This window comes from Gymnoscopelus braueri (assembly GCF_963280865.1).
Source record: "Gymnoscopelus braueri genome assembly, chromosome: 13".
NCBI lineage: Eukaryota > Metazoa > Chordata > Actinopteri > Myctophiformes > Myctophidae > Gymnoscopelus > Gymnoscopelus braueri.
The window spans coordinates 19,130,169-19,202,257 of NC_137615.1; the positions used below are offsets into that span (position 1 = coordinate 19,130,169).

Consider the following 72,089-nt stretch of genomic DNA (forward strand, 5'->3'; position numbering starts at 1 on the left):
TAGTTTCTCCTTCTTGAATGCATCAGTGCTAAGGATGAGTTTGAGGGGCATTTCACTACCATTTGCATCCTGGGACGGCATAGTGATTGTGGGGGCCATTTCACTACCCTTTGCATCCTGGGACGGCATAGTGATTGTGGGGGCCATTCCTGTTGAATAATCCTTTGACACTTTTGACAGATCTGGAAATCACAAAGTATAGCATCAGTGGCTACTTGCGTAGTGTACAAAGATACAATGCTACCATAACACACTTAACTGAAAAGCATACATCTTTTCTTGGTAAAATGCAGTCAGGACCAGTGGTGGAAAAAGTACTCATATTTTTTACTTAAGCAAAAGTATCAATACTGTAATGTAGAAATACTCTGTTACAAGTAATTCCGGAATTAAAAATGTAGGCCCACTTTAGTAAAAGTAGAAAAGTATTGGTATCAAAATGTACTTAAAGTACAAAAAGTAGAAAATACTGGTTATGCAGAATGTCCCATTTCACAAGTTTTCAAATGAATAAAATGTATAAAAATCTTTTGAAAATAGCCGCTTTTTTCAAATGGCCGAAATGTATATAGGGCTGAAGTGGTTAATGTGTGTTTTGTAATAATAATCAAAATCTACAAAGTAACTAGTAACTAAAGGTTTCAAATAATTGTAGTGGAGTAAAAGTACAATAGTTGCCTCTGAGATGTAGTGGAGTAGAAGTAAAAGTATTGGAAATTGGAAATTCTCAAGTAAAGTATAATCAATCTTACGTATCAAGAAATCCATTGTAGAAGCTCAGTTGTTCTAACTTATAATTTTATATTGTATCAACTTTGAACCCTTACTTATGTAACTCAAACTTTTACATTTCTTTCTAGTTTGTTCAACTTTCAATTCTCAGTTTTCTTAACTCAACTCTAAGTTGCCCTCAATAATAATAATAATAATAATAATAATAATAATAATAATAAGGGTAATAATAATAATAATAATAATAATAATAAGCATAATAATAATAAGGGTAATGATGATAATACTACTACTATTATTACTACTAATAATAATAATGAGCATAATAATAATAATAATAATATCTCCTCAAGCATTGAACTGCAAAAGAACAATAAAAGCTCACCTATGGACCCTGGTAGACTGTCACCATCCTGTTTGTCACCATCCTGTTGAGCACAGAAATTATATTATTTAATTTCAACAACATTCAATACCATTATGAAGTGCAGTATGTATTCTACAGTATGAGATCTATTGGACAACATTAAGTTTGGCAAGAGGGAGGAGATAAGAGAAAAAACAGACAGATAGACAGACAGACAGACAGACAGACAGACAGACAGACAGACAGACACAGACAGACAGACAGACAGAAAAGGGTAACATCGTTGTTTTAAAGTAAGTGAATGAGTTTAGTATGCATCATGTATTCTTACCAGCATCATGTATTCAACGGCCATCACAATAGGCCTTAGAAGTGCAAAGTGGTGCATCACAGGTGCAAAGTGGTGCATCACAGTGGTGCAATCTGGGAACGACACAGACACAAAGTTGATTCAGCTGCTCAGACCCCCAAAAAAAGTGAAGCTTGAGTCGCCTGGTGGCCGACTCTGGAAGTGCAGCTTACCACAGCTGGGGCCGGATACATGAACGAGCGGAAATGGTTTTGACCAATAGGCTCGACTCGCGAGTTTGCGCACAGGGTTGGTCACAGAGGTGACACTACTGCGCATGGGAGACATAACTCTATGACGCATAAATGGGGAACATAGAACCCGGGGAACATAGGGATGACCCCGGGAAAAGGGAGTATGCGCTGGGCGAGCAACTCCATAGAAGTGAATGGGTAGGGATGTCCAGTTTTTCACAATACGGATTGCAAAAAAAAAACTAATCTGACCCTAGATCTGTACTTTGAAACCACAGATCTCATCTTTCCAGTTCCAGGCTTGTATTAGAGTGAGGTCCAGGAATGTGTGATGCATTTTTCTGTGATGTATCTTTCTTTCTTATTCCCCCCCCCCTCCTTTTACTGTGTTTTCTTTACAATAGGATAATTGTAACGCTTCAGTAAGATTATTTAACATTTCCTATCTGGCAACATTGAACACTATACAATGTTTGTTTGGTTTCCTGCTAATTCAATTCAATTAAATGCAATGCAATGTGATCGTGTCTACAATCCTTACCTGCTACAAGTCCTGATGAATCCTATGTCTTTGTCTGTGGAAATGTAAATGTAATTGCAATGGATTAAATTACATTTAAATGTAACTGTTGAATGTGTTGTAGTTGCAGTCAGTCCCACAGTGTCAGGCAGGCTTGATACTAAAATGGCAGAGACACATTGATAGAGAGATACTGTACAAACAAACTAATGAAGCTTCTCCCACTGTGTGTGTGTGTGTGTGTGTGTGTGTGTGTGTGTGTGTGTGTGTGTGTGTGTGTGTGTGTGTGTGTGTGTGTGTGTGTGTGTGTGTGTGTGTGTGTGTGTTCAGTATGCATTGTCATTGTGCTTGATAACAAGTCTCAACATGGCAGCAAAGCCAATCAAATCCAGTGATAGGATCCTTGGATGATGAGTTGTGTCATTGTCATTGTAAACTGATTGATGATTGGGTCATTAGGTGATGATGTCATTGTAACCTGATTGAATCATCAGATGTGTCTATGTGTGTCATTAGAATGCAGTACAGGCCGTATGTCAGTTACCCTCCATTAAACACACAGAGAAAATTAAAAAGTAAATCACTGTATTTTAAAGATGTCTGAAATGTTTAAACGTACCTGAAAATGTATTATCTGTTTTTCTAAGAGCTGGATAGACAAGAAGACTCATGTCACTGAACAAACACTTGATAGCAATGATCAGAATATAGTGCTTTAACCTTTTAACAAGAAATGTTTTGTTTTAACCACAACATACCACTTACCCTACATTTAAAGGGATAGTTCACCCAAAACAAATCTTTTGTTCTATGGATTAGTCACCCGGTGGAGACTTGAATTCATGGAATTATTTTAGTTTTTGTCTCATTCCTAAGCCAATAATTTGATGACCAGTGGACCGGTAGGCAGCGATTCCGGTAGGAGACACAAAGGAGTCAATGGGGGTGTGGTCTCCATGGGGTGACTAATCAATAGAAGAAAAGTCATTTTGGGGGTGAACTTTCCCTTTAAGTAAAAGTAGCAATACCACAATGTAGAATATATATATATATATATATATATAAACAATCACTTAAATGGCAAAAGGAAAATGCCAAGACAATTCTTCTTACTTACTTGACTTATCTTGAGTAGGATATCCAACAGCGGCTGGGTAGAAGAAACTAACAGCTTCTCAAAAGTAACTTTTGTAGTAATTATAACAGCTCACCCGTTCGGTCAAGTCCTCAAGCCTCAATGTCTGAACTGAGGTTCATGATCTGCTATTTATACTGTATGTATGTGCTGCTCTCTCTCTTTCTCTTTGATTCAATCATTTACAGTTCTCTGACAATCACATTGATCAAAGGCCAGTACTATACTTTTACTTCTACTCCACTACATCAGAGGAAAATATGGTACTTTTACTCCACTACAATTATTTGAAAACTTAAGTTAGTCTTACTTTATAACTTTATTATTACATTATAAAATATACATTAACAACCATATTTTATACCTAGGCTAATTCAAAATAGTCGATCTACAAGCTCACAATGTGTCACATCACCACACGTTTTCTCTCTCTCTCTCTCGTGGAACACAACCATAAAAAGAAAACTACGTCGGTGCAATTATAACAAAGAAATATAGCTGCAAGCAGCGATAAGCGGGGCCAGGGAATAGAGAGAGAGAGAGAGAGAGAGAGAGAGAGAGAGAGAGAGAGAGAGAGAGAGAGAGAGAGAGAAAGAGAGAGAGACTAATGAGGAGTGAGTGAGGGCAGGTGTGATTATGGATTGAGAGGGAATGACAGCAGGTGAGGTGGGTAGATCCAATCCATTGGAATAGGCCAGGTGGACTGTTGCTGTTGCTCACTTTCTAAAAGAACATAATTATGAGAAAGAGAGAGAGAGAGAGAGAGAGAGAGAGAGAGAGAGAGAGAGAGAGAGAGAGAGAGAGAGAGAGAGAGAGAGAGAGAGAGAGAGAGAGAGAGAGAGAGACGGAATAGATTGAAGAGAGAGAGAGAGACGGAATAGATTGAAGAGAGAGAGAGATGAACGGAATAGATTGAAGAGAAAGAGAGAGAGAGAGAAACGGAATAGATTGAAGAGAAAGAGAGAGAGAGAAACGGAATAGATTGAAGAGAAAGAGAGAGAGAGAGAGAAACGGAATAGATTGAAGAGAAAGAGAGAGAGAGAGAGAATCGGAATAGATTGAAGAGAGAGAGAGAGAGAGAGAGAGAAACGGAATAGATTGAAGAGAAAGAGAGAGAGAGAGAGAAAGTGAATAGATTGAAGAGAAAGAGAGAGAGAGACTTGGAAACGGAATAGATTGAAGAGAGAGAGAGACATGGAAACGGAATAGATTGAAGAGAGAGAGAGCGAGAGAGACATGGAAACGGAATAGATTGAAGAGAGAGAGAGACATGGAAACATAATAGACTGAAGAGAGAGAGAGATGGAAGCAGAACGGATTGAATGGACATCTCAACCTATTGCCATTACCAGGAATCGAACCCTCAACCTTCGGATTGACAGGCTGCAACACTACCTATAGTGCTATAGCTTTGTACAGATTGAGGTTGTCTGTTGAAGATAAAAGTGAACCAGTGAAAGCAGCCGACCTACAAGCTCAGAAACACGTTGCTATCTGAAAAGTTGTGAGATTGTAGATCGGAGAGAGACATGGAAACGGAATAGATTGAAGAGATAAGGATAATTCCTTTAACAGGTCCGTTCATGAAAGTCCTTGCGGTCTTGTTTCCAATGAGGGCCTGTGAGCAATTAGGGGTTAAGAGTCTTGCTCAGGGACAAATTTCATTTGCTGGCCTGGCCTGGAATCATACCTGAGGCAACTAGGGCCTCTGGCTCCCTAGGCTGGCTCACTAACCACTCAGCTATGGCCGCCCCTCAAGAGAGAGAGAGAGAGAGAGAGACATGGAAACGGAATAGATAGAAGAGGGAGACATGGAAACGGAATAGATTGAAGAGAGAGAGAGAGAGAGAGAGAGAGAGAGAGACATGGAAACATAATAGATTGAAGAGAGAGAGAGACATGGAAACATAATAGATTGAAGAGAGAGAGAGAGATGGAAGCAGAATGGATTGATTGGACATCTCAACCTATTGCCATTAACAGGAATCGAACTTTCAACCTTCGGATTGACAGGCTGCAACACTACCTATAGTGCTATAGCTTTGTCCAGGCTAAGGTTGTCTGTTGAAGATAAAAGTGAACCAGTGAAAGCAGCCGATCTACAAGCTCAGAAACACGTTGCTATCTGAAAAGTTTTGAGATTGCAGATCGGCTATTTTCAGAATGAAGTATGTCATACATTGCAAAAACATACCTTCTCAGATAAGCATTTCATGTTATCTTTATCAATTGCATGTGTATTCATTAATACAGTCTTGTTGTTTGCAATGCACTTTAAATGAAGTCTCCACCAAGTGAGGCTTGAACCGGCAACCTTGATGTTGTGAAACATTCACTTAAGCGGGAAGCCATTGGACCAACAGACCTGATCCAGTGAAAACGGAGGTCAAACAGATGATACCATTTCACGCAAATAACTGAAAAATCCTGGGTTTAAGTGTTTTTCAAACTGCTCAAAATTGCGGACAATCTAAGGGCGGAGAGAGAGACATGGAAAAGGAATAGATTAAAGAGAGAGAGACATGGAAACATAATAGATTGAAGAGAGAGAAAGATGGTAGCAGAATGGATTGATTGGACGTCTCAACCTATTGCCATTAACAGGAATCGATCCCTCAACCTTCGGATTGACAGGCTGCAACACTACCTATAGTGCTATAGCTTTGTCTAGGCTGAGGTTGTCTGTTGAAGATAAAATTGAACCAGTGAAAGCAGCCGATCTACAAGCTCAGAAACACGTTGCTATCTGAAAAGTTTTGAGATTGTAGATCGGCTATTTTCAGAATGAAGTATGTCATACATTGAAAAGACATACTCTCAAATAAGCATTTCAGGTTATCTTTAACAATTGCACTTGCATTAATTGACACAAGTAAGACGCGCGAACGCTGGAAGCGAACGCACATTGACTGAGGCTGCTATATTTCAACCACACTGTAGTAGTGCACTCTGCCGCACTCTGCCGGCTGTATACAGGCAGTGCAGCTGCTGGCATTTCAGCACAGAGTTTCGAGTCACATGGGGGTGCGAGCCAATGAGAGCGTGAACACACGCTGTATACAGGCAGTGCAGCTGCTGGCATTTCAGCACGGATTTTCGAGTCACATGGGGGCGCGAGCCAATGAGAGCGTGAACACACACGGAAAGACCATAAATAAGGGACAGACACACACACACACACACAACCCAAGCACGGTGATATAGTAAGCTCCACTTGGTCGGAGGCCTCCTTCCGCGTTCGCAACAATCATGTTGTGTGCAATGCAACTTAAATGAAGTCTGCATCAAGTGAGGCTTGAACTGGCAACCTTGACGTTTTAAGGCACACACTTAAGCGAGAAGCCATTGGAACAACAGACCTGACCTGGTGAATGAGAGAGAGAGAGAGAGAGAGAGAGAGAGAGAGAGAGAGAGAGAGAGAGAGAGAGAGAGAGAGAGAGAGAGAGAGAGAGAGAGAGAGAGAGAGAGAGAGAGAGAGAGAGAGAGAGAGAGAGAGAGAGAGAGAGAGAGAGAGAGAGAGAGAGAGAGACATAATAGATTCTTGGATGAACCTTGCGGAGTGGGATATTCAGAGAGAGTATCGATGCAAGCTAGAGGTTAGCCTACATGCATCTTAGTATTTAATGAGATATCCTTCTAGAGGGGGTTACGGCTGTCAAGTTTCAAATCATCCACATGAAGGTCTACTTTTCTTATTGTACATTGCAGAAAAGGGAACATTCTCATTATCCTCCATGGCTTTGCCTCATTAGGAGGGACACAGTCCTGTTTTTGGTACAGAAGAATTAGTGTCATGCATATATCACTATGGTAAATTGATTCATCAATGGTATGCATTCATTAAGAAGCATTTGGAAATAAGGTGTCGCTCTTACTTTTTAAGATGTGTCTTTCCTTTCATTTGGGGTATTCCTGAAAACCTTCATACAGTATGCAGAATATACAGACCCAGATTCCACGTCAGCCATTAGAATAGAAGCAAGGCAAAGCTCTGCTTATACCTTGCAGAACACTTGGAAATTGCAAGTGACATCAGAAAAGAAATTGCTACTCAAAAATAATGATTATGAGGATCAGGTAGAGCTTCCATTGTAAATGCAGAATGGGCAAAGAGTTCAGGTAATTTCCTACATCTAAGCCCTTGGCTAACAATATGTAAAAAGGACTACTAAATACTCTGCTTCCTGTCACCTTTTTTTCTTTTTTGTCATTGATTTATCATGATGAACAATATCTACAACTAGGAAGGTGCAAGGTATCCTTAATGATATAGCAATGTATGAAGTAAAATTTCTTCTGACAGCCATGAAAATGTAGCGTGTCAATTCATTTCTAGTTGTACATCGTCTCTACTGTCTTCCTCCATGAGCCTGTCGCTCTCTCTCTCTCTCATACATATTCATTGTCTACCTTTCTCCATCTTTCTGCCTGTCTGGGGCATGTGATGACAATGTTTTGGGACTGTGTGCAAGTATGAAAAGACACTGGGAAATGGGGTAATTGAGATATAATAAAGAACTGAGATTGCTTTATCGCGGTGCAACCAGTGACAGGCTATATGGAGACAAATCTTTGGACGTGAACATATCGAAAAGTAGGGTGGCATGTTGTCACCATTAGGACAAAAGGTTACAATGTTATGACAGTGACCAGAGTACAATAAGTAAGTGGTATAAGTAGTGAGAGCTTGAATCCCCTGTGCCCTGTGATTGGCTGAGATATGAGCGCTGGTTGGTTTTGTTTAACGTGATAACCTATTCCATCCATCACGGCTTGCCTACTCGGACAGTGAGCTCATCGACACACGAGGCCATCGGCTGCTTGTTGTGGGTACTTGCTCGCAGCGGCGTTTCTGGCCATCCCGGGACCCGAGGCGAGATCACCAACCGGTGCCATGGTCAGAATCATGTCAGTATCATAGTCAGAATCATGTCAGTATCATGATCAGAATCATGTCAGTACTACAGTATGTCAGTATCACAGTCAGTATCATGGTCAGTATCATAGTCAGAATCATTTCAGTATTATGGTCAGTATCATGATCAGAATCCAGTCAGTATTATGGTCAGTATGTCAGTATCATGTCATTATCATGATATTGACTTTTCTTTAAGTTAGAAAATATGAAACATTGCGGCTTTAGCATCCTACAGTAGCCTATATGACTGAGAAATCACATACAAAACTAAACAAAAACAAAAGCAGGTGGTGCCCTAATAGGCAACTGCCTATGCCTATAGAAATGCCCCTGCGAAGGAGAAAGAAGGTAAAGTCCGAGGACATCTGGTGGATAAGTGGAGAATAGAAGGTCTGAGGATTTGATGTGTCTGGAGAGGAGAGACAGACACAGGCTGTGACAGATTGATGACTGCAGTGAGCATTTGAATGTTCTTTAAAAAGCTTGAGGATTTCATTAAGCTGCCTTATGACTCTTTTTTTTCCGTGCACTGTCTGACATTGCCCATTAACAGTGGAGGTATAACTACTTCAGAGTCTCTCATAGTTCATGACATTTACAACAGACTGTTTGCTTCTTTGGTATTTACTTTGAAGGTTAGACTGGCCAGTGCAGGTGATTGGTTTAGTCTGTACAATGGAGACAGTACACAGTTTACTCCAATGTGTATCATAAAATAAGATGGTTTGCTGTTCCACTTGCTGAAGAATAAGCACCTTTATTTGCATCTCCAACACACTCACTCTCACACATTGATTCCCTTCCCCTATTTGCATGTACTAGGGCGTGACGTGACGTCGACACTGTAGAAAGACAAATACACAACGATAGCATGTGAATTCCTCAATTCTGATAGGATGTGCTTTGGAAGGTACCATTTTTAAAAAAGATAACACCACAAAAAAAACTGTTGTACCCATTGCCAGAGTACCCTTTTATACCCATATATGGAGATTTCTGTGTCTGTCTATCTGTGTCCATTTTATGCCCATCACCCGTGTAGGCTGGATTACAATTTTGACTGGGCCAGGTCGATGCGGTGCATGCACTCTCCCAGCCTTTACTAGCACCATAATACTGTGTTGATAATCTACATGGTGACAGCTAGTCGCAAGTCACGTCACCTCTGTAATATAATTCATGATTCCCAGGACCATTATCCATTCTCTTTTAGACTGCTTCAGGACATCTGACAGTAGCCTGCCTATGCCTCCTACAGACTACAGTACTTAACAAGTCGGTAGCTTTTGTAGCTTGGTAAAAGGTGCGAATGAGGCAGCCGATGTATCTATTGTTGTCGGATGAGCAGAATATTTTTTTCTCGCCTTCGTCTTTCAGCAGCTAGACTGGGCCAGAGCTCCATTGCCTGGCCGAGTGGCCCAACAGACGCTACGCTTCTGGTGCCCATGTATCGTGTTCCGTGTCGGGCATATCCAAATGAGTCTAGGCCAGTCTATGATGTCATATTATGTCACACTATGACGAACACTTTCAAGATTTTCAAGTGAGTCCTGAACCAGAAAAGGACGGGAGCCACTGGAGTATAATGCTCTTTCCATTCCATTTCTCCTCTATTTCTTTAGTATACAGCTACTGCCAGCCACACACCAATCAGAAATTCTTCAAATATAGAAATTTGCATTTTTTTCTGCCATATAATTCTGTTTAAATAAAAAATCTTACACTGTAGAATTCCCATAGACAGACTTATTTAGAACAGCAATTTTGCTGGATTTCATTGGGGAAATGAATGATTCGGCAACAATCCAAATGTACAGCCCAAGTTTCAGAGGCATGCTAAATTACGAATCAGAATCTCATTTCTCAAAAGCAATTAGTTCACCATCTCATTGCAAATTGCAACCTTTGAGCGCTAAATATTGCTGTGAAGCACATCAAATAGATGTGTGAACATTTCTACGCTCACAGTCACAGGTACGTTAACACAGGAATGGATCTGATTAGTGCTGGAGTGAGGCAAAAGTGCACAAGAAACTACAGTAGGAAGTTCTAGGAACACACAAAGTTATAAGTGCATGTGTTAAGACACACGCACACACGCAGAAATGACAGTATCGGCTCATCCAAAACTCTTATGCAAGAGAAACAGAAAGTTGAATTTCGGCATTAACAATGTATGTTTATATCCTCGCTTTCATAAATGAATGCCCTACTTTGTCATACTACTGTGTACACAAAAGTAGCAAAGCTTGTAGATCTGCTATTTTTGCTTTTCTTAAGTGAAATAAGTGTGCCTGTGGGTTTTATAAATATTGAACCAATGAATAGTATTAACAAGAGCTTGTGACTAAAAAATATCTACACTGAATCCATTGGAACACAGGCTCTTTTTTTTTACATTGTTGAAACTTAACAGTTTTGGACATATTAGATTTCCACCCGAGTGAAGATTATGGTCTAATACTGTAAATGAAAAATAAAAGCCAAACGCTGTGGAAAAGTTGAACTGATATGGCAAACACTCATCTGTTTGATCACATCTGTTTTTAGTTTATTATTACACCTGTTGTACTCATTAGAATGATTTCATGTTAGCTGTATGTATTCAGTAAACATATCACTTTTGGCTGTGAGCTTATGTAAACAATAAGGAGCTGAGCACAGTAGCCTACATTCTCATTTTCAAAGCAGACAACGTTTTTATTCACTTATTTGACATTGTACAGCCTCTTTACAGTATATGAAGACTATGGTCACTGGTTCTGATGAATATAATAAGCAATGTTTATTACAGATCTACTGATGTTTTGTGGTTGTTAATTACTGAGCGCTGGCTGCTCATGAACGCATATACTGTAGCATGATAATTTGCTATATGAAAACATTTCTGTGTATGTTTCTACCAAAGTGATTGATTTCTTTTGGTAGTAGCCTACTTTGTCTTTAGTGGAGTGACAAAAGCGGAAGGTGCACTCCTCGGAGCGCATATCTCTGCCAGGCCATGTGGCCTTCTCAGGGCTGTGTGAGTTGTGGGTTTTGAGTCATGACCCCCTCAGAAGTGAAAGTGCTTTTGGAGGTGCACCCTAGACAGGACCCAACAACAATGTTCAAATTTGGGTATATATAAGATATATGGTGTTTTCCGCACGCACACACACACACACACACACACACACACACACACACACACACACACACACACACACACACACACACACACACACACACACACACACACACACACACACACACACACACACACACACACACACACACACACACACACACACAGTCCCTGGCCTTTGGCCTGGCGGAGAAAACTAAGCATATGAGGATACATTGTGTGTCCGACTGATTGATTAGTTCAGAACAAGCTTCACTATTTATACACAACTCAATAACCTCACCCTGACAGTTCATCTTGTGACGGTAGCGTCACTTGAATTCAGACATTAATCGTGTCAGGCCATGAAAGAACCAGTGACTTTACCAAAGCAGCAATCGTGATATAGTATGCGACGTATTCAATCCCACCTGAAGTCATGCCCCACTGTCTCATAGAATTTGACATTGAAAGGCCTGTAAAAGTCTCGCAGCTGCTCAATGACCTCCTGGTCCATCTGCACGTGAGTCCTGCCCTTGGACTTGCCGAGGCAGCGTGGCTGACCACTGCTCTCTGGCTTCTTCAGGCAGGGGAAGCCTTTGGTTCTGTTGAAGTAGAAGTGCTTGTCCGTGATGATGCGCTTGATTCCCAAAAAGTCTTGCACGCGGGCCAGCTCCCCCGCCGGGTCTGTGATCAGCCGCTCTCCGCTCACAAAGTGCATCTGCGAGAGGCGGAAGTACTGAAGCCAGTTCTCCAAGTGCAGGATGTACATCCCGATCCGGATGGCGTTCCAGGAAGTGTCAACAAGGCCTGAACTCCTGTTCTTAAAGGCCAGTTCCTCAAATGCAGGGAGGTCGGGCTTCTTGGACCGAGTCTGTGTGTAGTCGGAGATGGCTCTAGTGACCGGGTTACGCACCACAACAATCAGCTTGGTCTCGTGGGACATGCTGGAGATGCGTCTAGGTGCCTCTCTGGTGACAAAGTAGCTTGGAGTCTTTTCTAAGGTGATTTGACTGTCTAGAGTCCGTGGCATTAGTCCCCTAGACAGAGAGAGAGAGAGAGAGACAGAGAGAGACAGAGAACGGAAAAACGATCAATCCAGGTACTATTTATAGCGATACTATGATGAAGACCTCAAGGAGAAGTTTAATCACTGACATGTAATAAATCACAATTACCTATATATTAGAGAGAGAGAGAGAGAGAGAGAGAGAGAGAGAGAGAGAGAGAGAGAGAGAGAGAGACATAATAGATTGAAGAAAGCAGAATGGATTGATTGGACATCTCAATCTATTGCCATTAACAGGAATCGAACCATCAACCTTTGAATTTACAGGCTGCAACACTACCTATAGTGCTATAGCTTTGTCCAGGCTGAGGTTGTCTGTTGAAGATAAAAGTGAACCAGTGAAAGCAGCCGATCTACAAGCTCAGAAACACGTTGCTATCTGAGAAGTTTTGAGATTGTAGATCGGCTATTTTCAGAATGAAGTATGTCATACATTGAAAAGACATACTCTCAAATAAGCATTTCAGGTTATCTTTAACAATTGCACTTGCATTAATTGACACAAGTAAGACGCGCGAACGCTGGAAGCGAACGCACATTGACTGAGGCTGCTATATTTCAACCACACTGTAGTAGTGCACTCTGCCGCACTCTGCCGGCTGTATACAGGCAGTGCAGCTGCTGGCATTTCAGCACGGATTTTCGAGTCACATGGGGGCGCGAGCCAATGAGAGCGTGAACACACACGGAAAGACCATAAATAAGGGACAGACACACAACCCAAGCACGGTGATATAGTAAGCTCCACTTGGTCGGAGGCCTCCTTCCGCGTTCGCAACAATCATGTTGTGTGCAATGCAACTTAAATGAAGTCTGCATCAAGTGAGGCTTGAACTGGCAACCTTGAGGTTTTAAGGCACACACTTAAGCGAGAAGCCATTGGAACAACAGACCTGACCTGGTGAATGAGAGAGAGAGAGAGAGAGAGAGAGAGAGAGAGAGAGAGAGAGAGAGAGAGAGAGAGAGAGAGAGAGAGAGAGAGAGAGAGAGAGAGAGAGAGAGAGAGAGAGAGAGAGAGACGGAATAGAGAGAGAGAGACACGGAAACATAATAGATTGAAGAGAGATGGAAGCAGAATGGATTGATTGGACATCTCAATCTATTGCCATTAACAGGAATCGAACCATCAACCTTCGAATTGACAGGCTGCAACACTACCTATAGTGCTATAGCTTTGTCCAGGCTGAGGTTGTCTGTTGAAGATAAAAGTGAACCAGTGAAAGCAGCCGATCTACAAGCTCAGAAAGAACGTTGCTATCTGAAAGGTTTTGAGATTGTAGATCGGCTATTTTCAGAATGAAGTATGTCATACATACTTCATACCCTCTCAAATAAGCATTTCAGGTTATCTTTATCAATTGCATATGTATTAATTGACACAATCATGTTGTGTGCAATGCAACTTTAATGAACTCCGCATCAAGTGAGGCTTGAACTGGCAACCTTCAGGTTGTGAGGCACACGTTTAAGGGAGAAGCCATTGGACCAACAGACAAGAACCTGTGAAAAAGGAGATCACACAGATGATACAGTTTCACGCAAATAGCTGAAAAATCCTGGGTTTAAGTGTTTTTCAAACTGCTCAAAATTGCGGACAATCTAAGGGCGGAGCTTACTGGTCAACGTGATACATGTGTTCCTCATGAGTCAAGGCACATGTGTAAGCAGGTTTAATGGCTGTCGGCCAAACGAGGCATGACTTTTGCCCGTTTAAAGTTTGCACTTTCAAAACATCGCTATAGCGCCCCCCTTTGACCAATTGGAGTAAGATTGGTTTCAGTAATATTTGGAATGACCCTCAACATTAACGCAAAGTTTCAAAGAAATGTGAGTCTGCATGTATGTGTTAGGGGTAGATGAATAATTGTCATAAAACTGCAATATTCATTGGCTCATTAAAGCTTCATTTTTTCACTTATGGAAAATCTTTTGCACAGGTTTGTCGGCATAGGTCCAAAGTTCATGTTCATTAGAAATATTGCGCGAATTAGAGACTATCTGTCGTTAGACGATGCAAAAACGCTGATCCACGCTTTTGTTTTCTCTCGGCTTGATTACTGCAACGCACTCTACTCTGGCCTGCCAAAGAAAACAACTGACAGATTACAACTTGTTCAAAATGCGGCAGCCAGAATTTTAACTAAAACTAGGATGAGAGAACATATCACTCCAGTTCTAGCTTCACTACACTGGCTCCCGGTTGTTTTTAGGATTGATTTTAAAATTATTTTAATAGTTTATAAAGCTCTAAATGGTCTGGCACCTTCCTACCTCTCTGACTGCCTAGAGAGATATGTTCCAAACCGGGCCCTCAGGTCTTCAAGTGCTGACCTGCTCGAGGTGCCTACAATGACATATAAAAAATACGGTGAAGCAGCATTCTGCTTTTACGGACCGACAGTGTGGAATAAACTCCCATTACACTTAACCCATTGATACCTGGAACGCTTCTGTGTCACTTTAGATGCCTTTGGCTATTCAAAAATAGCAGATATACAAGCTCATAGCGCGGCACCGAGTGCCGCGCTACGAGCTTGTAGATCTGCTATTTTTGAAAAAAAATCGTGAAAAAATATTTTTTATATTTTCTTCAAAAAACTGTTAGGATTTAGATTTTTTTAAAGAATCGCCTCAGGTCTTAATGGGTTAAGACAGGCAGCCTCTGTCGATAGCTTTAAAGCACAGCTCAAGACCTATTACTTCACTCTTGCTTTTAGCTGATTCTTTGGTTGATTTTTAATTCCTCACTGTATTGCCTATTTTAATGTTGTTTTATGCCTTTGCTTTTATTTTATTTTATTTTATTTTTGTTTGCTTTATTGTTAAATTGGTTCTAACTGTAATTGTATTCTTGCTCTGTAAAGCACTTTGAGCTGCATTTCATGTCATGAAAGGTGCTATACAAATAAAGTTTATTATTATTATTATGTGTAAAACGTTTCGTGCAGATTACTCATAAATCCCAGGAGGAGATAGGTTTTAACTGTTTTTCATATAATTCAAAATGGTGGGAGATCTAAAGGTCAGAGGTCAAAGGTCAGAGGGTGAAAGTTGTTCAGCATGAAGAGACGCATATGTGTATCCAAGTTTCATGGCTGTAGGTCAAACAGGGCATGAGTTGTACCTGTTCAAAGTTGGCATTTTGCTATAGCGCCACCTTTTGACGAAAGATTGTGAGAATTATTTCTTGATAGTTTTTCATGGCCATCTACCCTATGGCCGAGTTTCGTAAAAAGCGACAGCACGGTTCAGCCAGAACTGCGAAAAGTGGCAGAAACAGAATACAGGCAATATTAAAACAGGTCCAGAGCTGAGCTCTGGCCCCGTAATAAAGACGTGTGTAAACAGAGCCGTGTTACAATGCAACTTATAGAAAACTATCTTACAAAACCAGTCAAATTGTGCATTTTCTGTCAGAAAAAAGTTATACATCCAAGTAGGAAAAGTTAGCTTGGGAAAAACATTTGAAACAAATGGCATTAATATTTGTTTATGTAAGTTTTGCTTTCACTTCACTTTGAATAAAACCTTTGGGACAAATAGCAGAAAAGTTTTCATAATGTATATCAGTGGTTCTCAACCTGTGGGTCAGGACCACCCCCGGGGGGGTCCCCATATATCTTTTTGTGGGGGTCCCCCATATGACAGTGAAGTGGCAAATTAAGGACTTTTAAGATCCTTTTAATACCTCAAACAAAAAGAAAGAAAGAAAAGAAAAAGACCATTACTGCATCAAGAGTGATCAACAAACTATACTATAAAAACTGGTCAAACATATTGGCCACATTGTCAAATAGTGTAAGAAAGAGGGAACAACTGTGAAAATGGCTGATCTACAAGCTCACAACGCCTCGGGTTTATCTGTGGGACCAAGTCAAACTAAGTGTTTTTCAGTGTGAGTGTGTGTGTGTGGGGGGGGGGGTGCAGATATAAATTATAACATCATAAAACACACATTAACCACTTTAGCCCAACTTTATACCTCGGCTCTTTGAAAATAGCCGATCTACAAGCTCACAACGCGTCGCATCGCGACGTGTTGTGAGCTTGTAGATCTGCTATTGTTGGCTCAGCTGTTGGCCCAACTGCCCCGCTGATGGCCCGTTAATTAATGGCTGTAGAAAGGCTCTGTCTCTCCTCAGCTGTGGACAATGAGTCCCTGATTGGCCATCCACAGTCTACTCAACTACTAGGTGTGTCCACTCTCTGAAGGTGTTGCTCTCACAGGAATAGGCCTAATATGGACATGGCAATGCTAATAAATAATAAACCAAAAAAAAACACAAGGAATGGAATAGTCTAACCCCATCCCTCAAAAAATGCAGTTCGCTGGGCCCATTCAAAACAGCCCTAAAAACTCATCTTTCTGGAGGCCTAAAGAGGAGCTAGTACCAGTTTCCCTGTAGACAGACGACCCCCCCCCCCCTCCCCTTTTTCTGTACATATTTTTTTATTTTCTCATGCCTTTTTTGTACATAGTGGTATGTATTTTTTCCTCTGTATTCTTATGTTGATTTTTGAACTGTTTGGTTGCTACTATATATGTCTATGAAATTAATTCACAAAAGCATTATAAATGTAACTGTGTTGTTTTACATTCTTTTGCCTAATACAAATTTCAATCAATCAAAAAATAATGTCCCATTTCAGAAGTTCAAAATGTTTGGAAATATCGTTTGAAAATAGCAGATCTACCTGCTCACTATGCGTTGCAATGAGACACATTGTGAGCTTGTCAGCTGCTATTTTCAAATGGCCGATATATATAGGGCTGAAGTGGTTAGCGTATGTTTTGCAATAATAATCTACAAATAGTCTACAAAGTAACTAGTAACTAAAGTTTTCTTCTGAGATGTAGTGGAGGAGAAGTAAAATTACTGAAAACTGGAAATAAGTAAATAATACCTCAAAATTGTACTTAAGTACAGTACTTGAGTAAATGTACTTAGTTATTTTTACACCACTGGTATCTACTGTGTATATACTATATGATGTTATGGCAAAACGTACTTATAATCTTCAAATAAGATCACAAGAGTGAGAAAACAAGACATGATGAGAGCATTTCATTGAATAAGGATCCCTGAGAAACATCATCCTTCCAGCATGATGCAAGATGATGGAGTCTCACTAATATTTTGATACTAAAACACATAAATGTAATGAGTTAGAGCTGTGACATGACAACAATACCCTCTCTTTCATAGAGCACAACGTTCTGATTCACAGTCCTTTGACAATGCAGCCTGCCTGATCAAAGGCTTTTACCTTGATTACATCTGGCTGTTGGTCAAACTGAGAGAGACAGATAGCAGTATGCAGAAATAACAATGCCCTATGATTAACTGGAGTCATTTATTCATTATCTGATATTTATAAATGCTCTCAAACTATTCTGTGTCTGTGTGTGTGTGTGTGTGTGTGTGTGTGTGTGTGTGTGTGTGTGTGTGTGTGTGTGTGTGTGTATACATATATATATATATATATATATATATGTCACAGTACGATTGGAGAACCAGTACGATTGAAGACAGAGCGCTCGTTTTTAGGCACGGGGCTTCGGGGCGAGGCGGGGCTTTTCGAGACAGGGTTTATTAGCGAGGCTCGCGAGGAGGAGGAGAAGGAGGACGCGGCGCTGCGAGGCGGGGGTTTATTACGCGAGGCTCGCGAGGAGGAGGAGGAGGAGCCTCCTCCTCCTCCTCCTCCTCCTCGCGAGCCTCGCGTAATAAACCGTCCTCCTTCTCCTCCTCCGAGGAGGAGAAGGAGAACGCGGCGCCACGAGGCGGGGCTTTGATGCGACACCGACGCGGACCTGTCTTTTGTTGTTCCCCCCCACATAGCAACCAGGAAGCTACGCTAGGGGAACGCTGAACACGCGTTCACACGCACACGCTTGTCCATGACGGAGGCGCGCCGACTCAGCAGAGCTTGAGGCCGAGGAGGCGCGTGACCGGCCGATGCTCTGCTGAGTCGACACAGCGCCGTTCGAGTTGTAAACCGATAGGGACAGAATAGCAGGGGTGAAAGTGGGCCGGCACGGTCCGGAACGGCGTTCCGGTAAAAGATTAGGTGCCGGAACGCCGTTCCGTTAAGAAAAATTCGAAGGTAGTCGTGAAAATCCCATATTAACTCTTTGACTGCGGACGACGCGATAACGCGTCAAGTGCTACTTTGTCCAGTTGGCCGTCGACGCGCTCGACGCGCTGGACGCGCGTTCATTGTTTAATCTCTGATTGCGCTATGCTGCTTAATATTCAATGTTATTCTCGTTTTCCACTTACTTCACGGACATCTGCATCCGGTTTCATGGCCTGGATTCCGTTTCCGGTTTTTGATTTTTTTCCCCAGTCATTTTCGTCCAAAATAGGTAAATAAACGGGTTTTCACACGGTATAACGGACAAACGGACAGCTTCTCTTCTATAATCTATGGTCTGGGTGACGATCAGTCATCGCCGTCGTGCATCACAACGTAATTTTCGCTGATCAAAACAATCTGGGTGACGTCACATCCGTTTTCATGTTTTTCCTTGTCTAATCTATGAAGAAGGGTGAGAGAGACCCAACGACATGATCACGCTGTCATGTGCTGCTCTCTGGTGGCGGAATTGTGCTGGGTCTTTACATTATGTCCCCTTAAATTATTTTCATGAGAAAAATTCAAAATAAAAAAACACGAAAATTGCTGGCACTGGGGGAGTACTTTATGAAAATACTCTGGCAGTCAAAGAGTTAAATAACCTGCCACAGACCCATGGCCATGTTCAAGAAGAAAACATAATCTACTAACGTCAGATTAACATACACAATTATTACATTTTCTAATAAAGTGCTTTTGAATTGTTCCACTGTGTGTTTGTGTCAGCTTAATCCGTGCTATTTTAACACAGTGTTTATTTATTTTACGGAGCCGAGAGGAGAAGCGTCTCCTCTTCTCCCCAGCGAAACGAAACTGGGACTGGGATCAATTCACTTTGCAGCTTGGAGATTCGGTATAAAACGGATACGGAAACGGCCGTTGTCCGTGCCTATGTGTGTATGTGCAAATTACCGGATAAAGAAGGCGGGCTTTACGACGAATTAAATCCCACCAATGTTCAAAACATGTTTCTGGTTGGCTGACAGACTAGCATAGTTAGTTCTGATTGGTTCAACAGTATCAACACGTCTTTTCTGGAGAAAAAAAGAAAAGAAAAGAAACGCGAGGGGAAATAAACACTGTTTTGATGAAGAATGCAATTTTAAAAATAAATGAAGCACAATGCAACGAAAACTAACTGAGATGTTTAAGAGAAAAGAAGACAGAGTTGAAGAAGCTGACAATGTGGTTAAAAACAAAGTTTGTAGAACAACAACGCCCAGGTACAGTGGTGGGAAAAGTACTCAATTACTTAAGTAAAAGTATCAATACTGCAATGTATGTATGTAAAGCACTCTGTTAAAAGTTTGGAATTGAAAATTTACTTGAGTGAAAGTACAAAAGTATTGGTATCAAAATGTACTTAAAGTACCAAAAGTAAAACTACTAAAATGTTTGAAAATAGCAAATCTACAAGCTTGTGGAGCTTGTAGATCGGCTATTTTCAAATAGCCTAGGTATAAAATAGGGCTAAAGGGATTAATGTATGATTTATAATGTAATAATGTATATCTGCAAAGTAACTAAAGTTTTCAAATAATTGTAGTGGAGTAAAAGTACAATATTTGCCTCTGAGATGTAGTGGAGTAAAGTAAAAGTATAGACAATTGGAAATACTCCAGTAAAGTAAAAGTACCTAAACATTTTACTAAAGTACAGTACTTGAGTAAATGTAATTAGTTACTTTACACCACTGCCCAGGTATGAAGATCCAGAGCAGGTTGAGACACAGGGGGAGGAGGAGGAAGAGGAAGAGACCCTCCCAGAAGAAGTGACAGCAGGACCACCAGAAGCAAGCACAGGTGATGCTGCTAGCCCTGCTTACCCTTCTGTATGGAAACGTGAACAATATGAAGAGTTCAGGTCCAAAAATAAATGGCTGTACGCTCACAATGGAAAGCTAGGCTGTACCTCCTGCCATGATGTGAAGCATCTGGGTGTCCAAGCATCCCGTGGTGTCAATATTGCTGTTCAGTGGGCTGAGGGAAAAATAGGCCCAAATGGTAATTCAAGGGAATCCCAGCTTTCATCACTGCGCAAAAAAATGAAAGAACACAAGGACTCCACAGCACATAATGATGCAATCAAAATTCTTGAGACAGCAAAGAAAGACACACTTCTCAACATGAATGCCAGAAGTCAGCAGTCTGCATTTGAGTCTACTGCCAAGGTATTCAGGACAGCATATTATGTGGCCAAGAACAACAAGCCTTTCACAGACTTTGAAAGTCTGATAGACCTGCAGAAGGCTAACTCCTCTGATTTAGGGCGTGTTTTGCACAGCAAAACTGTCTGTGTTGATATAATTAATCATGTGTCATCACAAATGAAACAGGGACTTCTGAACAAGATAAAAGACACGAGGAGTAAGATCACAGTATTGGCTGATGAGTCAACCACTGTTGGGCACAAATCAACACTAATTGTGTTTCTGAAGGCTAGTGTTGATGGAGACACAGCGCCCATTGCCTTTCCACTGGACCTGGTTGAGCTGGATAGTCTGTGTGCTGCTCACATCAAGGAAAAGCTCATGGATTGTTTGTTGAAGAATGGCTTCACCATTGAGTTGCTGCAGGAAGTCTTCATTGGATTTTGCAGTGATGGGGCCAGTGTAATGCTGGGAGTGAAGTCAGGTGTTGGGAAGTTGCTCCAGGATGATTTCCCAGGCATTGTACTTTGGCACTGCCTTAATCACAGACTGGAGCTAGCTGTGGACCAGGCACTGGATGTGACAGGGGGAACCAAAGACTTCCAGTCCTTCCTTGACTGCCTGTATTCTTTATATAGCCAGTCACCAAAAAACACACGGGAGCTGAGTGAATGTGCTCACAGCCTACACATCACCCTGAGGAGGATTGGACGAGTGTTCAGTGTCCGCTGGGTAGCCTCTTCCTTCAGGGCCGTCTCTGCAGTTTGGGACTCTTTTCCAGCCTTGGCACAACACTTCAGTGAGGCATCAGAGGATGGTACAAGGGACGGCAGAGAGAGGGCCAAATTCAAAGGTCTTCTTTCTAAGTTGTGCTCCATCAACTTTGTGAAAAGCCTTGCAATAATGGTAGATGTTCTGACTGAACTCAAGAACTTGTCTGAAATTCTGCAGAATAGGAAGATCACTCTACCAAAGGCACATGACATCATGACAGCGTATGTCAAACGAATAGAAAGCCTCAATACGTACCCAGGACCACATGCAGTTGAGGCCAGCCAGGCAGAGGAAGCAATGGAGTTCAAGGGAGAGCAGTTAAGAGTTGGCAGGAGTCCTATCATTAAGTCTGCTCAGTTCATCCAAGCAGTGGCAGACAATATGAAAGAAAGACTGTTCACAACCACAGCAAACAGAGCACAGGCCAGTGTCGCAGCAAACCGAAAGGAGGCTTACAATAGCCTTATCAATCAAATGGCTGTTCTCAACCCTGACACATGGGACCACGAAAATCCTCGATTTGGAGAAGATGAGGTGAGGGCTTTGTGCCGTACCCTACATGTGAGTGAACATGAAGCCCACCTTGGGTTCACTGAGTACAAGGCAAGTGGAGGAAGAAGCATTCCCAACCAGATGAAGAAGTTGCTCATGGCAGTGGACACACTGGCCCTCATTTATCAACGCGGTGCAGCCCAAATAATGGGCGTAGAGCGAGATCACCGCACCTTTCGGCATTTATCAATATATCCTGACGTGGGCTTCATCCTACCGTACACTGAGATCTCACGTCTGGTCGAGACCAGTTGTTGACGTTGGCTGCGCCCGTTTATTCCATTCTAGACCTGCGGAGCAGCATTGTCTGACTGTCTGACAGGCATCTGGACACATAATCCACTCCTAAATGTATATCTACACACTAATAATTAATCCCTGTGAAAATATAACATTTTATAAAGTAATTTAAACAAACTGCTTTAACAGTCATTCAGTTGCATTGGCTATTTTAAAATAGCAGATCTGCAAGCTCAAAAACGGGTCGCATCGCGACGCGTTGTGAGCTTGTAGATCTGCTATTTTCAAAATATACGAGCGCTTTTGCGTCGGGACTCGGGAGTCCCGCGGTCGGGACTGCCGACGATCTTTTCATGGACAGTGAGGTGTACAAACTTACAGTAACTTGTCCTATGTTATGGAGTTATGTCATAGAGAGTTACGAAGTCTACAACCTGGCTGGGTTAAGGATATAAACCCGACGCTCCAATCTCTTATTAACGTGGCGGAATCACTGCCGCGGAATGACTGCCGCCCGTCCGAGTCTCACGGGGAATATCCTACATGACTGCTTGTGCACTGCTCGGTATGGGTTAAATAAATTAATATACAAACGTATTCCATTCATGGCGATGTGATTGGTATCATAATATGTCATTCATGTAGGCTACAAGCCTAAGTGACAAAGATTGTACCGCTACGGATTACATGAAAGACACAGTTGGGCGTGTGTGTGTGTGTGTGTGTGTGTGTGTGTGTGTGTGAGTGAGAGAGAGAGAGAGAGAGAGGTGAGGCGTGTGCGTGTGCGTGTGTGTGTGACTTGACAGGCAGCGAGGCGAGGCGATCGGGGGAAACTCTTTCTTATTGGCTTTTGATGTCTTTGGTCGTATTCTGATTCTTCTTCATGTCGTAAAATCGGGGCGTTTTGAGAATATTTAAGGGCGTGTTATTTAAATGACGCTCGTTTTCAGACGTGAGATTTATCAAAGCTCCGACCTGATGTACGCCAGGATTGGCTGTGTAGGATCCGTTGATAAATGTGACTTTGACGTTGGTGTACGCCGAATATATGGAAAAATATAAGCCGGTTTATACGCTGCGTTGATAAATGAGGGCCACTGTCTGCAAGCAATGCTGATTGTGAGCGGGGGTTCAGCTCAATGAACAATATCATAACTGACCATAGAAGCAAATTGTTAACAAAAAATGCAGCAAGCCTCCTCTTCATCAGCACTGTGGGACCACCATGCAAACAGTGGGATCCAATGCCTTATGTGAGGACTTGGCTGGGCCAAGGAAGAAGAGCAGCCCACTCAACGGGTTGCATGGCTCGCAGTGAATCAGAAGAGGATAACTACTTTAAGCCTCTGTGGGGAACGTTTTAAGTGTTCAGCTTCCATTCTCAACATCTTTTTGTTTCCAAAAACAGCACCAATGGGTAAACATATAAGCATGACAGTAAACTAAGTGTTCTCATTTTCTACACCACTTCTCTCTACCCCATACACAGAAAAAGCTGTTGAATTTGTGCTTATTTTTATTTTATTTTATTTGCTTTGATGGGGAAATGATCTTCAGAAGATTTTAATGTGCACATTGCAAGAAACATTTGGACTTATTTATGTTATCTACTTATTTCCTTTTAATTTAAAAAAGTCAATGTTTAAGTTATCTTCAGAAGATCTTCCATTTTAATGTGCATATTGCAAGAGACATTTGGACTTATTTTTGTTAATTTATGTTATTTTCTTATTTCCTTTTAATTTAAAAAAGTCAATGTTTAAGTTATCTTCAGAAGATCTTCCATTTTAATGTGCATATTGCAAGAGACATTTGGACTTCTTTTTGTTAATTTATGTTATTTACTTATTTCCTTTTAATTTAAAAAGGTCAATGTTTAAGTTATCTTCAGAAGATCTTCCATTTTAATGTGCATATTGCAAGAGACATTTGGACTTATTTTTGTTAATTTATGTTATTTACTTATTTCCTTTTAATTAAAAAAAGTCAATGTTTAAGTTATCTTCAGAAGATCTTCAATTTTAATGTGCACATTGCAAGAGACATTTTGCCTTATGTTCTTAATTTATGTTGGTTAATTGTATTTAATTTCTATTTAATTTAATTTAATTTCATAGTTTGATATTGAAGTTCTGTGTTAAGATTAACAATCTGTGGTACCATTTAATTTAATTGAGTTAACTGTGTTGAGTTAGAAGTAACTGTTGAGTTAGATTGATATTGAAGTTTTGTGTCAACATTAAGAGATTATTCTATGGTACTCTACACACACAATTTGGTTTAAATAAACTATTTTCTATGCATGATATCATGTGCTTGTCATTTACCATACCAGGCATTAAGAAATTGATCTTCAGGGATGCATGAATGAGGAAAAAAGCCTATGGTTATACCTATAACTTATAGGTATAACTGTGGCAAAATCTATGCATTTTACGAGTTTTGGGCCCCCCAAAACATTTGGAACCCTCCCAAAACACAGAAAGAACCCTCCCAAATCCGCCATATAACCACATTTTTTACATTAGTATAAACCCATTTTGTTTGAATATTTTATTAGGCAGAATTTTTTTTTTGTGATAATAAATTGGTAAAATCAGGCAAAAATATGAATTAAATAACATAACCCTAACCTAACTCCTAATCCTAACCCTAAAACCAAAATAAAGAAACCAAAAACTGGAGAAAAAAAACGAACCCAATCCGCCCAGAACCGCGGAAAAAACGGACCCAATCCGCCCAGAACCGCAAAAAAACGCACTCCCAGAAACGCACTCCCCCGGCCGCGCGGCCTCACAGTTCCGGCAAGAAAACTCAGCCACTTTCACCCCTGCAGAATAGTTCTTTTCATGGATCACTGTGTGTGTGTGTGTGTGTGTGTGTGTGTGTGTGTGTCAGGGAGAAAGTAAAACAAAAGCCAGAACACAATAAAAGTATCTTAACAGTCCTGCTTTCAATAAACCAAAAAAAGCATGAGCGCGTGCGCGTGTGTGTGCGCTTGTGTGTGTGTGTGTGTGTATGTGTGGTCGTGGCCATATATGTTTGTGCACAAGCCTGGCTTGTGGCTCCCTCTAGTGTTGCTTCTACAGAATTGCTGGGTGGGTGGTAAAAACGAGCGCGCTTTCTTCAATCGTCCTGGTTCTCCAATCATACTGTAACATATATATATATATATTGTAGCGGCCCGCTGCGGACTCTGTGTGTGTGTATGGCACTTTAAGGGTTGTCAGCCAATGATAGGGCCTTTCCGGGACTAGTACAGGAAGTGACGTGACCTTGTTGTTGTGTGTGTCTCTGCCTTGAGAATAACGTGTGGCTACGTGACCCTGGTTGTACTATGTGAGAGATTATAATAAAGAAAGAACATAACGGTGGATTACGTCTCAGCCTCCACTTCCTGGGATCGTTACACTGGTGTCAGAAGTAAACAAATAAATAAAAAGAGACTTTGTCGGTAAGGAGACGTTGTGTTTGTCGGGTGCTAGCTAGTTAGCTTCAGTCAGTGAGTTAGCTAGGCGAGCCGGTTAGCATGGATAGCTCCGTTGGGGTGAAGATAAAAGTGGAGCCACAGGACGTGGCTGCGTACGGGATACCGGGAGGGATGGACATGCCGCGGCTAGAGGAAGCCCCCCCAGCGTGGATGATTAACCATAACCACCGGGGAGGACACGCTGCGGGGGCCGGCAGGGGTAACATGTCTCCCGCCAATTTTACCGCGCCCAGCGGTTGCCATGGCGACGCCGACGCGCCACCGTCTGCTGGCTCGGTGAAGACGCCCAAATACACTGGGGGCTCGGATTGGGAAGCATTCCATGCCCAATTCGAACTGTTAACAGATGCTAGAAGGTGGACAGTGAGGGACAAAGCACTGCAGTTGGCTTTGTGTCTGGAGGGAGATGCTCTTTCATGCCTCCTGTTGCTGGACCCTGAGCAGCGACAATGCTACAACTCCCTGGTGGGGGGCGCTCAAGAGGCGGTTTGGAACGTGGTCTCAGCCAGCGCTCCTGAAAAATGCTGAGAGGGAAGTGCAGGAAGCCTGGTGAGTCGCTCCGAGGGCTGACTAATGACATTGAGAGCCAGGTGCGGGCGGGCATACGGTCACATGCCTGCCGAGGCACGGAATGAGCTGGCTACTGACTTGTTTGTCGGGGCCATCTCTCCCCCTGACCTGCGCATGCAGGTGCAGCTTTAGCACCCGAAGTCACTGCTCGAGGCGTTGGAGGCAGTTACAGAAAGGGAGAGCCTGCGGAGCGCTGCTGCCAGCAGTGGACACGAGGTGAGCACCCATGCGGTGAGGTCGGCGTCGGGATGCCCCGCCAGGGAGGAGGCGCCAGCGTGGGCGACGGAGATGACCGATCTGCTGAGGGTGGTGACTCTGCAGGGACCACGCGGGCCGCAGGTCTGCTGGTGGTGCGGCCAGCCCGGGCACATACGCAGGAACTGCCCTGCTGCTCGCCAGGTTCAGGGTCCGCATAAACGGGGATATGCGGACCCCTCGTCTCACCGCTGCCCCAACGTCGCCAGTCCAGGCCCGTCATCCAGCGGGGGGAGCCCGACAGCACAGCCGGGAGGGGGAGACTCCATTCCCCCCAGAAGGAGATGACAGCACCATGCCGCCTTCTCATCTTCATCAGCCAGAAGTATATGACAGCACCATGCCGCCTTCTCATCTTCATCAGCCAGAAGTATAGGACAGCACCATGCCGCCTTCTCATCCTCATCAGCCTGAAGTAGATGACAGCGGTACTCCACCTGTCGTGGTGGGGTGGGTCCGTGGGAGCTCCGGTGGTGGGGGCTCCTGCCACGTCGCTGTCTCCGTCCAGGGGGTGCCTACTGTGGGCCTGGTAGACACCGGGTCATCGGTGACGCTGGTGAGACCGGACGTTCTGCCCAGCAGGCTCCCATGGTGGGGAAGGGCTGCTGTGGTTATGTGTGGGGGGCAGACGCTTTCGCCATCTGGTGTGGGTGGCGGACGTGCAGGACTGCTGCATCCTGGGGCTGGACTTCCTCCAGGACACGGGGTGCCTGTTGGACATGGGGAGGGGTACACTTAACTTTCCGGGGGGTCCTACAGTTGCCATGGGCCCTCTAGCTACCGGCCCTCTGCCCCCTGCCCGGTCTGTCCAGACACTGAAGCTGCCCCTCGTCGTCCCCGCCCTCCCTGGCTCCTTACCCTACCCCGACCCCGTGCTTTTGCTCATATCCCACGGTTCGCTGCCCCGGTGAACCTTCCCCTTGCCTTCCCCGTCCCTACACCCCCGTTCATGTGGCCAGGTTACCCCCCCTCCTACCCCGCCCCCCTCCCCCAGCAAGGGGGGAGACTGTGATGTTTACTGCTGGGGTGGGTCAGCCCCCGGCAGCACCCGTGGCCCTGCCCAACGCCCCCCGCCTACAGCTGTCCCCCCTGGCCCCTGTGTTTGCCCCTACACCCGCCCCCATGCCCCCCAGCTCCCCCCCTTGCCCGGTGTGGACTCCCCAGGTAGGGGAGGAGACGCTGATGGCCACCGGGGACCCCCGGTGCCAGTCAGCAGCTATAGCCCTGCCCGATAGCCCAACGCTCCTGTCCCCTCACCTGTCCCCTGTCACTCCTGCCCCCCCCATCGGTCTAGACAGCATACAAGTTCCAGCCCCTTCCCTGCGGTTACGGGGGGGGGACGGTGGAGGAGAGCTGTCCCGGGGGGGAGGGTTGTGGAGAGTTCCAGGACAGCTTTGCAATGAGCGAGAGTGAGGTGGGGAGGACTCACATGGCACAGCATGTGATAGACACTGGACATGAGCGGCCCATCAAGGGCCACCCACGCCGCGTCCCTCTCGCTCATCAGCAGGCATGTGACAAGGCCTTAGATGACCTGCTGCAGGCAGACTTCATTGAGCCGTCCGACAGCCCCTGGGCGTCGCCTGTGGTCATGGTCGCAAAGAAGAATGGAGACTGGCGATTCTGTGTGGACTACAGGCGGCTGAACGACGTGACCACGAAGGACTCGTACCCCCTCCCTTGCATCGACGAATCCTTGGACTTAGTCACAGGGTCCTCGTGGTTCACCACATTGGATCTTAAAAGCAGCTACTACCAGGTGGCCATCTCCCCTGAATCCCGCCCCAAATCGGCTTTCTGCACTGGCCGGGGTCTGTGGCAGTTCAAGGTCCTCAGCTTCGGGCTTTGTAACGCCCCCGCCACTTTCGCCCGGCTAATGGACAAAGTGCTGGCTGGTATCCCTCGCCAGGAGTGCCTGGTATACCTGGACGACATCCTGGTGCATGGCCGCTCCTTCGAGGCAGCCCTGAGGTCCCTGAGGGGAGTTCTGGAGAGAGTGAGGGAGGCAGGTCTGACATTGCACCCGGAGAAGTGTCACTTCATGAGGAGGAAGGTGACTTTCTTAGGGCACGAGTTGGGCGCGGAGGGTATCGGCCCCATGGACGAGAAGGTGCGGGCTGTGGAGGAGTGGCCCACCCCCCGTGACCAGGGTCAGTTGAAGAGTTTCATCGGCCTGGCCTCGTACTACAGGAGACATGTGCAGGGTTTTGCCACCATAGCGTCGCCCCTATACCGGCTGTTAGAGAAAGACAGAGACTATGTGTGGTCCGAGGCGTGCCAGGAGGCATTTCTCGGCCTGAAGCAAGCCTTGTGCGAGGCTCCGGTCCTCGCCCCGCCCGACCCCGCACTGCCCTTCATACTGGACACTGACACTAGTGGTGTGGGGGTGGGGGGTGTTCTCTCACAGCCGTGGCCGGAGGGAGAGAGAGTGGTGGCATACTTCAGCCAGAAGCTTAATAAAGCTGAACGGAACTACTGTGTCACCCGCCGGGAGCTCCTGGCAGTAGTACTTTCTATCAGACACTTCAAGTACTACCTGTGCGGCCTCCCCTTCGTTACAAGGACTGACCACTCAGCCCTCCAGTGGTTAATGACTTTCCGGGAGCCAGAGGGGCAGGTCGCCAGGTGGTTGGAGGAGCTACAGGAGTACGAGTTCAAGATTGAGCACCGGCCTGGGGCTCGCCACTCCAACGCAGACGCCCTCTCGCGTCGGCCGTGTGCGGCGAAGGGATGCCGCTACTGCGAGCGGAGAGAGGCGCGGGAGCTGGAACGGCGTGCGGAGGGGGAGGAGTGCGCGGCCGTCAGACGGGTCGAAGAGGTCGTCTGCAGGGAGCTGCAGACAGTGACAAACGCTGAATGGCGACACGAGCAAGAGAGCGATCCAGATCTACAGCCTGTCTTGCAGTGGGTGGAGGCCCAGCAGCGTCCACCATGGGAGGTGGTGGCGCCCTTCTCCAAGGCGACAAGGGGTCTGTGGACCATGTTTGATTCACTGTGGCTGTCTGTCTGTCTGTCTGTCTGTCTGTATGTCTGTCTATCTATCTATGTATCTATGTATCTATAGTGTATGTATGTATGTTATGTGTTATGTGTGTGCGCATGCATGTGTGTGTGCGTGCGTGCGCGTGTGCGTGTGTGTGTGTGTGTGTGTGTGTGTGTGTGTGTGTGTGTGTGTGTGTGCGTGTGTGTGTGTGTGTGTGTGTGAAAATGATCCTGTTGAACATAATAATGAGTGGAGAGCAGCACATTTATCATGCTGTGGAGGATGTGTAGATGTAGTATAAAATGACTCACTGTGCTTTACTTATTAAACAACAAGCCCCCCCCTGCAGACTTTCTGAATGGATGAAAAACACTTTCAGTGGGTTTACAGCCCTGCTCTTATTAGCATTATTCTTCGTTCGGTATGCTGTGGGTCATTCAAATGCCCGACTTTTAATCTTTGCTGTATGGATTCTTCAAAGTGATTTAAATCAATAAACTGCTACAATTACATTTACACACCCACCTGATTATACTCTCCCAGCCTGCGATATATTTGGTGCCACATTCATCCACTTACCCAGTTGAACCCTCGCCTCCCTATTCTGGGGGGAAATTTGCAGAAAATAGAAGATCTACAAGCTCACAACGCTTGTAGACCCCCATCTGAAAAGATTTTGTGCCAGGGGGACCCCCATAAGATAAGATTTGTGTTGTTAAACATTTTCAAAACTATTCAAAGATTATTATTATTATTATTATTATTATTATTATTATTATTAATTTTAAATTGGCACTGTAAAAGCTTTTGTCATCTCTAAATTAGCCCCCTTGGGAGCTTGTAGATTGGCTATTTTCAAATAGCCAAAGTAGGGCTAAAATATTTAGCTGTGAACCCCTTGGAAACCCCCTCAAGGACCCTTGGGGGTCCCTAGACCCGACTACACAGCTCTGTACAAATGTCATGTCTACACTGTAGTTGTTTGGCGGTCTTCAAATATTTATGGCTGGTCTCAAATCAGTGATTACAAGTTGTTTGAGTTATATATGTGCCATATCAAGTGGACACATCATAAATATAATGTGACACAAACACCCCTTTCCTTATGGAAATAAGACTGGGGGGAAAAGCTATTATGCATAAACAAACCTTGCAGATAAGATTATTGTATCATGGATGGGACTCATTTTTATTTCATATCAGAAGCATTCTTCAATGGTTTGCATTTATATTCATCAACATATCCTTATTGTTGTAGTCGTGGAGATAAAATAGACCTAAATGCGTACGCGTCAGACCAACATATCACCATTTCCCCTCCACCTTTATCCTCCTATAATTCCACAAACCTCTGAGACCAAACCTCTGAGACCAAAAATTGTTCTGCCCGGTTCTCCTCAGTGCCTGGAGCTATTGATCTCAAATTGCACAGCCATTGACCATTACCAGTACCAGGTAGTTGTGTTAGTCTGTCCCCATGTGTTTTGTATCTTATTTTGTCATAGTGTTCTTGGGCCTTCCTGTCTGCCTTTGTAGATTTGTACCTGTGTTGTCTCATCCCACTCTGATTGGTTAACTTGTTCACCTGTGTTCTGTTCGTATCATCCAATCCTGTGTTGATTGTACTTTGAGTTCACCTGTGTCTAGTTAGTTCTCTGCTTATATACAACCCTCTGTTTACATTTGGAGTTGTTGGTCAATAATCCTGTATTGGAGTGAGCTTGTGTTTGGAACCTTTAGTTTATGAAAATGATTTTGAGTTAAACTGCTGTAGGCTATCATCCTGTGCTTGGGACCTGTTCTACTCTCACCTTGACATTAACAAGAGCTTGTGATTAAATAATAACTCCACTTTCTGAAAAGTAACGGTTTTGGACATGCATTACAATACAAGGTTTCCACCTAACAGCGATGATAGCCTATACCAGTAGTTCTCAAACATTTTCATGTCAAAGACCCGCAAATTGATATAGGCCAAGGACTCATATTTGCAAAGATTTCGTGCCAGGTACCCCCATAAGATTTGTGTTATTATAATGTTTCAAGATTATTCAATTTTCCCCCAAAAATAGCAGCAGATCAGTACGTGACACGCTCTGAGCTTGTAGATTGGCTTTTTTTGATTAAAGTCGTTAACCACTGGTTAAAGTAGTTAAACTGATTTAGATGCTAAATTGTCATTTTGTTGGGGACCCCCTGGAACCCCCTCATGGACTCATGGTTCATTTTGAGAACCATTGGCCTATACTAATCGTTTCTGTCGGGCAGAAATCTCTTCTCTCCATATTGTAGCTTTTTGCGTTTTTTCGTGAATCAACGCCCTACTCGATCATGCTACAGTGTCACACAAAAGCATCAGAAGTAGCAGATCCGCAAGCTCGAAACATGGAGCGAATCGACATGTTTTTAGCTTATAGATCTGCTACTCTTGATGTTTTTTTATTTGAATCCTGAAAAGTAACAGTTTTGGACATGAGGTTTCCACCCGTCAGAGACGATATATTTCCTCATTGTACATTTATGACAGGCCATTTCTGTTCATTCCCCCTTCCCCTTCTGTGAAGGACTACAGTAAAAGTACAACATGACATGCAACCAGCCTGTCTCTGCATAAGATACCATACAATATTGTTCCTCTCGGGCAGAAACCTTGTATCTCCATATTCGTAAATTAATGCCCTACTTCTGTCATTTACTACAGTTTCACACAAAAGTGGGGGAAATCGCAGCTCTACAAGTTTGCAATGCATCGTGTGCGACACATTGCGAGCCCGTAGATCTGCTATTTTTGCTATTTTAGAAAGACATTTTTGTGAAAGTGTGTCTGTGGATTTTACAAATTATTTTCTTCCATGTCCTGAAAACGAACTGTTCTTGACATACGAGGTTTCCACCTGACAGCGGCGATACGAGCCCAATACAACACGCTTCCTCTGTAGCTGTTGTCTCCGAATTAAGATTAATTACCGAACGGCCAAATGTGCTGAAACGGGGAGTTATATGCCCCAGGAGGAGTGCTTTGTCTCAGTTAGTGCAGCAGCTTTAGATTTGCACTCACATCTCGTGATGCTTAGCACAGCAGGTATGGCATTGACTGTCTGTGGCACGTTCCATGCTTTACACAAAATGCCAATGAATAAAACAACGACAAGCTTCAAAACGCTACTGAGGGCTCGCTGGAGATCATTAACCTTAGCTAACATTAACATACCGGCATCATTACTCATTGTCCGTTCACAACTTTGGCCACATGAATGTAGACCCTTTTTTTCTGTAAATGGTTTATACTGGTCTTTTTTAGACCAGTGGTTATCAAAGCGGTGTCCGGGGTCCCTCAGGGGTCCAGGGGGTCCCCAAGTCAACATTTTTTAATATTTTTAAAACATTTTAACAGCACGAATCTTGTATGTGCAAGTCCCCTGCACAAAATATTTTCAGATGGGGCAAAACATTTGGGGGTCCTTGACATGAAAAAAAGTTTGACAACCGCTGTTTTAATTTAGATCACTCACACATTATGTTTTGTATTTGGTCTCATTCCCTGCTGTTCAGGTTTAAAAAGTGTGGGAAAACACATTTGAAACTTGCTGGGCGTAGATCATTCAGCCTTGTGAAAACCACAGTGCCATTTAGTTTAGGATTTTAATATAAATAAATAAATGAGATAAATAATGAGATCCTTTCAAGTGCTGCATGTAAAAGTCGATTTTAACATGAAAAGTTAGATGAGGGATCGTAATAACGGCGACAAGTTCAGTGTCATTTTAATGATATGGAGAAAATCTAAACAGGCAATGTCTATGTTTATACTATACAATATGTGGCTTTAGTTGTGAATAGACGTTTTCCTTTAAAGAGACAAACAGGTCGCTGTTGTTCTCCCTTCAGGGGTTCACGCCTGAAGCTCCAGCCAGCCATCCTCTTTCTTATAGTCATACTCCCATCTTTTCCTCTATCTTTAGTTTCTTTCTGCCATCTTGATCCAAAATGGAGGTCAAGTGGGCCTGTGCAGCATTTATATACATGCTGCAAACTTCAATCTTCAACTTTATTGTCACATCACAAGTTATATGGAAGCGGATGCATTTGTTCTGTTTCTCTACTCAGTTATTCAGGATTTTATTATAACGCCAATATAACGCCCAGGATTCGAACACGGGTCTCCAATGTGCAAGCCAATCTTAACCACTAGCCTAAAGGGGAAAAGATACTGGGTTTTGGTCATCAGGCAGAGGCTCTAAGCCACTACTGCTACACTGTAAAAAAAAAAAATGTAAAAAAACAGGAAAATACTGGCAGCCGGGTTGCCATTTAAATTTTGTTAAAAATACAGAAAAACTTTGTAACTACTTTACAACACAATCCTGTAAAATCATTTTACAGTATAAAACGGTTTTATTTTACATTATTAACCAGTAAATACAACAAGCCTTTTCTGCTTAATTCAACCAATTATTAAGTAGCTTTTACATGCAGTTGTTGTAGATTTTGCATTATAAAATGTCTCAATTAACTTTTTTTTCTAAGAAATTTTAGATTTTATAGTGGTAAATACAGTAACTTTTACATAAAGTTCTTGTAGATTTTACATGAAATCCCATTAAATTACAAATAACATTTTTTATCTGTAAAAGCTGCATTATAAAATGTCTCAATTAACATTTTTTTCCTGCAAATAGTTAAAATAAACTTTTTTTTCGCAGCAATTTTTTGTTTTTATAGTGGTAAATATAGTAACCTTTACATGCAGCTGTATTTAGAGTGGTAAATACAATAGCTTTATTCTGCAGAAATTGCATTATCAGGGTGCTTTTACACCAATTAATTCATTCATATTTACATGCCGCTGTCGCTTATTGTACATTTAGTTCCATTCAATTCAATAACAGTGCTCAACTGTAAAAGTTGTATTAATGACACAGTGAAAACAAATTGTAAATACTGCAATAACTTTATTTTCAAGAATGAGCTTGAACTGCTATAAACATATACATTTTATGTACTTACAAATTGTGAAAATGTTGTAATGTAGCCTACAATATAGGCTAGGAATAACATCATTCCTTACAAGGTCTTAAAGATAGGTGCTGTAAATTCTGATGATTAAATTCTGATTATTATAGTGTATCAGTAACATGGGGTCTGACTGTCTCTCCACCTAATTAGCAAGACATTTTTCCCAGAACATTTAGACTGCTTGTACGAAGACAAATAAAAAGTATATCAAAAAAGGAGGGCAAGCTCCTAAACATGTCTTACATGTACTTTCAATTCAATTTTTCAATTTTATTTAAGTGTCAAATTACAACAAGTTGTATAAACAAAAATGTTATAAACTTAAACCCTAGCATATACTTTTGTGTACATCAAATCCAAAAACAAAAAAACAAAAAAAAGATTGGAGGGCGGTGGTGCAGTGTGTGTGTGTGTGTGAAGACACATCTGTGTGCACTGCATATTAAAGTTTAAAGGTTCCTGGAGTCAAGTTTCACGTGGGGGGGGGGGGGACGACGACGACGTTTGTCTTCTCCACTTTATCTGCATTGGTTGATGGATGACACCTGGGAAAATATAAGAAAAAATATATTAATAATGGGTGTGTATATCTAAGTACTGTGTGTGCGTGCGTGCATCACCCAACATCCACACCCGTTCTAACTACGAGTGTTAATGTAGTCGGTGCAGATTTAGAATGCATTTTGCAATTCTGTGGCTTCGTGATTGATCACAATCAACAGGAAGGCACTACTGCCGATGTAGTCTATCGGCGACTGGCACCTGACCGTCCCTCCCGTGAACAGCTGCCGGGGAGAGGCAAGTGGACCTGGCGGCTTCCCTGCGGTGTGTCCATCCGCCGTTGGAGCAGCGGTGGGTGGACTTCCAGGCCCTGGAGGTCCATAGGAGCGGTTGCGGAGGGCACTTTGTCACCGGGCAGACTGGGACTCGGAACTATGCCTTCTCTGGTGGTCCAGCATGGGACATGCCCAGACTGGTTGTTGGAGGGTTTTGACAGCTTGGGCAAAAGGACTGGCGAAGTGTTGTACCGTCTCTGCCACCATATATGGCGGAGAGACTGCTGAGTGACATTCTTGTTGTATCGTGAAGACATGTGCCATGAGATTGTGAATGTAACCTAACTGCACCTGTAATGTTAGTGTACTTTCTAATCGTGTGGACATAAAATGTCCGTTAATGAGCGTGTACTTACCATATGCATGTACATCTATGTACGCATCTCACTGTGTGTTTGTGTGTGTGTGTGTGTGTGTGTGTGTGTGTGTGTGGCCAACAATCTTACCATTCAAACATCACGCCACTCATGGTCCGACAGAGCCTGGATCAAGGTAGACACCCTAGGATTGACACTGAGACGTGCTTTTTTGCTCTCCACTTTAGTGCCTTTCTCTGGGTTGATTGAGAACATACACCTGCAGTCACAGAAGAAATGCATAGATTATAAAACAGCTATGTAAAGAAAAAACTAAAGTTGATCCTTTTTCTATTCAAGTTATTATATTAAAGCAACTTCATATGGCAAAGATTTTAATCAGGCAGCACTACTTTCTTTCAGTTAAATTAAGTGAAAATGCAGGAAAAAGCAAACCAAAAAATACACACCTCTGAAGAAACTCCAGGGTTGATGCCAGCGCTGATGGGTAGTGGATGTTGAAGCAATAGTAGCTTCCAAACATCATGCACACTGCTGACACGAAGGTGGGAATGTTGTCATGTACAATGACTTGGTCAACACTCAGCATATAACGTTTTGCTGAATAGCAGGACTTCCCTAAAAAAGGAGCAAAACAAAAAAACAAGTAATATTCAAATAAAATGTAACACAAACACATTAAAAAACAAGTAATATTCAAATAAAATGTAACACAAACACATTGAGACGTTTTTAGATTTTAAAATGTGTGTTTTACACAATAGACAGAACCGTAGAATGAAAAAAGAAAAAGAAAAAAACTTACCACACACAATGATGGCTGGAGTCAAGGGAACATTGTCCATCTGAACTTCCCGTGCCAGGCATGTTTGCTCCACATAACGGAACATTTCGTCCTCTTTCTCTTTAAAGTAGGCCATCAGAAGGAGCACCATCTCTTTTACATCATCAGACATACCACCCTGCTCTCCCCTCATCAATTTGTACTTTGTGTGGGCGTCCATGTACCTTTGGCTGATCTTTAGAGGATTGCGGTTCAAGTACTTCAGGAGACGTTCTCCCTTGACTTCCAGATTCCGTCCGAAAACCTCTTTCAGCTCAATTCCAGTAAGATTCTGGAAATGGACCACCATGCCAAGTTCCTGGAACCACAATGGCCACTCTGCCAGAAGGTCCTTGATGCTTTTCCCCTGGTTTACCTCTTTTCGTTGTGTGTAGAAAGTCGCCTTCATTAGACCTTTGACTTTATCTCGATCCACATCAGTTTGCTGATCCTCCATCATCTTCATTTTAGCTTTCTTCTGTAGCTGGCTCTGTGTGGTCTCTCCTAGGGGCAATAATTTTTGCTGCCAGTTGATGCACCCATATGTGTCCTGGACTGCTGCTCTTCGTTCAGGACTGACTTCGTCTGTGGTAGAGCCAGAATCAGATTCACCAAGCTTTCGTTTCCTCATGTGGGGAATCTCAGGTCGCCTCTGATTATTTATCCTACATATCAATTGTTTTTTTATAGAGTCATATCCTGTCCCAGGGACATCTCCTGCTATTACATCTTTCAGAGATTTGGGGTATTTTTCCACCATTTTTTTGGCAACTACCTCTGCGTGCTTGGACCCTAACTGAGAACATTTTTTCTTCATTGCAATGACCAGAATCCGGATCATCTCCTTTCTCAGTTTACTTGATGGTCCTTCTCCTCTCTCCAATGAGTGGATAAGTTCATCTGGGAACTGATCCCACGGTATCATGAAGCTCTCCACCCAGTCTCTGTCAGGACTTCGGAAGATGATGGAATCATTTGATGATAAACTTCTTGGTGAAAAAGACTGACAGGATGCAGACAGTCCTGATGATGCACCAGATGATGCAGCTGCACGAGATGATACTGATGCCAAAGATGACGGACCGGGCCATTCTGGTGAAGCAGCACTAGCTAAGCATCCGGTTTCAGGAGTCTGGTCTGAAAAACACATTCATACAAAGGCATACACATAAAGTTACACAATATGAATGTTTGTATATCACCGAATTACTTTGGCACTTGCATCCTGTATTTCAAAAGAAACACTCAAAGTGTGTACCAGATGATATTGACGCCCCAGATGACGGACCAGGGCATCCAGGTGAACCACCACTACCTGAGCAGCTGGTTTCAGGAGTCTGGTCTGCAAAACACACATACATTTCATTTATATTAATGCATTTTACTGTGCGTCTTCATTTCAATTTACTGTATGTGCACATACAGAGACATACGTTTCCTGTGTACGTATATGTGCGCGTGCTATGGAACATAAATCAAGTTTAAGCCATATTTACAATGCAATAATTTACTTACATTTCTGCTTCCAAGCCTCAAGGAGCTTTCGGGCTTGAATTGGCCTCAATGATGACAGCAAATCGTCTTCTGAAAGAAACTGAAAATCATCAGATGTCTCCACCCCCAATTCCTGTAATTTCTCTTCTAGAATCTTGACAATGACCTCTGAAAGGTCAGGTAGGACCGCAGTAATGGCGTTGTGTAGGAATGTCTCCTCCATTGCTGGAATGGGAAGAAAACATTACATTTTTCAAAAGCATTAATGACAAGACTACAGTAATTTGACAATATATATCATATATGTACACACACACTGTATATGCATTTTCTTTTTTTCTTGTGCATGGCCTCCATCACAGTGTCTTAGATAATGTTTATTTCGACAACACACTGTGTTTCAGCGGAATGACTTGGTGCCCGTTAAGAATGTATGATGTTAAAGGATAAAAATCTACCAAGTCATTAATGTAAAGACATTGTAACTTTGTACTCGGTTTTCTCACTGAGTATAGATGGTATTCAGAATAATAGTGAGATTCATGGATTTCCATCACAAAATAAACAGTTGCATCATTTTGAATTAAAATCATGAGCAGTTCTCCAAACTCCATGGACTCATCATTTTGTGAGACAAGGAAATGCCCTTTTTTATAAGATGTGCCTTTATACAGTATGTCAGTGGAAACAATAGTATTGTTTTCTGAAAAACAAAACTCTCTCACTGCATGTTGAATTGTCTCACTGTAGAGATTTTGATAAAACCTACAACTGTCTTTAACTTGCAGAATTAATCCTGGCCGAGCTATGATATATGAATGAAACAGCTGATGTCGTTCAGATAAAGTTTGGCAGATGTTCTTAAAGTTTTTCAAATGCCTGGCACATCTCTTAAAGTAACAGTGTTTACTTTCAAAGCGCATCGTCCATAATCTTATCAAGGGTCCAAATTTCAAAATTAATGCCGGATAGTGGCGCAGGTAATGGTGTTTTGGTTTTAGTTTATTCTTAGGAAACAAAGTCTTTCTTGAATCCAAATATTCCTGTATTAGAATTTCAAGATAGGCTACCTCTGCTGACGAAATCTTTTGTGCACATATAAATTCAACGATATCTTTAAGCTGGAGAGTTAACTGCCAGACTTCATCATCTGGGTTTTTCACTTTGTCACCAATTAATACAGGCAACAACCGTAAAAAATTCCAATTCTGGACGGCTTGACCTGAAAGCTTGAATACCTTAGAGTTGACAACACAAGGCTTTGTCAAAGCATCCGACCCTTTGTATTTGAACTGCTTGATACGTCGGTTCAAATCTGAATAAGTAAGCCATTTCTTTTGCTTAATTAGATACTTCAAGTACAGTGCAACATCAAATGATAACACACCCTCAAACATGTCATGGCCTAAACAAGGTGGTAGACCTGGCTGGCATACATGATAAGATTTTAGTGCATTGAAAACAGAGTTTACCTTTATGCCTTTGATGTGCTCACTGCCTCCTGCTTCTAGGTCACCAACAGTAGTGTCATAAGATTCAGGTGTGCGCTGTGGACCAAGAACATTTGGGTCATCACTCTGAAACTCTCTTAGTGTGATTTCACAATACCTGCAAAAGTACTGGGCTTTACTGAAGTTTTCAACAAATCCACCAATGCCGTGTGAACCCAAATTATCCCCAAGAATACTAAACAGGGCGCCTTTTACTGTATCACCACCTACAATGATTCCATTTTCTTCCAAATCTTTTAAATCCACCAACAGCTCTGAGAAAACTTTAGCACTTTTAAATGTTTTCAAGTCACTTTCTATACAAAGTTGCACAAGGGACATGTGATCAGTATTGGATCTCAAATGAATAGGTAAATTAGCCAGAGTCACATAGACTGCAAGAATCTTGTGTTTTTTTTTTGCAGAGCCCAATGGATTGACTATTTCAAAAGCATCTTGGTACAGAATTAATTTTAGGCATCCAGGGTTTTTTATAAAGAACGGGTTGGACTTAAAAGTTTTTCCATCACTTACGTCATTAAAAACATCTGAGTCTGTTTCACAAGATTGCTGTTGTGACACTGAATGCTTCCATAGTTCTGATTCTAATAAGCCAATTAGTGTTTGTTTCACAGGTACATAATAAGCAAACCGTGGAATCATATTTTCATCAGTTCCTAGTGGTATTTTTTTAGGCTCCACATAATGAAACATGCTTTTGAATGCCTGGCCTCTTGAATATATTGTCCTCAGTGGTCCCTTATGACAGACAGAGAACAGATCTGACTGCTTCACACAGTCACTGATTTTAGTAATGACATCATCTGTTAGACACATGTCCTTTTTTAAAAGTGAATGTAATTTACTTAAAGTGTAATCCTGTCCCAACTCATACACATTCTGCATCTCTTCGACAATTGTCTGTATTGTTGAAGCTGGAAGAAGGAGTTGCCCTTGCAATTTTAGGTAGAATAGAGACATATTTCTAAGATAAGCCTCATTGAAATTATTTGGTAATTCCATGCTATCAATTGCATCATTTGAGCTCTGGGGGGCAGCATTCCCATTGTCACATGCTGACTCAGCAGATTCAGAAGGTAGAGATTCTGTAAGCATACTGTCAAACGTATATCCTTTGTGTTTCCTGGACATATGAGCAGTAAATGATGACTTCACATTAAATGTATTTTTACATCCAGTAACCGGACATGTCACAACTCTTCCCTCCAGCAAATGCTGTTTTAAGTGTGAAATATATTCTTTCACTGTCTGAAATTGACAGTCACATAGTGAAATAGTGCAGGGACATTATGATGGCGGTAAAAATGACTTCTAAACGATCCATAAGTTGTAAATGTCCTCTTGCAGCCAGGGCCTTCACATTTGAATAAGCATGACTCGTTTCTATGTATTTTACAATGCAAAATATAGCCACGCAAAGTCTCTATATTAGAGCTGCAAAAACGGCATGTGATCATTTTGAGCTAAATAGGGTTTTACTGTACCTTGCTCAAACGTTGCCAAACATCCAGAATGGAAGGAGAAAACGTCAGCAGAATTAACACCTGTTTGTGTTAATATTACAGCAAATGAAGAGAATGACAGTTCACTAACAGTTAGTTAGTTAAAGTTTTGACAAAACAAACTCTTAAGAAAAATAAATCAACAGGTGCGTTGTCTAGGCTTGTCTGTGCTTCACTGCTTGTAAGCTAAGCACAGAATGGGCTGCAACCAGTTACTTCCTTCTGTTTGTTCTGTCTAAACCTCCCAGGTGTTTCTGATTGCTCTGCTCTGTGATTTGAGGAGGCAGTTTTTTGAATTGAACAGAGGAGGGAGGTTATTTTTACAGGAATGTAAATTGAATGGAAATCATATTAAATTGAAAATGGCCTCAAAGCACATGTATCAAATGACATTATTCTGTAATGGCAAAACTGGAACTATTCCTTCCATCATTTACAATTGATTAACAATTAATATAATGCCAAACAATAAGAATACAAAAAAAATTACAGCTATAGGCCTATGGAACAGATTAACCAAAGTATTGACCTGATTATTTCCATAATATGATACTCTACATCTCAGAGGCAAATATGTATTTGACTGGTTTAGTCACTAGTTTGTTTGCATATTCAGATTATTAATACAAAGTATAAATGATACATTCTATGTATTATTATAGGTTAATCCCCCCAGCAGCACATCAAGTAATCAGACACACTTTTACCACCTAAAAATGTATTTATTTAATTACAATGATGAAATGGGCCTCTCTGCATAATAAAGTATTTTTTTTATCTTTTGTACTTTATTTTGAGGACAATACCTTTTGACTGCAGGATGGATGGATGATAAACAGATACCACTTTCAACTTGGCATCTCTATTTTAGACCTGATCACTAAGCTTACAACAATCAGCTTGTAGATCTGCTATTTTCGCTGTGTAACAGTCTATGGGCCTCTGTGTCTGAGATGGCTTGGGCCTCCCACACATGCAGTATATAAATGCCACAACCAACCAGCCACCCAATGAATGTGCACACACTACACAACTGTCTGTTTTTATTTACAGGAAACCAACACTGTTACAATGCATAATTTCCATATGACTGAGGAGATAACATTGTCATGGAAAAAGTAATCTAAACTATAAACTGGCTTATGGAACAACACAAAACACATATTGACAACAAATGCCCTTCTTACCTACAGTGTAAAAGGGACTGGGCAACAACAAACATCCAGTATAGAATCATCTCTGGATGATGTTATAGTTAATGACAGGGGGCTAGGGTTTAATCGCGTTGTGAGCTTGTAACTCTGCTATTTTGGGTGAATGTTCCACCCAGAATAGGGATGCTGGAGTGTTTGTCAAGTATGAAGTTATTTTCAATCTGTCGTAATGGAAACTACTATTCTCTTAAGTTTTCCTTGTGACACATAAAGTATCTTAGGGGAAAGATTTACATATTTACGTAGCAATATGATATAAAATAAGGTTCTATAAAGTAACAATGTAATGCAGTGGTGCCTTAGATGAAAAAGTTATTTACAGGGGTGACCTGAGACAAAAAAGTTTCAGAACCACTGCTGTATCTGTCTGTCTGCCTGTGTCCCAATATATATTGAGATCTCTGTATCTGTCTGTCTGCCTGTGTCCCTTTCATGCACATACATGGAGATGTCCATGTCCCTTTTATGCCCATACGTATATGGAGATCCCTGGTTAATAATGCCCATATATGAGCATACCGGGGGGATCGGCGGTTCTGGAAAGTCCTTGTGCAGTGTCTGTGGAGAATGTGTGTTGAATGTCTGAAGAGTGCAAACTGACTGTGAAAAGTGGACTAAGTAATCAGATGGCAGGTGTAGGGAATTCAACAGGTGTAGGGAATTTTGCAAATCAAGCTTAGGGGTTGGCAATCAATGGACTCCAATGAGCCCTCTTGAACCTAAGGCTCTCAGATTTGCCTACTTTGCCTGTTCATGAAACATGCCTCTCTATACACTGACCTTTGGGCCCCTGGACCTGGGCCTAACAGGTCCAATCAGGGAAATATGGCTTAAAGGGGAACATCTTTTGCACATATTGGTACACTTTTATTTGACACACAGGCACAAAACCAACTCAACACCAAGGGTCAGTTAGAGCAGTGTTTCTCAAAGTGGGTGATGTGTCATTATTCCGACAGCCCATTTAGTCCGACCCCATTATAACTAACCCTATCCCTAACCCTAACTGCACGCAAACCTAATGGTCGGACTAATGGGATGTCGGACTTATGGGCAGTCCCCATGCACCTTAGGGTGCCCTGACACAAGTCCAGGGGTGCTGCAGAATACTTTGATAATATTTGGAATGTATCAATATCACTTCAGTTTAACGACAATCTACACCAAATCTCTTCTCCAAAAATAGCAGATCTACAAGCTGACGCGTTGTGAGCTTGTAGATCTGCTATTTTTGGTGAATGTTCTACCCTGAATATGGATGATGGGGCTCAAGTGGTTAAACGTCAAATATAAAGTTATTATCGGTCCTATATGGAAATGGATATTCTCTCAAGGCATACTCAAAGACATACTGTATATTAAGGGGAAAGATTTACCTATTTGCGTACTGTAATATGACATAAATGTAGGTATTTAAGATGTCCCTTGTGCTACTTTGTACAGAAAATGACAAACTATTTGGAAGTGCCAAGGTTTTCTCAGATGTCAGTGGATTTAAAAGATTCTAGGTGTTAAAAGATTCTAGATGTTTGAGGGTGTGTTAACTTATCATATGATGCTGCACTGTAATTGAAGTTGGAACTGCTTTGGATACATTCAACTCCATTTATATTTTACCAACCTGTCGAGAGAGAGAGAGATGAGTGAATCCTTGTACTTACTTGCCTGTCTGTCTGTCTGTCTGAATCCCTGTGGGGGGGATAATGGTTAGATTTATTTCACTATGCATACACCTTTACAACACTCATACTTCCTATCTTTGTTTTGAGCTAAATAAAACAATATATTAACTTATCTGCTATAAATACTGAATATGAAAATGAGAGAAATGTATCTTTGGAGAAAAAAAAAGAGAGGGAACTTACCTTTCTCAGGTCAATCTCTTTACAGCAGTATTTAGATGTTGCTTTCACTGTAAAACTCTTAATAAAAAATGGCCGCAGTGCAAACACCTTTGTATTTCCTAAGCTTGTAATAGGGTTTATTTTTGGAAAACAATAAATAAATCAGTTTCCTTAGCTGCTTTTACAGCTAAACGGCGTTAGTTGACCTGTATTTGTCAGTGGAATTGAGTGGAATTCAATGTCCAAAACACAACAACTGCTTGTAAATGTTACAGAAATGTTAGTTTTATGCTAATTCAGCAGTAAATGGTTGTTGTATTTACACTTTAAAATGTAAATCTTGCAGAAACAAACCATTAATTTACAGACTTATATTGTGGATTTTACAGTAAAAAATAAGGAAATTGTTAGGTATTTTTCAGTGAAATTGAAAGGGATTCAATGTATAATATACGACAACTAATAACATATTAATTAGTAAAACGTAATACAGTTTATTTCTGTAAAAAGATATCTACCTGTTATAACATGTTTTTTTTACATTGTAATGGTGTAATTCTTACTATATTGTATAGTTTTTTCAAATTACAGTTTTTCAATGTATATATTACAATAATCTGTAAATTTACAGAGATGTGTTGTTATTTTAACAAAAAAACACTATAAAATGCTTTTACGTACACATTATTTTAATTTATAGAATAACACTGTAAATTAAACATTTTTTCATAGTTTTTTTAATTTACAGTTTTTCACTGTATAATTTGCAGCATTTCCATGCTTTTTTACAGTTTTTTTTTACAGTGTATGTGTGTGTGCGTGTGCTAGCAAGCGGGTATATGTGCGTGCATGTGCATGGTTTAGTATACTGAATTTATTGTCGACTCTACACCTTTACTTTTTACCTGCATTATTTTGTGCTACTGTAACAACCTGAATTCCTGCCTTCCGTGATTAATAGTGTTATCCTATCCTATATAGACTGAGCAAATCATTGAGAGTGTTCTCATTTTAACATTGTCTCCTGGTATGGGAACCTCTCAATTAAAGATAGGAACAAGCTCACCCAAGTAGTCAACCAGGCCAGTAGATCATTGGAGACGAACAATTGCAACTTCAGGACAACCGCTCCATAACCAAAAAGGCAATTCAGGTTTACAATGACTCTACCCACCATCTTCGCCCTTCATTCAAGCTGTTGATTGATTGATTGATGTACTTTATTTAGTAAGACATGAGAAACAGTACAAGGAAGTACAATTGACAATACAAGGTCTACTAAATTGTATAACTCGTAAAGTACTAAGCTTGTTTAAAATGAGTTCCCACGCACACACATCATGATGACATATACAGTAAGAGACAGACACATATACACTACTATACAGAACGGTGGGTTACATCCGATGTAACCCTGGTTCTCTGAGTGGAGAGACTGGCTCTCCACTACATATTATTCAATATGTACGGGAACTGACCCCCAGGGGCAGTGCTCGTGGATACTCTTTAAGACACATCACATATGGTGGCCCTGCCCTGATTTGCAATCAGTGGGGTATTTAAGCCCCACCCCAGCAGAGCCACTTCGATTAACTTTGATTGACACGAATTTCGGAGCGGCTGATTCGTGGAGAGCCAGTCTCTCCACTCAGAGAACCAGGGTTACATCGGATGTAACCCACCGTTCTCTTTCGTGGTCGAGACTGGCTCTCCACTACATATTATTCAATATGTACGGGAACTCTCTAAGACACACCGCGAGGAAATAAGCAGACCCAGCCGCCCCCGGGGCTGCCCGAAGCAGTTTAAGCCCGAAGTATCAGAGCCCAAGCGTGCTCCAAAATCCTACCATCCAACAAAGTATGTAATGCTCGTGGCCTAGGCGCAAGACGCTACCTAGGCCCAGCTGGCGACAGGCCAGTCAACTGATTAGCCACCTAGCCCGCAAGACGCAGGGCTAGCTTACTATGCACGACATCACTCCGAGCCCGGCCCGTCCTACGGGAGCCAGGGTCTCGGAGGCACGGTGAGTATGACCTGCTCCACCGCCTGGAGCCCAGCACTCGCTCCGTGAATGGGGTGCTGCCTGCCACGCTCAGTCGGTAGAACCGGGTGAATGTAGACGGAGTCGACCATGTTGCTGCTGTGCGGATCTCTGTCAGAGACGCACCATTCCACAGCACCCAGGAGGCCGCCGTCCCACGGGTGGAGTGTGCCCGCACCTAGGCGGCACTGGTACTCCTGCCCGCCTGTATGCCTGCTGGATCATTTCTGTGATCCAGCGGGACAGCCTAGCCTTTGCCAGTGGTCCAAGCACTCCTGCTTCAGCACCCGAAGAGCTGGTCTGTTACTCTGTGGGCCTGTGTGGCCCTGACGTACGACACTAAGCTCTAACAGGGCAGAGTGGGAACCGACTCTGTCTTTGTACTCCATCTGTCTGCATGTCAAAGAGGGACAGAGCTCAAACACCAGATTGGGATATACCTCTGAGAGAACTTTGGGGAGAAAGGCCAGGATGGGGCGTAACACTGCTCCTCCATCATCTGGGCCTAGACCTGCAAAGCTCCTCATGGACTGACAGAGCTTGCAACTCCACAATTCTCCTTGCAGATACGACTGGTGAAGGCCATGTCCTGCTGCGGAGCCCAGCACGCACTCAGTGATAGGGGTGCTGGCTACCACACCCATGCAGTAGAACCTGATAAATGCGGACGGCGTCAAACAGGAGCCGTCACACAGATCTCAGATAGAGGGGCACCTCGCCAGAAGCCCATGAGGCAGCGAGGCCCTGTGTGGAATGTGCACACATTCCTGTTGGGGCTGGCCTACCTGCCCACCTATACGCCTGCTGGATTGTTTCTCAACCCATTGAGGGAGCCCAGCCTTGGAGACCATCTGCCCAAGGCAGTTAGGTCCATACACACTTCCAAGGCCCTGACAGGGCCCAACAGTGACTGCAACCCTGCTTCACTGCCCTGAGGGGGTGGGAAGGGTGCAGTTCAATCGACTGACTCGTACTCTGATCAGGCCATAGGGTGGAATGCAGGGATTGACACCAGCACCACCCAAGCATTGCCATGTAGGAAGCGTCAGCATCTCTCATAAACGACAGGGACATTCTTGTAGCTGAGAAAGTTAACAGCAAGAATGCTGCCTCGAGAGAAGCCATTGCAGCCCAAGTGTTCACAGGCTCAGATGCCCCATGCCGCAAGGCACTGAAGGCACACGGTACCACCTCCTGTGGGGGGACTGCTGGCCTACCGTGAGAGGGCCACGAGCCCCCTTCGGCAACTGGGTAATTTACATGTTGCCCTTGTTTGGGACCGTCGTGTCACTGGCTGATCCCCAGCGCAGCGACACAATTATCTTGGGATGAGGAGGGAGCTCACTCCGTGGCTCACACGACCACGCCGGCTTCCGCCCTGCAGAACTACATTCAGGTGCGTAACTGGCCATGCCGTAGCACACCCGTATGGTGCGTTCTGCTCACCCCTGACAGTCTCTGCATGCTCCACTGTGTCACCGTCCTGACGGGACTACATACCCGAACGCGTTAGCAGACCCCGCCAGCAATACGCCCGTATGGTGCATGACTGTAAATGACAAGGAATGCACTGGCCGCATGTTCAGGAGAGCCGGGGGCACAATGTGTGCCGTGGCTGCCATCAGCCCCAAAGGGCGTAGGCACAGCCTCCAGGTCAACCTGGCCCTCAATCTGAAAATCACCAGTACGCCCCGCCCAGTGTTCCCACTGACGGGACCCCGCCACGGACGCGTAAACCGACACAATCGGTGATACGCCGTAAAGCAGGCTATAATGACTGTCCACACCAGTGGTGGAGAAAGTACTCTATTACTTCGGCAAGCTGCTCACAGCCCCGCCGGAGCATTCCTGCCATCACCTCCCGTGCACATCCACGAGCCTCCTTAGCTCGTTGTAGCCGGGCACTGGCCTCTTGGCCTAACATGGCCGATGGCTCAATAGGCCGCTTCATCGGACAAGCTCGGTCCTCCTGCCGCAGCTTGGACTAGGACCGCCACCGATGGCGCCTCACCGGCCGGAGAGCAGCCATACTCCATAAAGGTCAGGGCTATTATGGTCACGCAAGCGCCGCGTAAGCGCGCGCTGATACAGTGACGGAATAGCCTCTGTGTTTGGCTAGCTGCGTCCGGATAGCCATGGCTCTGTGCATTCTCGGGATGAGCAAGGAGCTTACTCCGTGGCTTCACACCGATGACCGGATTCTACCACGCAGAATTACACCTAGGTGTGTAGACGGCCCCGCCGTGCCACACACCATATATGGTGCGCTCCGCTCGCCCCTGACAGTACGGATGTGCTCCGCTGGAATCACCAAACCCGGTTCTCCAGCGAACTACGCTACAGCGCGTAAACCGACACAGTCGGCGATACGCTGTATAGCGTGCAACGACTGATTCAGGGGACCCCTGGCAGACCCGCCACGGACGCGTAAACCGACCCAACCGGTGATACGCCGTATAGCGGGCTATAATGGCCGGGGATTGGCCGCCCAGTTTGTGTACAACAGACCAGCACGTCCTGTCTGTGTCACTGGCAGATCGACAGACAGAACTACACCACGGTCGCGCGAACTGACCCCGTCAGCGATACGCCGTATAGTGCGTTATTACACCTGAACGCAGAAGCTGCCGAACCTGGCACCAATACGCTCGTATGGTGCGGCTCTGCCACCCTGGGACGTTCAGTCTGTTGGGTTGCAGTGGAAACGGCTTGCCTCTAGACGACAGGCACCTGGCCTGCTTAGCCTTAGCTGGCAAGGCCAATTTCTTTTCATATGTATATATATATACATCTATATTTGTATACATACATTTTATTCGTTAGGATGGATGCCCATATCAAACTCAATGTCCAGCAGTTTGTCTTGTGTCTCCAGCAGAGTTTCTAGTGTCTCCATCTTCCCCTGGAAGAGGTTGCACCTGAACTCTGCAGCCGCACTGAGGCGCTCCAACACGAAGACTCTGACATTTCTACTCCAAACTCTTTCGTTGTTGTGGAACGCGCGCCACAATGCAGAATTGCACCTAGGTGTGGACGGCTCCGCCGTGCAACACACCATATATGGTGCCCCCCGCTTCGTGGGTTGGAGAGAAAACGACTGCCGGCAGGATAAAGCAATTCATCCACGCAGAGGGGTCCAGACTACCCGTGCGCGCATGATCCATCCCCAAGCAAAACATACATCTATCGTGGCCGTCCTCCAAGGGCATCTTTACCCCACAGCCCAGACAGACGTGGGGCGCTGGGCTGGCCATGTTTGCTATATTATTTAAGCCATGTATGCTTATCTATATACCTAAATAAATAGGTATATATTCGTAAACGTATGTATTTGTATATCCATACACTTATATACTCAATACTCGAATATTTGTATACTCATATACTTAATATTCGCCCATTTATATATTCGTATATTAATACACTTACTCTATCAGTATATGAGCAGAGCCAAGTGTCTCTTTATCTTTATTTCACTTATTTACCGTGAAAGTATTTATTTGTATATTTATATACTCATACAAAGTCAGTGAATTGCAACGAGTGCAGTGACTGCCAGGAGAACTCCTGACCTAGCGCCACACTGCCCTCTTGTGACCTGTGGGGCACAGTGCAGCCCTCTCCTAGGGCGCACCTAGGCCCCTCCCCCTACGTTGACGCCTTGCGTGTTGCGTCAACGCGGAAGTAACCAGGGACACGCTGCAACTTTTCTCTGTTTGTTTGTTTCTCTTTTCACTTGGCTCCGCCGAGGGCTTCTCGGACCGCGGCGGTGATGATAACCGGCAGTAGATGGCCCGGAGGTCCGCCGACTGGGTCAGCCTCGCTCGGGTTTTACGGTCTACCTCGGTACCGCGCCGTGGCGGCGATCCAAGCGCTCAACCGCTTCACGGGGTTGGCTTCCCACTTGGGTCGCTCCAGCAAACCAGCAGCCGCCCTGGTCCGCCCTCTGACTGGGTCAGACTCGGAACCAGGCTGCAGCCGCGGCGATGGCGATGCCGGCGATCCAAGCGTTCGGCCGACAGACGGCTTCCCACTTGGTCACTCGAGCAGAACAGCAGCCGCCCTGATCCGCCCTCTGACTGGGTCAGACTCGGAACCAGGGTGCACGCCGCGCGCCAGGAATGTACTTTTGTTGGTGTGAAATATGACAGCGAAGCGTCCCGAGAGGAGCCTCGCCAGACCTGCTCTCTACCAAAGGTAAGTGGACCACGCTGCCAAACACCCGTTCTGTACTGTTTTCGTCTTAAACTGAGCCCACAAAGCGTCTGCACTCGTGGAAATCAAAGAATCGAAGTGGCTCTGCTGGGGTGGGGCTTAAATACCCCACTGATTGCAAATCAGGGCAGGGCCACCATATGTGATGTGTCTTAAAGAGTATCCACGAGCACTGCCCCTGGGGGTCAGTTCCCGTACATATTGAATAATATGTAGTGGAGAGCCAGTCTCGACCACGAAAGAGAACGTCATACAGTCAGTTTACAGGTTACTGGTAAGACACATAAGAAATGTGTAAAAAAGGAAAAATAGAAGAGTTCGGGGGTGGGGGGGGGGGGGTAGGTTAAGACTTTGACAGGGGCCAGTTTGTAATTGCAGCCTCCTGAAGGTGTTTCTTTAGGGCAGTTTTGAAAGTTAGTAGGGTTTTACACTCCTTTACTCCTTTCGGTAGGGCATTCCACATTTTTGTTGCTCTGATATTGTGATTGTGGACTTCATTTACGTTTTTGAAGTTTTTTGACAGGTACAGGGGGATCCCAATGTTGTGTCGTATTTTGTAGACTAGGCCCATTGCAAGTTGCTGTACTCTGTCCTCAACCCTGAGCCATCCAACCCTACCGAAGTGAGCCGGGGTTAGATGGGTTTTGAGTTTGAGGCCAAGAAGTAGCCTTACTAGTTTGTTTCGGGAAGTTTGGAGCCTTATTTTTGAGGCCTTGGTGGGTGGTGTTGTGATACCATGAGGAGCATGCATAATCGAAATGACCTTGTATGAGGGCCCCTGCAAGAATCATTCATACTGACTAGGGGGAGAATCCTATACAAATAGCGTGTTCTTTGGTTGACCTTTTTGATCACTCTTTGGGCCATTTTATCACCAGAGAGGTTAGCCTCCAAGATGGAACCCAGGTAGGTAATTTCGTCCTTTCTTGAGATAACTTCAACACCCGCTTTGATTGTGAAGCTCTCAACCTTGTTAAGGTTAGCACTGGACCCAAAGAGAATGGATTCAGTTTTACCCAGGTGTAATGATATTTTCTTGTCAGCGAGCCAGATGCGGATCGTGTCGAGTTCAGAGCTGAGAGTTTTCTCAACCTGCAGCCTGTCCCTGTCCGAGACCAGCAGAGCCGAGTCATCTAGGAACAGGAACAGCTTGCAGTTGCAAGCTGAAGACATATCGTTCACATAACAGGAAGAGTAAAGGTCCTAGTATGCTTCCCTGCGGAACTCCACATGTCACTGGGAGGTGGGGACTGGGTTCCGTTTACTTCAACCACTTGTTCCCTCCCCTCCCCTCCCCTCTGTTACCATCAGGCAGGAGGCTTGGAGTACCATCTACGAGTTTGTGCCATCTACAGTGGATATTTTAAATAAGAAATGTTTAAATAGCTCTACGACCTAATCCCTACAGCCCATGATCACTGTTGCTGTGTTATGGTAATGCATTTTTTGTATTTGTATTATATGTATTAATGATATTTTGTATTATTGTATACTGGCTGCCAGTGTGCCAAAGGCACATTTCCATTACATGTTAAATTTAGTGGACAATAAAGTTTTCTTTATCTGCATCCTTACTTCATATAAGTCACATTCAGGTCCATGTATTTGTTACATTTTATTTTTTCTGCACTTGTTTTTCATTTATAAGTTCTGAATTCAGTGTTCTCGCAACTTGAAGATTTTGCACTCGAGAAAAATGTACATGTCTAATAAAATGTTTACATATGCACATGTATCTGATGTTTCTTATTGTAGGTCCTTCAAACATTTACTCCAGGTGTGATGCTAGGTCTTACAGCTCACCCTCGACTGTCCTATGCCAGTAGTATTTCTTTATTGGACAGTTGGGCTCAGCTACTACTCAGTCGTTAAGTGTGAAGACATGAATGAACAGTTCTTGAGATATAGACAGACATGCTGAGTTTCCAAGAATGTATAGGGGTGGGTTTGTTTGTGAGGGAGAACTGCAGAAAATGAAAAACGTTACATCTGACTTTTTAAAGAATTGAAAAGCTCTGGAGGGATTTATGGATGGCGGTGAACTGGCTGTTCCATGACGTTCTGCACACCTTGGAGGAAGAAAACCAGCTAGACATCGGCAACAGTCTCCATCTGTTCTGCTGCCATTACATCTTCATGCCATGTCTTCAGAACCAGAGAGAGAGAGAGAGAGAGAGAGAGAGAGGTTCTACAAGCTTGGCTAATTAAATAGTATTGGAATTGGTCAAACTAGCCATAGATAGGTCTGGTACAATTAATAAATTCATTTTCAACTCAACTTGTCCTTACTTTAATGTAAGTAGGCTACTGTATGACGTAAGGGTTTGGTACAACATGTATACAATTTATACCACAAAAATACAATTACATTCACTCTGCTTTATAAAGTAAACTGGTGCACAAAGTAAATATTACCTGAGATTCATACATTTCTCCCTGCTGTGTATGGTAATAGAAGCATGTGGTGTACTTGTTTTCTGATGTAGAACAAATTTACTTTTTTGCTTGGTTGATTCGTATGGAGTTGGAGTATATTAAGAACAACTTTTTAGAATCAGAATGAGATTTACAGTTACAAAATGGGTTTACAGGTATAATGCAATGCCTTAATACAATTGAAAATTAAGAAATAATTATTTTCTTAATTGTATTCATAGTTCATCTTTTACTTGAGGGGGAACCCCCCATTGCAAGTTGGTGTCATTTGACCATTTAATTTAACCGAAACAAAACTAAAGAACTAGCATTCTTATGAATTAATAAGTTAATTAGCTTAATAATTATAGAGGGCAATTATAGTGCATTTAGGCCTATAAGCCAGGGATTTAAGAACTGAACTGCTCATCCACTGCCTCGATTAAAAACCTCTAAGTGGTGGTCAGAATGCTAACTAATTTATTCAAGCAGAGAAAAAACTATAAACAGTTATTGTTTTAAGAAGGAAAGTCTTCTCTGCTGCTGTAGGCCTAATGATTGTAAAAACCTATTTAAAATTGGGGAAATTGCCCCATCTGCTGGATTGTGTCATAAATGCACCCGGAGGGAGGAGGGGCGGGGGGTTACACACACGCAACATACTGTTTTTGCAAGCGACGTTCAGGTTCTACACATGACGCTAGCCTCATACTGGACAAAAACACGTCACAAATGTCACGTGGCCACAAGCTCTAAAGAAGAGTCACAAGTGTAGAAATAGGATCCGCAACCGTGTAAATAAGATGCCGTGCTTACAGAGAAGTTATTTATGTTTGTGGATATGCACACATTCATTTGCAGGATCTACAAAACACAGGTGAACCACGGAAAACATGTGTGCATTTTTTGCCCGGTTACAAGATATAACGTTGATTTGCAATGTATAAATTACAAAGTTGGAGAGGTAGGAATTGGACATTATTGCGCAAATGTGAAATTCGTGCTTCACTTTTAAAAAGCGAACGACAAATGTGTAAATAACTCGTAATTACAGAGGTCAATTTTATATTTACAAAGCTTTTTTTGTGTGTGACCACACTACAAAATACGAGTGACCAATGGAGAATATTTGTGAGGTGCCCTAAAATACAAGTAACAGATGGAGAAATACGAGTGACCAACAAAAATCTTTGCAGATAATAAAGTCCAATATTATCTTCCATAAACGTGAACTGAACATACTGTATATCCGCTAGATGAACGTTATTGTGAACGCGTTCATTCTGGCGTTTGTGAACGGCGTTCTCTCACAGTATAACTTCGTTCAAGAGTGTCCCAAATTTCCATGGTTACATAGGTTTGTCATGTTGTATTTCATCCTATTCTGTGTTTCCGAGGCGTCTTGAACGCACCATCAGCCAAAAAAGAGAAAAGCAAGGCGGTGTTTAACATTCATCTGCGCAGCGCGGAGTGAACTCAGTCTCATCTACGTGCAGACTACAGACTACTATGCAGCTCCGTGATTACAGATAGCCCTCGGGCCCTTGGGTTAAAAATGCAAGAGAAGCAACACTTAGCAGTGGCGCAGCCAGAACGCTAGTATAGGCTGCTGGGCCTGAGCAGGAGCGGGTGGGCACGCATGCACGAACATTTGCGGTTATTGCGCGGATATTGGGTGTTTTTGGGTGTTTTTTTCTTACTTTATTTCGGTTTTAGGGTTAGGGTTAGGGTTGGGTTAGGGTTATGTTATTTAATTCTTATTTTTGCTTGATTTATATATTTTTTTGGTGCAGCTCTCTGGCCCACCCAGGCCCACCCATGGCTGCGCCCCTGACACTTAGTCTTATAAAATAAATGTCCGTTGTTGTGTCACTGTAGCATGCTGAGTGATAATGACCCACAGCTGTTTGTTCTTCTTGCAGAGTCTCCGACGCAAGATCATTTTGTAATTAAAGAAAGCTTCTACGCTGTATTAGCTACACACACACACACACACGTATGAACAACAACAACGTTGCTGGGACCGGGTGTACAGTACTGCTTGTGTGTAAAAAGTCTTTTTCACAACTTTTCACTGTTGATGCAGTTTCTTTCTCTCTGTGCTGCTGCTGCTGCTGCTGTTCTCTCTGGGCTAGAGCCTAATTTACACTTCGCAGCACGACGGTGTCCCGTGACTAAAATAGCAAATATACAAGCTCACAACATGTCGTGGATGCAACTCATTGTGAGCTTGTAGGTCTGCTATTAAAACATTATGGCTACAAATGGCATAATCCTGGATTATATTCATATAATATAATAACAGAGGCCTGGGTATTCAACGTTTTTCAGGTCAAGGACCCCTTAGCTGAGAGGAAGACCCTTATTAATTATTTATATTTATATATATAATATATATTCATAATTCAAAATTTTGAACTATAGTTCATGGTTCCAAAAATGAACTATTTAGTTAATTTTTCGTTCTTTTTTTTCAATATATATATATATATATATATGTTAAGGCCGGGCCGTTAACGCCGTTACCGGGCTAAGTTAACGGCGGACTCTTATCGCGTGATAAAAAAATTACCGCCGTTAATCTATTCTCAAAGTTGGGTCTGGGAGCCAATTATATTAGCTGATGTATACCTGGTCGAATTACTCTGTGTCTGTGTGTGACTGTGTGTGTGTGTGTGTGTGTGTGGGTGTGTGTGGGTGTGTGTGGGGGCGTGAACAGGTCCGAGAGGGTCATGGGTGAAAAATTACCATATAAAACATCAGCTGCGTGACAATGGAGGACGCTGTGAGCAGTGTGAAGCCGGGTTTGCTTCAGGGCAATTTTATTTACAAAAAGCTTCCCAATGGAAACCTCGACAAGACCAAGGTTGCACTTTGTGCAAAGCTGAAATGGCTTACTGAAGGAGTTCCTCGAGTCTCAAATATCACCTAAACAAAAAGCATCAAATTGATCTTAGCAAGGAAGCTGCCGCCGCCGCCGGGCCAAGCACTGCTGCTCCGGGGAAAAGTGTTCGTCAAACTACAATGTTTGAGTGCAACCGAGGCAAGCCCATCAGCACAGCTTTATCAGCCAAGCTAACTAACCTCCTAGCCCAGTGGATTGCAATCAATTGCCGGCCTATCAGCGTGGTTGAAGATGATGGACTCGAGCTTCTTCTCTGGGCGGCAACAGGCGACCCGTGTTACAAATTACCTGCGAGGCGAACCATCATGAGGAGAATCCATGACCAACACGCCACAGAGAAAGCTGTGAAAGAGGAGAAGTTGGCCGGGGCGGCGTGTGTAGCACTGACTGGGGACCATTGGACATCTGTCAGCAACGATAACTACCGTTACTGTACACTTCATCGATGTCAGCTGGGAACTTCACTCGTTCGCCTTGGGTACGTTTATGTAATTTACGTGTACACACACACACACACACACACACACACACACACACACACACACACACACACACGTGTAATTTAATCAGCCTGCTGATTTTTAGTTGACTACTACTAGCGAACTTATTCTGATCTACTTTGTCTGTCCTAACGTTAGGTGTGATTAAAACAGAGGAGCACCACTTTGCAGAAGCGTGTGCCAGGCAGTTTCTGGACGTCACTAATCAGTGGGGGATAGTCGACAAAATCACCACCATTGGGACAGACAGCGCTCCCAACATGATAGCAGCAGGGAGGATACTGCCATTCGAGCACATGCCCTGCATTGCGCACCTTATAAAGAGGGCCATTGTAATGTCACTTCGGGATAGTGGTTTTGATGGTGTCCTGGCCAAGTGTCGAAAAGTGGTCGGACATTTCAAACACAATCCGGCCAACTCAGATGAGCTGAATGTCCAGCAAGCATCCAATGAACAAGAGGCAGAGTCACTCGTGCAAGATGTTCCAACGCGTTGGAATTCCACCCTCGAGATGATCAAACGTTTGAGGCGCAACAGAGTCCCAGTGCACGCAACGCTGGCCCAGCAGAAACACAAGCTGGTCCTCCCAACAGATGCTGAATATGAGAAGTTGGCAAAGCTGGAGATACTGCTGGAGCCATGCAGGTATGGTCTACAAAGATAGCGTGTTCTTAAATTGGCATACAACTTCTTTTAAAAGTCACTTTGTATTTAATTAAGAAATGCATGCCCTTACATGTGTAAATTATTCAGAAGTCAGAACTTAAAAAAGTGTAATCTTAGTTAAATGTGTGTCTGTGTGTGTGTGTGTGTGTGTGTGTGTGTGTGTGTGTGTGTGTGTGTGTGTGTGTGTGTGTGTGTGTGTGTGCTTCCACCGGGGGTTGAACCGGTTCAATAAGAGTGCCATGCTATGAGCTTGTATATCTGCTATTTTTTAAAGAACTGAACCGGTTCAACCCCGGTGGAAAAGGGGCCTGTGTGTGTGAGATTCAGAACTTTAAAAAAGTGTAATCTGAGTTAAATGAATTAGCCATATTTTGTGTGTGTGTGTGTGTGTAGGTACATCACTGAGCTCCTTGGTGGGGAAAAGTATGTATCCTGCTCTGTGATTCTACCTGCCCTGCGCCACCTCCAGCACACAATGACGATCTCAGATGATGATCCTGCTTACATCGTGCGATTCAAGAATGCCTTTACCAAGGACCTCAACCAGCGGAGGGAGAAAACAAACCTGGAATGGCTGAAGGTATGTGAGACTGTATTGTCTGACCATTATGATCAATGGATAGATGAATGAGTCATGAAGAAATATGGTGGTTGGATTTGCAAAGTTACTTTTTTTTTTCATCAATCAATTAATTATTATTTATTTTTGTTCATCAAAGGTGGCTACTGCTGTCGATCCACGATTTAAGGACCTCAAATGCCTGCCCAAAGCAGAGAGGGAGCCAGTGTGGGTAACACTGAGTGAGTTGGTGATGGGAGAAGAACCTGCTCTGCAGCCGCAGAGGGAGGAGAACCCTGAGCCACCTAAAAAGAAAACAGCCCTTCTACTGATGGGATCAGAGTCGGAGTCGGATGACGACACACCAGTACAAAATGCTGTGGAGAGGTACAAGGTAGAGCCAAGTGCCAGCTTGGATCAGTGTCCACTGAAGTGGTGGTCAGACCACACTGCTGTGTATGGTAAGCTGGCCCACATTGCCCTGAAGTACTTGGGGACCCCTGCCTCAACTGTCCCACATAGCTACTGAGTGACTGTACTGGTAACATTTGTGTTCTGAATAAATAAAACAATTTGTTAAACACAAGTACATCTTATTGAACATTATTTTGATATTTCATTACCAATTATCATAGCAAAACAGCTTTTTCAAACAGTCTGTGATGCATTTTGGAAACAGGAGATGGGCTCATGGTGTAATGGGCCACCTGGCCTGAGAAACGTAAGGAGGAAAGTAAAAGTAAGGACTTACTTCTGGTCATTATTTGGGTAGAACACACATATTTTGAATGCCTTTGGCAGACTTCAAATGAGCCATTTTAATCTAGATTAACTCCAGGATTGCAGATAGATTAATCTAGATTTTTTAAAAAAATCTATGCCCACCTCTAATATATATATATATATATATATATAATAACCTACCTGACCTGGCGGAGACCTGTGCTCCGAGGAACACTTTTTCTAGCTTCTGTTTGTTGTTCAGAGTAGTAAGGTTTTGGTTTATCTTTGATTAGGTTAGATCTTTACTTTATTTAGGTAGTGAGTTTTGGTTTAATTGTATTCTTTCCTTTGGCACCACGTAAGAGACGTAACTCTCTCTCTCTCTCTCTCAACTAATATCAACAGGTATGAGTTGGTTGGTTTTAAAGTTGCCATGGTTGACATTAATGCATGTTTGCAACTAGACTAATTGAAAATGATTCACCTGTACAAACACAGTCAGAGTAACATTAAAATCTTTATTAGTATTCATGTTGAAAAGTTTAGTTTTATTCACATAGAACCAAAGCAAATTGAATCCACCCTTTCACCCTTACGATTACTCTAACAAAATTCCGATTTTATTTTCTTGTCTGTAACTTAAGTGCACTTTCTCTTCTTTTACTCAACAAGGGAGTGATTATACAGAAGGAAACTGCACACAATTTATACATCCTGGTATAAAGGTTCGAATAAAATAAATGAAAGACCAAAAGTATTATAAACTCTGACCTAAAAGCAATATAATTCATAATGCTGCCTTCACTGCTGCCTTTACTTTTATAATGTAAATATGATGCATAGACACTTGTTTTTCATCATAATAGTATATACTTCCCCATACATTTCTTGGAATTACATTTTAGAATAATATTTCGCATATGTAAGAGCCAAATTAGTAACAGTATTTAATTCACATTTCTCTATTGTTGTATTGTCTTGTGTGTACTGTGTTGGGTCTAATGCATGTAAATAGCTTACCCATGTTTAGATAGACATGTCTACAGAAACAAAAGTGCGCCCCCAACAGTTGATGCAGATATTATGCTGGACAGCTGTCACAGGTGAAATGAATCAGTGATTTAGTGAAAGAGACAGTTAAAGACACTAGTTTGGAACGCAAGGAACAAACAGTTTTTGACCGTTTTTGCGGGTGATTTTCGATGTCATATACCCTGTTTTTGGAACAGAAGGCAAGCTGTACTTGTATAAGGACTTTATATTTTTGTTTCTTTTTTGTGTGCATCTTTGTAACTGCATGTGAGCTGGATTTCAGTAAAGCTCCATAAACGTGGTCCAGTTTCTACCAAATGAATGTGCAATTACAGTGAAACCCAGCTGTATTAATACGTGTCTTTTAAAAGCCTACACCAAGCTAGTGTAAGTGGCAACGGATTCGGGACTTTTGGAAAATTATGCCACTATAGTATAGTTAAAATACATCTGTTGTGAACTACTTTCTCCCCACTAGAAACTGGGCAAAAGTACAATGTGGGTTATGTAATGTACATGTATAGCTACTGTATATAGCCTCTGCAATTTCTGAACATGTATTTTCCAGAACGAAATCTAAATCATCATGACATGGTAATTCCATTTCAAAGCGTTCTGTTTAAACGGTGGTGTCTCAGTAGCCTGGAAAGAGGTAGAAGTGTTTTATCAAAGTGCATCTGTCTCTGACGGGCATCTGTTTCCTTTCTCCTTTCTCTTCTGCAAAGCGACTCATGACCTGTGGGGTTAAAACAGTGTATTAAAGGTACAGTAGTTGGACTGTAGGTAATGGAGCAGATCATACATGCATTTACACTCAATTATTGTTAATTCTTGCTGTTAGATGCAAAGCAGTGAAATTGTAGTCAATTGCAACACTTGCCTTCATGAACAGATCCTCAATGTGCACCTCATGGGCAGACTTGTGGAATATCTCAAAAATGTGCTGGATTAGAAAGGATCCAGTTTTTGAATGTCTGTATGAAACAGTATCTGCAGGATAAAATAATAGAATGAACATCACATACAGTACATGTTTTTAAAGTATTTAAGTATCATCTAGGATTTAATTTACAAAGCTCTTTTAATCAAATCATATGTTTCCCTCCCCCTATTAACTATTAAATGTTAAGACACACTCACTTGGGGTGCATGAAAGGAAGGAGAGGAAGTCCTTTTCTTTGTGTGCGCGAACAAATCCATCAGCCTCTATGCGTTCTGTGTCAAGGTAAGCATCACTACAAATGTCTGCATCATGGACAGATGTGGATCCATCCTCTCCTGAAACAAGAATGTCTTGATTTTAACTTCACTCACTGAAAGTCCACAAGCCTCAATTCAGTTACACAGAGAACAGTTGTCATAACACTGGCCAGGACAATAGGCAGTGGTGGAAAAAGTACTCAATTGTTTTACTTAAGTAAAAGTATCAATACTGCGATGTAGACATACTTTGTTACAAGTGAAAGTCTGGAATTCTACATTTACTTGAGTAAAAGTACGAAAGTATTGGTATCAAAATGTACTTAAAGTACCAAAAGTAAAAGTACGAAAGTATTGGTATCAAAATGTACTTAAAGTACCAAAAGTAAAACTACGAAAGTATTGGTATCAAAATGTACTTAAAGTACCAAAAGTAAAAGTACGAAAGTATTGGTATCAAAATGTACTTAAAGTACCAAAAGTAAAAGTACTCATCATGCAGAATGTCCAATTTCACAACTTTTGTATAAAATGTATTAAAATCTTTAGAAAATAGCAGATCTACTTGTAAATCGGCTATTTTCAAATGGCCGAAATGTATCTAGGGCTGAACAGGTTAATGTATGTTTTGTAATAATAATCAAAATCTACAAAGTAACTAGTAACTCAAGTTTTCAAATAATTGTAGTGGAATATTTGCCTCTGAGATGTAGTGGAGTAGAAGTAAAAGTACAGCAAATTGGAAGTACTCCAGTAAAGTAAAAGTACCTAAAAATTGTACTTAAGTACAGTACTTGAGTGAAAGTACTTAGTTACTTTACAGCACTGACAATAGGTAGGAAAACATTGCAGCGGAACTTCATGGGTATTCCTATTGTAACCAGAGCATCACCTCCTCTGCAGGCCTGGATGATGATAATTTTGGGTTTGTTCAGCAGAGCCGGACAGTTCTGTGTGTTCAAGTGTGTGTAGAGATTTTCAATTGGGAAAACGTCATTTCTTTTCGGTTTCCAGTGGACGCCTTTGATGACTCCCATATCCCCATGAGACATGATGACGACAAAAACGCTGTCTGCGCCATAGAGACGTGGCTCTTGCGAAAACCTCTTGACAGTCGAGTCCATCTCCTGTGACAAAACATGAAATCAATCAATGAATCACTAAATTACATTAAGCCAATGACTCAGTACATCACATTAAGCCAGTCGCTCACTGCATCACTCAGTTAAGTGAAAATAATTGGAGAATTGGAGAAAATAATTTCCCTTGTTTAAGCCTACAGTACCTGCCCACTGAGATTTCTGTGTGTCTCCACGTGGTATCCCAACCCATTGAGCAACATCAACATGTTCTCCTCATCTTTAAGAGCACCATCCCTGTTCATCTCAGGTATATCAAACACCACATTAGTGATTATTAAGGCCAGGCGGTTCCTAGCGTATTTCGCACGCACAGGGTAAACCTGTGAAGAAAACAGGTTTTAGTACAACAGAGTAGAATATTTAGAATAAATACAGCTAGCTTATACATCTCTTATTTGTCTTATTTAAAAAATATGTGGCCTTTAAAATTGTATTGTTAGAATAACTTACGCCTGTATCGAGTAGTTTCTCCTTCTTGAATGCATCAGTGCTAAGGATGAGTTTGAGGGGCATTTCACTACCATTTGCATCCTGGGACGGCATAGTGATTGTGGGGGCCATTTCACTACCCTTTGCATCCTGGGACGGCATAGTGATTGTGGGGGCCATTCCTGTTGAATAATCCTTTGACACTTTTGACAGATCTGGAAATCACAAAGTATAGCATCAGTGGCTACTTGCGTAGTGTACAAAGATACAATGCTACCATAACACACTTAACTGAAAAGCATACATCTTTTCTTGGTAAAATGCAGTCAGGACCAGTGGTGGAAAAAGTACTCATATTTTTTACTTAAGCAAAAGTATCAATACTGTAATGTAGAAATACTCTGTTACAAGTAATTCCGGAATTAAAAATGTAGGCCCACTTTAGTAAAAGTAGAAAAGTATTGGTATCAAAATGTACTTAAAGTACAAAAAGTAGAAAATACTGGTTATGCAGAATGTCCCATTTCACAAGTTTTCAAATGAATAAAATGTATAAAAATCTTTTGAAAATAGCCGCTTTTTTCAAATGGCCGAAATGTATATAGGGCTGAAGTGGTTAATGTGTGTTTTGTAATAATAATCAAAATCTACAAAGTAACTAGTAACTAAAGGTTTCAAATAATTGTAGTGGAGTAAAAGTACAATAGTTGCCTCTGAGATGTAGTGGAGTAGAAGTAAAAGTATTGGAAATTGGAAATTCTCAAGTAAAGTATAATCAATCTTACGTATCAAGAAATCCATTGTAGAAGCTCAGTTGTTCTAACTTATAATTTTATATTGTATCAACTTTGAACCCTTACTTATGTAACTCAAACTTTTACATTTCTTTCTAGTTTGTTCAACTTTCAATTCTCAGTTTTCTTAACTCAACTCTAAGTTGCCCTCAATAATAATAATAATAATAATAATAATAATAATAATAATAAGGGTAATAATAATAATAATAATAATAATAATAAGCATAATAATAATAAGGGTAATGATGATAATACTACTACTATTATTACTACTAATAATAATAATGAGCATAATAATAATAATAATAATATCTCCTCAAGCATTGAACTGCAAAAGAACAATAAAAGCTCACCTATGGACCCTGGTAGACTGTCACCATCCTGTTTGTCACCATCCTGTTGAGCACAGAAATTATATTATTTAATTTCAACAACATTCAATACCATTATGAAGTGCAGTATGTATTCTACAGTATGAGATCTATTGGACAACATTAAGTTTGGCAAGAGGGAGGAGATAAGAGAAAAAACAGACAGATAGACAGACAGACAGACAGACAGACAGACAGACAGACAGACAGACACAGACAGACAGACAGACAGAAAAGGGTAACATCGTTGTTTTAAAGTAAGTGAATGAGTTTAGTATGCATCATGTATTCTTACCAGCATCATGTATTCAACGGCCATCACAATAGGCCTTAGAAGTGCAAAGTGGTGCATCACAGGTGCAAAGTGGTGCATCACAGTGGTGCAATCTGGGAACGACACAGACACAAAGTTGATTCAGCTGCTCAGACCCCCAAAAAAAGTGAAGCTTGAGTCGCCTGGTGGCCGACTCTGGAAGTGCAGCTTACCACAGCTGGGGCCGGATACATGAACGAGCGGAAATGGTTTTGACCAATAGGCTCGACTCGCGAGTTTGCGCACAGGGTTGGTCACAGAGGTGACACTACTGCGCATGGGAGACATAACTCTATGACGCATAAATGGGGAACATAGAACCCGGGGAACATAGGGATGACCCCGGGAAAAGGGAGTATGCGCTGGGCGAGCAACTCCATAGAAGTGAATGGGTAGGGATGTCCAGTTTTTCACAATACGGATTGCAAAAAAAAAACTAATCTGACCCTAGATCTGTACTTTGAAACCACAGATCTCATCTTTCCAGTTCCAGGCTTGTATTAGAGTGAGGTCCAGGAATGTGTGATGCATTTTTCTGTGATGTATCTTTCTTTCTTATTCCCCCCCCCCTCCTTTTACTGTGTTTTCTTTACAATAGGATAATTGTAACGCTTCAGTAAGATTATTTAACATTTCCTATCTGGCAACATTGAACACTATACAATGTTTGTTTGGTTTCCTGCTAATTCAATTCAATTAAATGCAATGCAATGTGATCGTGTCTACAATCCTTACCTGCTACAAGTCCTGATGAATCCTATGTCTTTGTCTGTGGAAATGTAAATGTAATTGCAATGGATTAAATTACATTTAAATGTAACTGTTGAATGTGTTGTAGTTGCAGTCAGTCCCACAGTGTCAGGCAGGCTTGATACTAAAATGGCAGAGACACATTGATAGAGAGATACTGTACAAACAAACTAATGAAGCTTCTCCCACTGTGTGTGTGTGTGTGTGTGTGTGTGTGTGTGTGTGTGTGTGTGTGTGTGTGTGTGTGTGTGTGTGTGTGTGTGTGTGTGTGTGTGTGTGTGTGTGTGTTCAGTATGCATTGTCATTGTGCTTGATAACAAGTCTCAACATGGCAGCAAAGCCAATCAAATCCAGTGATAGGATCCTTGGATGATGAGTTGTGTCATTGTCATTGTAAACTGATTGATGATTGGGTCATTAGGTGATGATGTCATTGTAACCTGATTGAATCATCAGATGTGTCTATGTGTGTCATTAGAATGCAGTACAGGCCGTATGTCAGTTACCCTCCATTAAACACACAGAGAAAATTAAAAAGTAAATCACTGTATTTTAAAGATGTCTGAAATGTTTAAACGTACCTGAAAATGTATTATCTGTTTTTCTAAGAGCTGGATAGACAAGAAGACTCATGTCACTGAACAAACACTTGATAGCAATGATCAGAATATAGTGCTTTAACCTTTTAACAAGAAATGTTTTGTTTTAACCACAACATACCACTTACCCTACATTTAAAGGGATAGTTCACCCAAAACAAATCTTTTGTTCTATGGATTAGTCACCCGGTGGAGACTTGAATTCATGGAATTATTTTAGTTTTTGTCTCATTCCTAAGCCAATAATTTGATGACCAGTGGACCGGTAGGCAGCGATTCCGGTAGGAGACACAAAGGAGTCAATGGGGGTGTGGTCTCCATGGGGTGACTAATCAATAGAAGAAAAGTCATTTTGGGGGTGAACTTTCCCTTTAAGTAAAAGTAGCAATACCACAATGTAGAAATATTAAATACTAGTACAAAAATATTGGCATCAAAATACTTAAAGTACCAACACAATTGGTCAAAATCTTTCAAAAGTTGCAGATCTACAAGCTCACAATGAGTCACATCACGAGGCATTGTGAGCTTGAATATCTGTAATAACAAATCTAAAAAGTAACTTTTAATTAAAGTTTTCAAATAAGTGTAGTGGAGTAAAAAGTACAATATTGCCAAAGGCATGAGACAAGAGACCCGTCTATTGTAGCGACAATGTTTAGTTTGTATTTCAGACCAAAACAATATGAAGCAAAGCCTACAGTGAAGCTCTACATTTACTTACATTAAATAACTATTGAATGAAATACAAGTTCACTGAGCAGCCTTTAGCAGTAGGATAAAGAGTTAAGGAAGAGTTGACAGAGCGGCTTAGCTAGCATACAATGTTGCCATTCATCATTCACTACATTGTAACACAAGGTGTATATATATATATATATATATATATATATATATATATATATATATATATATATATATATATATATATATATATATAACAATCACTTAAATGGCAAAAGGAAAATGCCAAGACAATTCTTCTTACTTACTTGACTTATCTTGAGTAGGATATCCAACAGCGGCTGGGTAGAAGAAACTAACAGCTTCTCAAAAGTAACTTTTGTAGTAATTATAACAGCTCACCCGTTCGGTCAAGTCCTCAAGCCTCAATGTCTGAACTGAGGTTCATGATCTGCTATTTATACTGTATGTATGTGCTGCTCTCTCTCTTTCTCTTTGATTCAATCATTTACAGTTCTCTGACAATCACATTGATCAAAGGCCAGTACTATACTTTTACTTCTACTCCACTACATCAGAGGAAAATATGGTACTTTTACTCCACTACAATTATTTGAAAACTTAAGTTAGTCTTACTTTATAACTTTATTATTACATTATAAAATATACATTAACAACCATATTTTATACCTAGGCTAATTCAAAATAGTCGATCTACAAGCTCACAATGTGTCACATCACCACACGTTTTCTCTCTCTCTCTCTCGTGGAACACAACCATAAAAAGAAAACTACGTCGGTGCAATTATAACAAAGAAATATAGCTGCAAGCAGCGATAAGCGGGGCCAGGGAATAGAGAGAGAGAGAGAGAGAGATGAGAGAGAGAGAGAGAGAGAGAGAGAGAGAGAAAGAGAGAGAGACTAATGAGGAGTGAGTGAGGGCAGGTGTGATTATGGATTGAGAGGGAATGACAGCAGGTGAGGTGGGTAGATCCAATCCATTGGAATAGGCCAGGTGGACTGTTGCTGTTGCTCACTTTCTAAAAGAACATAATTATGAGAGAGAGAGAGAGAGAGAGAGAGAGAGAGAGAGAGAGAGAGAGAGAGAGAGAGAGAGAGAGAGAGAGAGAGAGAGAGAGAGAGAGAGAGAGAGAGAGACGGAATAGATTGAAGAGAGAGAGAGAGACGGAATAGATTGAAGAGAGAGAGAGATGAACGGAATAGATTGAAGAGAAAGAGAGAGAGAGAGAAACGGAATAGATTGAAGAGAAAGAGAGAGAGAGAAACGGAATAGATTGAAGAGAAGAGAGAGAGAGAGAGAGAAACGGAATAGATTGAAGAGAAAGAGAGAGAGAGAGAGAATCGGAATAGATTGAAGAGAGAGAGAGAGAGAGAGAGAAACGGAATAGATTGAAGAGAAAGAGAGAGAGAGAGAGAAAGTGAATAGATTGAAGAGAAAGAGAGAGAGAGACTTGGAAACGGAATAGATTGAAGAGAGAGAGAGACATGGAAACGGAATAGATTGAAGAGAGAGAGAGCGAGAGAGACATGGAAACGGAATAGATTGAAGAGAGAGAGAGACATGGAAACATAATAGACTGAAGAGAGAGAGAGATGGAAGCAGAACGGATTGAATGGACATCTCAACCTATTGCCATTACCAGGAATCGAACCCTCAACCTTCGGATTGACAGGCTGCAACACTACCTATAGTGCTATAGCTTTGTACAGATTGAGGTTGTCTGTTGAAGATAAAAGTGAACCAGTGAAAGCAGCCGACCTACAAGCTCAGAAACACGTTGCTATCTGAAAAGTTGTGAGATTGTAGATCGGAGAGAGACATGGAAACGGAATAGATTGAAGAGATAAGGATAATTCCTTTAACAGGTCCGTTCATGAAAGTCCTTGCGGTCTTGTTTCCAATGAGGGCCTGTGAGCAATTAGGGGTTAAGAGTCTTGCTCAGGGACAAATTTCATTTGCTGGCCTGGCCTGGAATCATACCTGAGGCAACTAGGGCCTCTGGCTCCCTAGGCTGGCTCACTAACCACTCAGCTATGGCCGCCCCTCAAGAGAGAGAGAGAGAGAGAGAGACATGGAAACGGAATAGATAGAAGAGGGAGACATGGAAACGGAATAGATTGAAGAGAGAGAGAGAGAGAGAGAGAGAGAGAGAGACATGGAAACATAATAGATTGAAGAGAGAGAGAGACATGGAAACATAATAGATTGAAGAGAGAGAGAGAGATGGAAGCAGAATGGATTGATTGGACATCTCAACCTATTGCCATTAACAGGAATCGAACTTTCAACCTTCGGATTGACAGGCTGCAACACTACCTATAGTGCTATAGCTTTGTCCAGGCTAAGGTTGTCTGTTGAAGATAAAAGTGAACCAGTGAAAGCAGCCGATCTACAAGCTCAGAAACACGTTGCTATCTGAAAAGTTTTGAGATTGCAGATCGGCTATTTTCAGAATGAAGTATGTCATACATTGCAAAAACATACCTTCTCAGATAAGCATTTCATGTTATCTTTATCAATTGCATGTGTATTCATTAATACAGTCTTGTTGTTTGCAATGCACTTTAAATGAAGTCTCCACCAAGTGAGGCTTGAACCGGCAACCTTGATGTTGTGAAACATTCACTTAAGCGGGAAGCCATTGGACCAACAGACCTGATCCAGTGAAAACGGAGGTCAAACAGATGATACCATTTCACGCAAATAACTGAAAAATCCTGGGTTTAAGTGTTTTTCAAACTGCTCAAAATTGCGGACAATCTAAGGGCGGAGAGAGAGACATGGAAAAGGAATAGATTAAAGAGAGAGAGACATGGAAACATAATAGATTGAAGAGAGAGAAAGATGGTAGCAGAATGGATTGATTGGACGTCTCAACCTATTGCCATTAACAGGAATCGATCCCTCAACCTTCGGATTGACAGGCTGCAACACTACCTATAGTGCTATAGCTTTGTCTAGGCTGAGGTTGTCTGTTGAAGATAAAATTGAACCAGTGAAAGCAGCCGATCTACAAGCTCAGAAACACGTTGCTATCTGAAAAGTTTTGAGATTGTAGATCGGCTATTTTCAGAATGAAGTATGTCATACATTGAAAAGACATACTCTCAAATAAGCATTTCAGGTTATCTTTAACAATTGCACTTGCATTAATTGACACAAGTAAGACGCGCGAACGCTGGAAGCGAACGCACATTGACTGAGGCTGCTATATTTCAACCACACTGTAGTAGTGCACTCTGCCGCACTCTGCCGCTGCCGCACTCTGCCGGCTGTATACAGGCAGTGCAGCTGCTGGCATTTCAGCACAGAGTTTCGAGTCACATGGGGGTGCGAGCCAATGAGAGCGTGAACACACGCTGTATACAGGCAGTGCAGCTGCTGGCATTTCAGCACGGATTTTCGAGTCACATGGGGGCGCGAGCCAATGAGAGCGTGAACACACACGGAAAGACCATAAATAAGGGACAGACACACACACACACACACAACCCAAGCACGGTGATATAGTAAGCTCCACTTGGTCGGAGGCCTCCTTCCGCGTTCGCAACAATCATGTTGTGTGCAATGCAACTTAAATGAAGTCTGCATCAAGTGAGGCTTGAACTGGCAACCTTGACGTTTTAAGGCACACACTTAAGCGAGAAGCCATTGGAACAACAGACCTGACCTGGTGAATGAGAGAGAGAGAGAGAGAGAGAGAGAGAGAGAGAGAGAGAGAGAGAGAGAGAGAGAGAGAGAGAGAGAGAGAGAGAGAGAGAGAGAGAGAGAGAGAGAGAGAGAGAGAGAGAGAGAGAGAGAGAGAGAGAGAGAGAGAGAGAGAGAGAGAGAGAGAGAGAGAGAGAGAGAGAGAGAGAGAGAGACATAATAGATTCTTGGATGAACCTTGCGGAGTGGGATATTCAGAGAGAGTATCGATGCAAGCTAGAGGTTAGCCTACATGCATCTTAGTATTTAATGAGATATCCTTCTAGAGGGGGTTACGGCTGTCAAGTTTCAAATCATCCACATGAAGGTCTACTTTTCTTATTGTACATTGCAGAAAAGGGAACATTCTCATTATCCTCCATGGCTTTGCCTCATTAGGAGGGACACAGTCCTGTTTTTGGTACAGAAGAATTAGTGTCATGCATATATCACTATGGTAAATTGATTCATCAATGGTATGCATTCATTAAGAAGCATTTGGAAATAAGGTGTCGCTCTTACTTTTTAAGATGTGTCTTTCCTTTCATTTGGGGTATTCCTGAAAACCTTCATACAGTATGCAGAATATACAGACCCAGATTCCACGTCAGCCATTAGAATAGAAGCAAGGCAAAGCTCTGCTTATACCTTGCAGAACACTTGGAAATTGCAAGTGACATCAGAAAAGAAATTGCTACTCAAAAATAATGATTATGAGGATCAGGTAGAGCTTCCATTGTAAATGCAGAATGGGCAAAGAGTTCAGGTAATTTCCTACATCTAAGCCCTTGGCTAACAATATGTAAAAAGGACTACTAAATACTCTGCTTCCTGTCACCTTTTTTTCTTTTTTGTCATTGATTTATCATGATGAACAATATCTACAACTAGGAAGGTGCAAGGTATCCTTAATGATATAGCAATGTATGAAGTAAAATTTCTTCTGACAGCCATGAAAATGTAGCGTGTCAATTCATTTCTAGTTGTACATCGTCTCTACTGTCTTCCTCCATGAGCCTGTCGCTCTCTCTCTCTCTCATACATATTCATTGTCTACCTTTCTCCATCTTTCTGCCTGTCTGGGGCATGTGATGACAATGTTTTGGGACTGTGTGCAAGTATGAAAAGACACTGGGAAATGGGGTAATTGAGATATAATAAAGAACTGAGATTGCTTTATCGCGGTGCAACCAGTGACAGGCTATATGGAGACAAATCTTTGGACGTGAACATATCGAAAAGTAGGGTGGCATGTTGTCACCATTAGGACAAAAGGTTACAATGTTATGACAGTGACCAGAGTACAATAAGTAAGTGGTATAAGTAGTGAGAGCTTGAATCCCCTGTGCCCTGTGATTGGCTGAGATATGAGCGCTGGTTGGTTTTGTTTAACGTGATAACCTATTCCATCCATCACGGCTTGCCTACTCGGACAGTGAGCTCATCGACACACGAGGCCATCGGCTGCTTGTTGTGGGTACTTGCTCGCAGCGGCGTTTCTGGCCATCCCGGGACCCGAGGCGAGATCACCAACCGGTGCCATGGTCAGAATCATGTCAGTATCATAGTCAGAATCATGTCAGTATCATGATCAGAATCATGTCAGTACTACAGTATGTCAGTATCACAGTCAGTATCATGGTCAGTATCATAGTCAGAATCATTTCAGTATTATGGTCAGTATCATGATCAGAACCCAGTCAGTATTATGGTCAGTATGTCAGTATCATGTCATTATCATGATATTGACTTTTCTTTAAGTTAGAAAATATGAAACATTGCGGCTTTAGCATCCTACAGTAGCCTATATGACTGAGAAATCACATACAAAACTAAACAAAAACAAAAGCAGGTGGTGCCCTAATAGGCAACTGCCTATGCCTATAGAAATGCCCCTGCGAAGGAGAAAGAAGGTAAAGTCCGAGGACATCTGGTGGATAAGTGGAGAATAGAAGGTCTGAGGATTTGATGTGTCTGGAGAGGAGAGACAGACACAGGCTGTGACAGATTGATGACTGCAGTGAGCATTTGAATGTTCTTTAAAAAGCTTGAGGATTTCATTAAGCTGCCTTATGACTCTTTTTTTTTTCGTGCACTGTCCATTGCCCATTAACAGTGGAGGTATAACTACTTCAGAGTCTCTCATAGTTCATGACATTTACAACAGACTGTTTGCTTCTTTGGTATTTACTTTGAAGGTTAGACTGGCCAGTGCAGGTGATTGGTTTAGTCTGTACAATGGAGACAATACACAGTTTACTCCAATGTGTATCATAAAATAAGATGGTTTGCTGTTCCACTTGCTGAAGAACAAGCACCTTTATTTGCATCTCCAACACACTCACTCTCACACATTGATTCCCTTCCCCTATTTGCATGTACTAGGGCGTGACGTTGACACTGTAGAAAAGAAAAATACACAACGATAGCATGTGAATTCCTCAATTCTGATAGGATGTGCTTTGGAGGGTTGTCAGAGTACCCTTTTATACCCATATATGGAGATTTCTGTGTCTGTCTATCTGTGTCCATTTTATGCCCATCACCCGTGTAGGCTGGATTACAATTTTGACTGGGCCAGGCCGATGCGGTGCATGCACTCTCCCAGCCTTTACTAGTACCATAATACTGTGTTGATAATCTACATGGTTCCGTGTCAACGACTTTTTTCACTTGAGCAAGTGAGCGCGCACACACACACACACACACACACACACACACACACACACACACACACACACACACACACACACACACACACACACACACAGCTAGTCGCAAGTCACGTCACCTCTGTAATATAATTCATGATTCCCAGGACCATTATCCATTCTCTTTTAGACTGCTTCAGGACATCTGACAGTAGCCTGCCTATGCCTCCTACAGACTACAGTACTTAACAGGTCACACATGGACCATTGACATGCACAAGTCGGTAGC

At 42.4% G+C, this 72,089-nt stretch overlaps 2 protein-coding genes across 2 annotated transcripts; both read right to left on the reverse strand.

Annotated features, from left to right (window-relative positions):
* Window positions 1-11,739: 11,739 nt before the first annotated feature.
* On the reverse strand, window positions 11,740-12,351 carry LOC308099289 (heparan sulfate glucosamine 3-O-sulfotransferase 2-like; the record flags this gene model as incomplete). Its single annotated transcript, XM_080447996.1, has 1 exon — window positions 11,740-12,351. One exon carries the CDS (start codon window positions 12,349-12,351, stop codon window positions 11,740-11,742), a length of 612 nt encoding a protein of 203 aa, XP_080304122.1.
* A 22,694-nt stretch (window positions 12,352-35,045) lies between these two features.
* On the reverse strand, window positions 35,046-38,247 carry LOC308099447 (uncharacterized protein; the record flags this gene model as incomplete). The annotated part of the gene is made up of 6 exons (XM_080448190.1): window positions 35,046-35,099; window positions 35,837-35,966; window positions 36,157-36,325; window positions 36,513-37,667; window positions 37,789-37,872; window positions 38,046-38,247. 5 exons carry the CDS (start codon window positions 38,245-38,247, stop codon window positions 35,840-35,842), a joined length of 1,737 nt encoding a protein of 578 aa, XP_080304316.1. The 3' UTR covers window positions 35,046-35,099; window positions 35,837-35,839.
* Window positions 38,248-72,089: the final 33,842 nt, after the last annotated feature.